The sequence below is a fragment of the Lactuca saligna genome, chromosome 8 (assembly GCF_052625555.1).
Source record: "Lactuca saligna cultivar CGN05327 chromosome 8, ASM5262555v1, whole genome shotgun sequence".
Taxonomy (NCBI): Eukaryota; Viridiplantae; Streptophyta; class Magnoliopsida; order Asterales; family Asteraceae; genus Lactuca; species Lactuca saligna.
The window spans coordinates 205,760,021-205,832,109 of record NC_136424.1 but is presented as its reverse complement, the minus strand read 5'-3'; the positions used below and the strand labels follow the sequence as shown (position 1 = coordinate 205,832,109).

Genomic DNA, 72,089 nt, shown 5'->3' with positions numbered 1-72,089 from the left:
TCGAGTACGGATCCTCTACTTTCAGTAGTACCGGCCTATACCATCTTCCACATCTATCCATACTTCTCTCAAGAATTTCCTTGACTCCACCTAGTCTCTTTCACTACTATTACTTTCCACGCTAATCTCATCCTAGGCTTTCCCTAGGTTAATCTCCGACCCACTCTCTGTCATCAATTGCATAAGAAGTCCCTGTTATCTCTCCCTAACTAGCTTGCGAATACCATTACATATTACTAAGACCAGATAATTCTTCGAATGATAGGTCTCTACCTACAACGGTTGGACTCAAACAAGAGCTGTGAAATAAGGCTTAACCTAACCATCTGAAATTATTTAGTCCTCGTAATATGTAATTGATATGTGTATTTTTAAATATATTTCAATACATTATATCTTAATATTTTAGCCTTTATTATTCTCTTTTAGAACTAAAAAGTACTTATAATGCTTTGAATTATGATTTGCAACTATTAGTTGTCGATACAGCACAAAAGAAAAGATTGGATTGGAATTAGGGCTTAGAAGCTAAAAGAAAGAAAAAATGCTGGAAGAGCCAATTACGCCCAACGTAATTGACTAGTACACTTAGCGTAATGGCCAAACAAGGAGTACGCCCAGCGTAATTTATGATTACGCCCAGCGTAACGGCTGCATCCAGATTTCCTCATCGCGACATAATTTCCAGTACGCCCAGCCTAATACGACTTTCACCCAGCGTACGTAAGTCGGTTCCAAGGGTTATAAAAAGCGATTATCAGCTAACCAGAGAGGGGAATTCGACTTCTAACCTAATTTAGTCGATAATTAACTTCTGTTAAGTCGTTTTGAGGGTCTAGAAGGCGGCCGGAAGGTCGTTAAGCTAACGGGAGCGGAGATCGGAAGGATTGGAGAGCGGATACATGTCGGTAATCATACGGGTTGTTAACGTGACCATGTTTAGCAATCCATTGTGATACTATTATGTGTTTAGTTTCTGATTTAGGTGTAAAAACCTTTTACTTTGTGTTTATGATTGAATGAAACCTTGATTATTTGATTAATTGTTATATTGAATTGTTTGTTTATGTTTAATATATCTTGCCAAGCTTGTTAAAAGATCCTCATGTGTTAATGATAATTATTTGCTGTTAATTGTCAAGTAAATTAAGTTGTATGAACATCTGCTTGATTGCTTGTATCTTATGACTTTGATGACCATCAAGATTATAAGTCTAGGAATAGCGAATCTGAAACTAGGATTAACTTGGAAATAAGTAAGTTAATGTGTGAGCCTTGTGTGATGACCATCAACAAGAGGTTAATTGAACGACCAAATTTGACTAACTATTATTACAAGTCTTGCTTGATACGAACTGAACACTAGGAAGCATGTTAGTTTAATCAACTGATCACTGTTTGAATTAACTTGTTTGCTAAAGGATGTAATAGTGAACGCGAATCTAATCATTTTAGGAATCGGTGAACATGAATAAATGAATTTGTGTATGCAATTGTCTATGCTTTTAAGGTGTAATTTATCTAAACCAAAGTAACTGAAGAGATTTGTTTCCCTGTTAGTTTATCGAGATTTGTTAATTAATTGTTCGTTTGAGATTTAATAAACCATTTCTTTATTGCTTTCGTGTGTTTTGTAACCTATAATCAAATATTTTAAATTAATTCACTACCGTTCCCCTTGTGTTCGACACCCTTTCTTATCAAAGCTATACTATACTCGATCGGGTTCACTGCTTGTAAGGTGTGGTTTAGATGCGATAACTTAGGAATTATAAATAAAAAAAACTAGTGCATTAAAAATTCACATCAGTAACTTAGCGGATTCATTTACTAGTTAGTTAAAGATAGCTAGAACTCCTAAAAGCACAAAGCAAGTAGCATTCGGGCATCGAGTAAACATAACCAAGCATATCCTAATCAGGCAATCATATCATTGACTAATCAGTACTAGCATGCAGTTCAATAAGCTCATACAGTAGGAATACAAGGCATCCTTCCTAGATCCTTAGCCTTAATCTAGCATGCAGTTCACATATTCACAATTCATATCATAATATAAACATGTATGGGTAATTTGGGAGAACTTGCTTGAGCTCGACTGATTGCACGCACCACACCCTTTTCTCTTTTAAAATTACTTTTTATAAAAATGATTTTGTTTTGAAAACTTTCATACCAAGTCCTCAGTTTGAGTTCAGACACACCCAAAAGTGTGCCTGAATCCCTCAAACCAAGGCTCTGATATCAACTTGAAACATCCCAAAATTCATGACCAAAAATTTCATTTTAAATCATAAAAAACCTTAGCTATTAAAATCATTTCATCAAAGCATAAGTCATAATATCTCAAAACATCATAAACGGTATATCCATATCAAAACATATGTCAAATATATCAGAGTAAACATCCCAGGCTAAAACATCATGGTGTGTGCAATGCAGTCATCTTGAGCTCTTCCCTTTGCTACCAGAAGTACCTAAAACCAAAATTGAAAACTATAAGCACGAAGCTTAGTGAGTCTCCCTAAACTACCATATACCATACACATAACCACATAAAACATATCGTAGGCCCCGCCTGACATCGGACAGTGACCGACATCGGGTCCCGCCCGACATCAAGGAAAGCTTGGTATACATATAAACATATCAAAAAATACACATAGAATAATCACATACCATAAACAAAAAAACATTCCTCAGGCCCCACTCGACATCGGACCGAAATCCGGAAAGCATACAAACTTTCCTCGAGCATCGCCCAGCATCATAACGTAATCCGGAAAGCACACAAATATAGACACATGCAAGAATCACGAAGACATCAAGCATACAAACATTCATCGGGCATCGCCCGACATCATATCGTAATCCAGAAAACATATAAACATACATCGGGCACCGCCCAACATCAGACCTTAGTCCGGAATATATACACTCATAAATATGGGGGGCATTTGTGCCTTCAACCCGTTCAAACAGGAGGAAAACTCACCTCCAATGTCGGATGCTAGCTGAAACGTCTCTTCCTCGGAATCAGATCTAGTTACTCCCTAAACCAAAACAACTCCTTAGGTACCATCTCATACTCATAAACCTTTTGGGTGAACTATGGTCAAGGTCAAAGTCAACGCTCCGAGTTGACTCAACTCATCAAGCTATCCTTTAACTCGCTGAGTTCCCATAAATCTCAAAATCGTGCCTTTTTGAATCAACTCGTCGAGTCCTCCCTCAACTTGTCGAGTTCTTCCTTTTAATAGAATTGGGACACTTCAGCCCAACTCATCGAGTTCCTTTATGAACTCATCGATTTCTTCAGTCTATTAACCCTTCTTAATGCATTAATCCCTTAATCTTCAAATCCAAGTCCCATATTCCAGACCTGGGTCGAAAATACATCTAGGAGGGTAAAGTTGGCATTAAAACCCATTCTAGAAGAAATAAGCTCTAACCCCAACCCAAAAAGACCAAGGTCTTGATCCAAAAACAACCAAAACTACAAGATAGACCATGAAGTCATAGATATGGACTCTAGGGACTAAATAATCATGTACAGTTCCAGCTTTCTCTACATGCATGGCCATTAGAATCTTTAAAAGGCCAAAAGGATGGTCTAAAGGTTTCATGGGACTTCCATGGCCATTTGGCACCTTTATGCCATGAAAACCCCTCAGAACCTTAGACCTGAAGTGTTAACCCATTTTGGGCGTCCCACTCCTAAGGAACATGATATTGAACCAAAACAAAGCAAAATAACCCTAAAAGAAGATCTAAACAATTACAAGGTAAGGTTCAATCTTTATACCAGCAAAATATCATGGATGATGCAAGGGTTCTGGATTTATAAACTCCTTCTTGTTCCCTCAAGCTTTTCCTTCTTCCAATGGCTTCAATACACACACTAAAACAGTTGAAATGGCTCACAAACACTCATAATATCATTAGGGTTTTGGACAGTGGAGGCTGGAAATGAGGCCAACACCTTGGGGTTAAGGTGTTTAAATAGGGTACAAACCCCGTAAATTAGGGTTTCATATCTGCCAGCTTACTCGTCAAGTTGAGGCCTCCCAACTCGTCGAGTAGGTTACTCAAAATACACGACCGTTATGATCTTTACTCGACGAGTTTGGATCTCCCAACTCGTCGAGTTGTCTATAAAATAGAATAAGTTATAAGCTAAATACATACTAGGAACCGGGCGTTACACATATGCGAACAATTCCTTTCTTCCCCAAATTTGTTACCAGATGCGAACCAGTCCAAACATCACAAAATGCGAACGACGATTTCCTGTTTTACTTCCAAATTGGTACTAGATGCGAATGATAACCCTCGCAATCCAGATGTATTCCATGATGAATTCATACAACGCAATTGCAAGCCATAGATGCGAACGAACCATTTTCACATCATATGCGAAATTGATTTTAACCTCCAAACGCAATCGCCGATCATATATTTGAAGCCTTGTTTGACCGTCAACCCAAATCAATTTACAAAGTGTATGTAGTTCGATCTCTCAATCCAAAATACAACCTCATATTCGAAACTTAATTTTAACATTCTCATGTCAAATTTATCAGGCGCACAATGTAACGCCTGTGTTTCTAGGCTTGTCATTAATGTTGATATAATAGTCTAGGTTAACCTTTGTAACCCATTTTGAAATAATAAAAGTGCATTATTTGAGTATTATGTGTTTTGGGCCATAAGTTTTGTACCCGGATTGGGCCTGTCCATCCGTGGTTATCTAGATTAGTTTGATAGTTATCTATATTAGCTAATAGGGTTTTGATATAAATATGCATGCATGTATGCGTAATATAAAAGGGTCATTCATTACGATTATCTTTGTAACCCTAAAATCCTCTACAGTTGAAGTTCTTCGTCGAGCTCATCTGAGGTGTTGAAGTTATAATCATTCGACATATTCAGTACAATTATTGTGTTCTTTATTATGTTATTATTTATTAACTTGTTTAGAATCATTCGATCCTGAAAGAACTTAGTTCTAACAATTGGTATCAGAGTAGGAGATTGTGTTATCAATACACATTCCTTATGTATTCAGATTACTTTAGGGTTTCCGCTTTTATCGTATAAAAAGAAGTCGTCTTCTTAATATCGACGGTAACTTAGTTTCTGATAAAACCCTAATCTCAAGATTACAGTTTTGATTCTAACAGCTCACCATGTCTCACGATGATTCGCATACAAACCCCATCAACATCTTAAACATCATTGGATCTACAACAAGGGTACCCATACTCTATACTCAAGATTACGAAGTATGGGCTCGTCACTTTGAAGACTATGTGGTTGGATCTAAAGATAATGGCTATCTCATCTAGGAAGATATCACTCTTGGACCATTTGTACATTCAGGAATGAACACGACTGTTAAGTCACAAAAGGATTACAACAAGTTGGTGACAGATGTAGAGAAGATGCCACAGGATGAGAAAGATAAGCTCTTGTGTAACGTGAAGGCCATGCGAATGATAAGATTCGCCCTTCAATTTGACACCTTTCGGTTAGTTGGTTCATGTACAACGGCTAAAGAAACTTGGGATAGGCTGAAGGAACTCTACTCAACTGATGAAGATCTGGAACACTCCATTCAAACCCTACTACTGTCAGAATTTGGAGTGTTCGAACAGAAACCTGAAGAGAAGCTTATACAGACTTTTGATCGGTTCAATCATCTCCTAAGTAAGATGATCAAGCATGGAATAGAGAGAAAGTTGATCGAACAGAAAGTGACGTTCATGAACGGACTGAGACCGGAATAGATGGTCATAGTTTCCACTGTGAAGGCACATGAACAGTTTAAGTCTTATTCTCTGGCTAAAATTGTAGGGATACTTAAGTCCCATGAAAGTGTAGTCACCAAGGAAGCGAAAGTGGTTTCTGGTGTGTGATCGTTGGCTCTTGTCTCTAAAGGAAAATGTATTGCAGAAGAAGAAGAGTCAGATATGTCTGAATGTGACCTTACAAGTGAGGAGTATGCGATGATGGTCACAAATCCAAAGAAATTTGCAAGGAGAAAATTTCTTGTCAGCAAGAACTGAAACTGGCAGGGAAGTTATAGTTCGGAGAAGGTAAAGGATGAACAGAAAGTCCCCTCTCAAAAGGATGAAGAGAAAAAAGGAGAGCAAGCTTGTAGGAGATTCTGGATACGACTGTAACTACTGTCATGGCAAGAACCATTTTGCCAAAGATTGCATGTTGAGAAAATGGCTGAGAAGAGAGAGGGTGAAGATGATGAGGCGTATTATCTGCGCAAGTTGGAGGAAATCAAGAAGAAAAAGGCCACTAACAGCTCTATGAATGCCCTGATTGTATAGGAGAATGCTGGGGAAGATGAGTTCGGTGGCGTAGAAGTTTGGTCAACCGACTCTGAAGATGAAGAGGTTAAAAGGCCCACTGATGGAAAGGCTTTTGTGGTAAAAGAAGAAGGTTCGGCTGGAAAGTGTTTTATTGTCACTGCTGATCCATCAACCGAAAGTGCATATAAGGAACCGAACCTGACCGAAAATAAGTGTTTTGTGGCCAAGCCAGTGAGTGAGAAGATCAACAACTGCGATCGGCTGATCAAAAAGGTACAATCTCTTCTTGAAACTCTTAAAATTCCAAAAACAGATTATCAAGAAGAATTAAATGAATTAAACTTTAAATTTTCTAACCTAAGTAGTAGCCTCATACAAACTCGCTTAGCGAATTCTAACCTAACTGACCAACTCAGCAGGGTGTCTTCAAAGAGTGAGGAAAGAAGAATGTGGATTGAGCTGAAGGAAGCAGAGTTAGTTAGAGCTAGGGACGAAAGTATTAATTTGCAAAGAGACAATTTAAAGCTTTTAAAACAAAGAAATGTTTTCTATTTAATTGCTAGGCGTCTTTATACTAATATTGCTCAATTACATTTAAGTTGTGAAATTGGAAAGAAAAATCATAAAATCATATTGCCCTTTCTTGAATTTTAGGAAGATGAGATCATAACAGAATGTGAATCAGTAGTGTCCTCCGAAGAAACATCTATGTCTTGTAGGCTAGGTCTGGAAAAGATAGAAACCTTCATCGACTCTAAGGAACAAAAAAGCATGCTAAAAGATATCCTAGATGAAAATAATAGGCTAAAAATTAAATCTGAAACTATTCAATCATTCGATCTCTCAACTGCCAAACTTGACAATGAACATAGAATAAACTTAGAAAATACATCTGAATTATGAAAAATGAAACCGAGAATGAAAAACCACTAATATCAAAAAACTCGGTTGAATTTGCTCGACTGTCAAAAGAACAAAAACCGAAACTCAAGGAAAAGGCCTAGTCTATCAAAAGGTTCAGACTGTGCCAAATCAGGTTTATGTTGTTACTGGGGTCACTCAAAGGCAGATGGCAGAATTAAGAATCTTGGTCGACAAAGATAATGCTGAAGGATGCGATGACTACTTATGGTCTGCTCCAATTAACAACGTAGATGAAACCGCTAGCCTATCTGAGCAGACTATGTGGAGGCTTAAAGGAAGATACATTGCAGAACCCATCAACTCACCCTCCAGTTTCGACAAACTGAGCACAAGTGGAACCAAAGAAATTCCTGAGGAACCAATTGAAGAACCGAAAGTTCTAACCAAGAATAGTGCAGAAACAAAAATGTCCAACAAGACAACCGAAACTCAAAAGGAGAAACCAAAGGCCAGCTTCAATATCCACAAATCTCAAAAGGAGCTAGCCGAACAGAAACGCTTGAGAAATCAGAGACATGCCATGAATCTCAATGAACGAAAAATGCACTAGAATTCTCTAAACTCCAACTATGAGCCTCCTAAGAAAGGATAAATGGACAATGGAAGGGAAAAGTTGAAGGAAAATTACATTCCTAATTCCTACTATTCCAAGTCCCAGAACCAAAAGTCAAGTTTTGGGTCCCAATCTAGTTTCAGTCCTAAATCCAGTTTCGGTCCTAAACGCAGTTTCGATCCTAAATCCAGTTTCGGTCCTAAACGCAGTTTCGGTCCTAAATCCAGTTTCGGTCCTAAACACAGTTTCAGTCCTAAATCCAGTATCGGCCCTAAACGTAGTTTGGGTCCTAAACCTAGTTTCGGTTCCTCAAAGTCCCAAGGTGAAACAAATTCTATGAAGGACATTAAAGGAAAAGGAAAGCTAATACCAAATTCTGAGATGCAAAATAAGAAATCACCAGTTAACCCTAGAAATCAAAAGAAAAATCTTAAACCATCTAACACCACACCAAAAAATGCACCAAAATTTAAAGAAGATAAGACTAAAATCAAGGTGTATACCATTAAAAGAAAAGATCAGACCACTTTAGTAAAAAGAATATATTTGGTTGATGTTTCTTCTGTTATTCCTTTCTCTGTGAAAAACTCACCAGGACCCAAGAAACTTTGGGTTCCTAAATCTGCTTAAATTTGCAGGTAATCAGTGACGAGCAGTTTGACGACGAATGGTATATAGACAGTGGCTGCTCGCGTCACATGACAGGGAGGAAGGAAGAACTAAGAGAGTTTCGGTCCCGGAAAGATGGTGGGAGTGTGAAGTATGGAAACAATTCTTATGGAGCAAACAAATGATATGGCATGATAACTAACGGTGACTTCTCTATCAAAAAGGTGGCGTATGTAGAGCGATTGCAACACAACCTCATTAGTGTGTCCCAATTAGTTGTGGGCACAGGTTTGAAGGTATCATTTGATGATGAGGGGTCTGAAATAATTGAAAAACAATCCAAGAAAGTTCTGCTGAAATCTGCACGAAAAGGAGAGATGTACCCTCTAAATCTCAACCCAATTCGAGGGAAACCAACGATCTGTCTACTGTCAAAGGCAAACACTGATGAAAGTTGGTTATGGCATCGACGTCTATCACATCTAAACTTCAAAGACATCAACAAATTGATGCTTGGTGATCACGTTCGAGGCCTTCCTCTTCTCAAGTTTGATAAAGAACGTCTATGTGCTGCATGTGAGATGGGGAAATAGAGCAGAAAAAAGCCACCCCACACGCATAAATACGAAGATAGTTGAAGCACTTGAACTATTGCACATTGACTTGTGTGGACCTTCGGCTATAGAGAGTATCGGTGGAAGAAGGTGATGGGTTTTGAGCATTCTAACACTTCCTAAGTGTACATGCAACCCTAATAACCTTTGATCTATGTTTGTCTAATTATCATGCAAAGTTGAATTCCAAGGTTATATTCCTATCTAGCATACATGGGGAACAATTTTAACATAAAGTATAGATAGAATAACTTACCTTGTTGTTGTTTGTGTTCCTTGAAACCTTGTGAGCCTAGCACCCCAAGTGTGATGCCTCAAATGCTTCACACAACACCAAATGCTCTTGGAAGAACTTATGAGAGTATACACACTTCTCAAAATCAGCCAAGCCCTCTAGTTTCTTAGTGTATCCGATTTTAGGTGGAGAACATGTTACTTATATAGTGTTGACACATCTAGGGTTAAACCCTAATGTGTCATGACTCTTCATTTCCATGACCCATGGGTTTGTAACTCCCATGGAGCATCCATGGAGCATCCTATGGGTGGAACCCAACTTGATAGTCCATGGAGCCTTTTAGCCCACTATACAAGATATGGATGATTTACATAATCAACCCATATATTTAATTAGTTATCTTTTGATCACTTAATTAATTCTAAATTAATTCTTGATCAAACTAATCAAATAATATTATTAATATATTAGAACTTATAATATATTAATAATCTCCAAGTGTTATATCTCTCATTTAGTCTATCCAATTGCATGGTGCCATGCAACCCAAATGGACCATGCCGGGTCGGGTCAAGTACATACCAGAAATAGTTATGGACTTAGACACCTTATCCAACAGTCTCCCACTTAGATAAGTCTAATAACTATTACTGCAAGTATGACTTCAGGAACCGATCGGCAATCGTAGCTCTTTACAAGGTTTCTCGAAACTGAGAAGATAATGGTACGCCATTTAAGATAAGTGATCATATAATCCTCTGTTCTAGATATCAGTCGGACAAATACATGGAACAATATCTTACTTATTGTCCAACAGTTTGTTTCCCGATTTCCGATTTGTTTGACAAAGAACTTCATTGAACACATCAATTTTAGTTCTGACCAGGCCCGGTACATAGGTCAAAACAAAATCATCGAGGGGCCCAGATATCAGCTTCTAATCCAAGAAGGAATAGATAAACTTCGACTCATATGTTTGTTCTACTACTCGTTGAATTACACACAAGAGCGCAATTTATAACATCGAGTTACCAATGCATTTTTCGTACAATCAATGCATAACCAACTTGTAAGTAACAAATCATATCTCTAGGTTTAAAGACTTATATGATATTACCGTCTCACGATCACTCGAGATAGAATTCCATGAAGTGATTCCAGTGAGCGTGGGTTGAGTCCAATGCTCAGAACTTATGAGCACTCATGATTGTTGTAGCCTTGTCCAAGACCTCTACAACCAAACATGACAGTCTTGATTCATACCTACTTCCGACATATGACCGACTGTGGAGGTTTAAATAATATGTTATACCAAACAAAATTATTCTGGAAGTCAAAACATGCAAAAGAAATATAGTAAACGATCGACAAGAGATAGCAACACTTTACTCATAAATAAAACACTTTTATTCATCATCAAATGTCAATTACACTTTACAAATTTCGAGGTTATCTAACTACTAAATCTAATATCATCCTTCAGCCTATGCTCCGAGCATGCTGGAGATGCTTAACCCGAGTCAGTCCCTTCGTGAGGGGATCTGCCGGATTCTCATCTGATGATACCCTCTTTGCCACGAGGAGTCCTTCTTCGATCCGATGTCTGATGAAATGGTATTTTCTGTCGATGTGTCTGGATCTCCCGTGATCCCTTGGTTCCTTGGCTAAGGCAACAGCACTTTCACTATCACAGAAAATTTCCATTGGCTCTTTAATAGCTGGTACAACTCCAAGGTCTCCAATGAAGTTCCTCAGCCATAACGCCTCCTTTGCCGCCTCGCTAGCTGCAATATACTCTGATTCACAAGTAGAATCTGCCACTGTCTCTTGCTTGGAACTCTTCCAAGAAATTGCTCCTCCATTTAGGGTAAAGACCCAGCCCGACTGAGAGCGGAAGTTATCCCTATCAGTCTGGAAGCTAGCATCACTATACCCTACAACTCTCAAGTCATCACTCCCACCGAGGGTAAGGACCCAATCCTTAGTCCTTCGTAGGTACTTGAGAATATTCTTTACCGCAGTCCAGTGTGCCTTGCCAGGGTTCCCCTGAAACCTGCTAACCATGCTCAGGGCAAAAGCTACATCAGGTCGAGTACACGTCATAGCATACATGATCGATCCTACAGCCGAAGCATAAGGTACTCGACTCATTTGTGCTATCTCAGCCTCAGTGCTAGGGCTTTGTGTCTTACTCAGTTTGGCGTTACTCTGGATGGGAAACTCTCCTTTCTTGGAGTCTTGCATTCTGAATCTCTTCAGAACCTTCTCCAAGTAGGTAATTTGACTAAGTCCAATTAGTCTTTTACTCCGATCTCTCAAGATCCTTATCCCCAAAATATAGGCAGCTTCACCAAGGTCCTTCATAGCGAAACACTTTCCAAGCCAGGACTTTACCTCCTGCAGGGTTGGAATGTCGTTTCCTATGAGTAGTATGTCATCCACATACAATACCAAAAAGCTAACTATACTCCCACTAGCCTTGACCTATACACAAGATTCATCTTCACTCCTAGAAAAGCCAAATTCCTTGACCTTTTCATCAAAGCAAAGATTCCATCTGCGAGGTGCTTGCTTTAATCCATAAATGGACTTCTCAAGCTTACACACTCTATTAGGGTACTCGTTGCTGACAAAACCCTCTGGCTGACTCATGTAAACATCTTTAGCCAACTTCCCATTAAGGAAAGCGGTTTTGACATCCATTTGCCAAATTTCATAGTCATGAAATGCGGCTATGGCTAACAGAACCCAAATAGACTTAATCTTGGCTACCGGAGAAAAGGTCTCATCATAATCCACTCCAGGAATTTGAGAGAAGCCCTTTGCAACCAGTCTAGCCTTATAAGTGTGTACTTTACCATCCATGTCGGTCTTCTTCTTGAAGACCCATTTGCACCCTACAGTCTCTCGACCTGGTACATTCTCAACCAAGTTCCAAACTTGATTGTCATACATGGATTGTATCTCGCTATCCATAGCCTCTTTCCATTTAGCAGACTCGGGGCCTGCCATGGCTTCCTCATAGCTGTTAGGGTCATCTTGACTTACTAGTGTCCCATCACTAATAAGTGTCTCACCTTCTGCAGTAATATGGAAACCATAGTAATGCTCAGGTGCATTCCTAACTCTCGTGGAACGCCTCAGAGGTACAGATTCGTCAATTGGCTCAACAGGAGTTTCCTCCTCAAGTTGAGGGCTAGAGTTTGAAGTTCCTTCACCACTTGACTCTTGAATTTCTTCAAGATCAACTTGCCTCCCACTGTCTCCTTGGCTTATAAACTCTCTTTCTCGAAAGACTCCTCTTCTTGCTACAAAGACCACATTGTCACTAGGTCTGTAGAAGAGGTAACCAAAGGATTGTTGTGGGTAGCCGATGAAAATACACCTCTCGCTTCGGGGTTCGAGCTTATCATGAGTCTCGCGTCTCACGAAAGCCTCGCAACCCCAAATCTTGATGTGGTCTAGTTTAGGTACTTTACCAGTCCACATCTCGTGAGGAGTTTTGGCAACTTTCTTTGTAGGGACTAGATTAAGGATATGGGCGGCAGTCTCTAAGGCATACCCCCAGAACGAGATTGGTAGCGAAGCTCGACTCATCATGGAACGAACCATGTCCAACAAGGTTCGATTACGCCTCTCAGCCACACCATTCAACTGCGGTGTCCTGGGAGGTGTCAATTGTGAGACAATCCCACATTCCCTTAGATAGTCGAGGAACTCTGAACTAAGATACTCACCACCCCGATCGGATCGAAGTATCTTAATGTTCCTGCCCAATTGATTCTCGTCTTCCTGTTTAAATTCCTTAAACTTCTCGAAAGTCTCTGACTTATGCTTGATTAAGTAGACATATCCATATCTACTGTAATCATCAGTAAGAGTTAAATAATAACGATTAGCATCACTTGTGGCATGTTTGAATGGCCCACACACATCCGTGTGTATAAGGTCCAACAAACCTTCACCCCTTTCACACGAGCCTGTGAAGGGTGACTTTTTCATTTTTCCAAGTAAGCATGATTCGCAACTATCATTTGACTTTAGGTCAAACGACTCCAAGACTCCATCCTTTTGGAGTTGGCCTATGCGTTTCTTGCTTATATGTCCAAGACGACAATGCCATAATGATGCTTTATCCAAGTTATTATTATTAGTAGAATCAATACATAAAACATTATTTCCTAAGTTATCTACAACAGATACAGCTTCATACACACCATCACAAGGTAATGCTTTAAAATAAAGTACATTATTAAAGAAAGCATTAATCGAACCAACTTCATTATCAAACGAAAAGGTGAAACCTTGTTTGTACAATGCATGAAAGGAAATAATATTTCTTGCCATTTCTGGCGAATAACAACATTTATTCAAATCTAAATTTAACCCACTACTTAGCGATAAAGTATAAACTCCAATCTTGGTGACAGGTGTAACTTTCCTATTTCCCATGATTAAGTTTATTCTTCCTTGCTCCACATTCTCACTTCTTCCTAGTCCCTGCAAGTCACAACAAATATGAATACCACAACCGGTATCAAGGACCCAAGATTTCGAATGGGGTGAGTTATTAGAAATGATAGTGTAAATACCTGCATGGTTGGGTTTGACTTTCCCATCCTTCACATCCTGCTGGTACTTTGGGCAGTTCCGCTTCCAATGAGCTTTTTCATGGCAATAGAAGCATTCAGCCTCTTTTGGGTCAGAAGAAGGAGTAATGAAACCTTTCTTGGTTCCACTTGAAGAAGAGCCATCAAGGGTCCGAGCCTTGGTACCCTTCGAAGATCTCTTTCTCTTCCTCCCTCGACTTTGCCCGATTGCCAAGACCGGAGTTGAGTCTGGAGTAGGAGTGATAGCAACCGACTTCCCCTTAAGACCTGTTTCTGCGGTCTTGAGAAGTCCCTGAAGTTTGCTGAGGGTGACCTCTTCCTTGTTCATGTGATATGTCATGCGGAATTGATCATAGCACGATGGTAAGGAGTGCAAAATGATATCTATTGCATGCTCCTCAGGGAAGTTCACATTGATCTTCAGCAAACGATCCACATACCTTTGCATTTTCTGCATGTGGCTCGTGACGGACTCTCCGTCCTTCATCATGGTTGTTATCATGGAGCAGATGACTTCGTACCTCTCTTGTCGTGCACTTTGATGGTATCTTTCCATCAAATCTTGGTGCATTTCATAAGGGTAGAAATCTTCATAAGACTTTTGGAGTTCAGCTGTCATTGTGGCCAACATGATGCAAGCCACCTTGGTTGCATCTCTTTCATGAGTATGAAAGTCAGCGATCTCCTGTGGAATTGCAGTGGACTCATCAATTTCCTTAAGCTCCTTGTCAAGGACATATTCTTTGTCCTCGTAGCGGGTAATCATCCTGATGTTTCTGATCCATTTATTGAAGTTGGATCCATCAAAGGTGACTTTCCCACACAAACTCATAAGAGTAAAGGAGCCATTAGGATTCGAGCCAAAAGCATTATTTGAAGACATCTGAAAAGGAAGAACAAGTTTAGTATAGATTTAAGAGAGTCCTTAATGAAACCCCCAAATGTAATATTAAGGCTAGGATCCAATCACAATATAATATAACTTAGAAGAGGTATGCCGTAATCTAAGCTATACCATATTTGAAAGGTAGGTGAATGACGATTCACCAATTTCCACCATGAAAACCAAAATATTAGATATTTAGTTTTTATTGGTTTTAGAAATTCCTAGATTCTTTGAGATCCAATGAACTTTTCAAAGGCATGTTTCAATCTTGAGAGTGCCCTCCAAGTTTTGTGACTGGGATACCGAGGATCACAAAACGAGGTGTGAAGTAACCATGCAAATCACTTGGTACCCTTAAAGTTTATCACTCAATCGATGTGCGGGTAAACCACACACGCTCCACCGATACTATAATAAACCTTAAGTCACCCTTTACCTACCTTGTTAAGTCCAAGTTAGTGTGCCGGTTAACCACACACGCTCCACCAACGACTTAGACAAAGTGTAAAGTGTAATTTCATGGATTAGCACCTTATTCACATTTTCCTAAAGTAACTAAGATTGGGAATTTAATAGAACATTTAGTTACTTTATTATATTCATCATACTTTGAATGAGAATTTATAAGTCCTTGTCTTACCCGTTCGGCTAACGACCCTCCACCAGTCAAGCAAGCGGTGGGTGAGAATAAACACCCATTAAGTCACCATTTTATAGGCAACAACCTTATACCCACCTTATAGACCGGCTTCGTGAATGAGGCGTACTAGCGGTAAGACGACTTTATTCTTATACATATATATATATATATATATATATATATATATATATATATATATATATATATATATATATATATATAATTATTAAATCATCATAATATAAGTATAAGGGTTGAATTTTAACTTTTAAAATTCTAGGGGTTGGAACTTAAAGTTTTAACTTAACTTTACTTGTTCCAAAACTTGAGGGCAAGTTTTGTAACTTTCAAAACTTTTCATTTCTTGTAACTTATGAGTTTAATAGAGTAATAAAATGAAGACTCTTCATTTTTCTAACTCTTGTATTTGTTTTAATGGTTTTAACTCAAGTGTGACTCTTGGTTTTCCATAACTTAAGGATAAGTTATGGAGTCCATTAAAACACATTATGATCAAGAATCAATCTACCAAATAGGTTACAAATAATTCCTATGATCATCTAAAACATCATAAGAACAAGAACATGAATATGAACACAATCAAAAATTACATTTAAAACTTTGTAATTTTGATAACTAGTTGTTGTAAATGAATTAGCAAAGACATTACACCACCAAAAACAAGTTTTCAATTACTAAAACAGTTTAGGGTAATGTTTCTAATTCATTTCCAGCAACTAAATCGAAATTCTGCACTCAGTCGACCCTACTCACTGAGTGCATGAACTCACTCGCCGAGTTGGTTGAAGATACTCATGAACTCGACGAGTCCCCCCTATAGACTCGACGAGTCCATTCGCAGACAGCAAGATTTCCGATTCTGTTTTCAACTTTTAAGCACAAATAAGAGCAAACAAGCCTAGGCTCTGATACCACTGATGGGTTTTGAGCATTCTAACACTTCCTAAGTGTACATGCAACCCTAATAACCTTGGATCTATGTTTGTCTAATTATTATGCAAAGTTGAATTCCAAGGTTATATTCCTATCTAGCATACATGGGGAACAATTTTAACATAAAGTATAGATAGAATAACTTACCTTGTTGTTGTTTGTGTTCCTTGAAACCTTGTGAGCCTAGCACCCCAAGTGTGATGCCTCAAATGCTTCACACAACACCAAATGCTCTTGGAAGAACTTATGAGAGTATACACACTTCTCAAAATCGGCCAAGCCCTCTAGTTTCTTAGTGTAGCCAATTTTAGGTGGAGAACATGTTACTTATATAGTGTTGACACATCTAGGGTTAAACCCTAATGTGTCATGACTCTTCACTTCCATGACCCATGGGTTTGTAACTCCCATGGAGCATCCATGGAGCATCCTATGGGTGGAACCCAACTTGATAGTCCATGGAGCCTTTTATCCCACTATACAAGATATGGATGATTTACATAATCAACCCATATATTTACTTACTTATCTTTTGATCACTTAATTAATTCTAAATTAATTCTTGATCAAACTAATCAAATAATATTATTAATATATTAGAACTTATAATATATTAATAATCTCCAAGTGTTATATCTCTTATTTAGTCTATCCAATTGCATGGTGCCATGCAACCCAAATGGACCATGCCGGGTCGAGTCAAGTACATACCAGAAATAGTTATGGACTTAGACACCTTATCCAACAGAAGGTACATACTTGTCATTGTAGATGATTTTTCATGCTTTACTTGGGTTTTCTTTCTTAAGCAGAAATCAGATGCAACTCCCAAGTTGAAGGTATTCATCAAGCAAGTGGAAGTACAGCTAAGGAAGACCATGAGAAACATCAGAAGTGACAATGGTCTAGAATTCAAGAACAAAGATTTTGAGGACTTTATGGCTGATAAGGGGATAACTCACAACTTTTCGGCCCCTTATACAGCACAACAGAATGGGGTTGTTGAAAGACGAAACTGTTCGTTATGCGAAGCAGCTAGAACCATGCTCAGTTTCGCTTCCCTTCCATTATACTTCTGGCCAGATGCAATAGCCACGACTTGCTATACTCAAAATCGGTCCTTTCTCAACAAGAGATTCTCTATTACTCAATATGAGATCTTAAACAATAGGAAACCGAATGTCAAATTCTTCCATATCTTTGGTTCAAGGTGCTTTATTTTCACCTCTAAAGAGAACCGAAATAAATTTGACGTCAAAGCTGATGAGTGAATATTTCTGGGTTATTCTCTGTCATCAAAAGCATACAGAGTGTTGAATAAACACTCCAAAAAGATTGAAGAGACTTATAATGTCACCTTTGATGACAATTATATGAAGAAAGTTCAGAGGACCGAAGGTAACCTAGGTGACATATTCCCAGAATTTGGACAAGTCTCGGTTCCAATATCCAACTTGTTCAAGGAATACATTCGGCTGTTTGATGAACCAGAAAAGGCGATTCATTCAGTAGCGAAAGCAGCAGACAACAAAATTGATCATCTCAAAAAGGTAATAGACGAAGCTGCTAAAGAGATGGAAAGTGAACCTACAGGTACTACGTCATCAACTGGCTCTCCAAACAAGGATTCAACGTTCAAGGGGGAGAGCTCGACAGCACCAAAGACAACTGAAGTCTCTGTCAAGGGGGAGAAGTCAACTACCTCCTCAACAGAAAAAGGTCCAGCCGAAAAGGAACATACGAATTCAAAACCATCGGGTAGTCGTACAATCGAGGGGGAGAATCCAACTCCCACAGCGGATGCAGACTCTGATGCGGCCTCAGGACACACTTCGCCAGTCGAGGGGGAGAAAGAGAGTGAGAGTTCTACTGACGAAGGCGAGGGTGATTTATCAGAAGTTGAAATAGAAGTAGAAGCTGAATTGAATCCAGAATATGATCCAAACTATCCTCCATTGGTGAAATGGATGAAGGACCATCCCAAAGAACAAATTATTGGTGAATCTTTAGAAAGTGTTCTTACTTGATCTCAACTAAAGGCGAACACAAACTGCATTATTCTCTAAAGTTGAATTTTGTATGTTTAATTCATTTATTTCCAAAATTGAGCCGAAAACTGTAAATGTTGCACTTGATCATTCTGATTGGGTTCAAGCAATGCAGGATGAGCTCCATGAGTTCGAATGCAACCAAGTTTGGAGATTGATTCCTAAACCGAAAGATGCTTATGTTGTCAGCCTGAAATGGGTGTTTAGGAATAAGCTAGATAAATAGGGGAATGTCATTCGTAACAAGGCTCGGTTGGTGGTAAAAGGATATTGTCAAAAGGAAGGCATAGATTATGAGGAAACCTTCGCTCCAGTAGCAAGGTTAGAATCTGTCAGAATCTTTCTGGCATATGTTGCTCATAAAAACTTCGAAGTTTTCCAAATGGATGTCAAATGTGCTTTCTTGAATGGAGAATTAGAAGAAACAGTCTACGTTGAGCAACCGTCTGGTTTTGTGAATGAAAAATACCCTGATCACTGTTATGTACTAGATAAAGTTGTCTATGGTCTAAAACAAGCACCAAGGGCCTAGTATGAAACACTAACTCACTTCTTGAAAATGTCAAATTTTAAACAAGGTTCGGTTGACCCAACCTTCTTTCGTAAGAAGGAAGGAGAACATTTGATGATAGTTCAGATTTATGATGATGATATCATCTTCGGCTCCACGAATCCTAGCTTAACAGTTGAATTCAAGAAGTTGATGGAGACTAAATTTGAAATGAGCGCAATGGGTCCAATTAATTTTTTCCTTGGTTTGAATATTAGACAGGGACCAGAAGGTATATTTATCAACCATGAGGCCTATACAAAGAACTTGCTAACGAAATTCGGTATGAAGGGTGATTCAAAAGTGAAGGTTCCTATGGCATTTGGCACTAAGCTAACCTCATCTCTGGATAAACCTACTATGGACATAACAATATATCGTCAAATGATAGGGTCCCTTATATATTTAACAGCTAGTAGACCAGATATTATGTTTTCTATCTGTTATTGTGCCAGGTTTCAAGCCAATCCAAGAGAACCTCACATGGTTGCTGTAAAGAACATTTTTCGTTATCTGAGGAGAACCTCATCTCTCGGTTTCTGGTATCCTGCAAGATCTGGATTCTTCATTCAAGCCTTTTCTGATGCTGATCTAAAGGATGTGGATTGGATAGAAAAGTACTACAGGTGGATGCCAATTTCTTGATGGGAAGCTTGTTAGCTGGCAGTCCAAGAAACAAACATGTGTTTCGTTATCCACAGCCGAAGCTGAATATATTGCTGCAGCATCTTGCACTTCTCAAGTGGTATGGATTCAAAGTCAACTGAGAGACTATGGGTTAAGCATGAAGAAGACTCCTCTCTATTACGACTCTGAAAGTGAAATTAGGATCTGTCACAATCCAGTGCAACACTCAAAAACCAAGCATATTGCACTTCGATATCATTTTATCAAGAATCACGTAGAAGGTGGGAACGTGGAAGTACACTTTGTTCGATATGCTGATCAACTGGCTGACATCTTTACTAAAGCCTTACCTGAAGCTACATTTAACAAAATTTTACAAGGCTTGGGCATGATGGAAGGAGTGTCAGTATCGTATGCTCAAATCTCTCACTAAAAACTAGACAAGCGAAATGGAGTGAACGCTTGGTCTATTTCGGCTCCATAATTTTCGGGAACCGAAATGAACCGAACGCTCGGTCTATTTCACTTCACTCATTTAAGATAAGGTTTCGGTTGTATATCTTGAACATTCCTTTCTAATGTCTTTTATTTAAACTTAATTATTTTATCTTTCTGTTTTTATTCTTTTTCAGAAAATTTCAAAAATCCAAAAATTGTTTTATCTTTCTGTTTTTATTATTTTTCAGAAAATTTCAAAAATCCAAAAATATTTTATCTTTCAATTTTTATTCTTTTTCAGAAAATTTCAAAAATCCAAAAATATTTTCACTTTTTGTTTTTTATTCTTTTTCAGAAAAATTCAAAAATTCAAAAATATTTTGTCTCGTTACTTGTCTGTTTGGTATGTAGGGTGTGTTTCTTGTTCTTTTTAGGTGATTTGAGTTCCAGTACAATAGAATATGGATCCAAGGTAGGTATATCTAGTTTTCATAAGAACTAGTTAAGGGTCCCTAGAAGCATGCTGCTGCATGTTGACCTAAGCCTCTACGACCTTGAGCAAGCCTTAATGATTCGATCTATACCTATCGTTTCTTCCCAATCACGCTGATTATAACTACTCCGTCTAGGGATACCTTACTCTTCTCATATGAGTTAAGAGTTTTTCCGCTTTGTCATATCTATCTAGCAGAAGATACTTTCTGTTCTTTACCCACCTCCCTTATATTCTCCATTTACTCTCAGTTCATCAATGTAACCCTTGAGACTCTCGGTTCTTACCACTGAGGTTTATGGTTACACAACGTATGTGTTTATGATCTTAGATACGTATACCACGTGTTGAGTGAAACCCAAAATCCAACACCAATAATGAATTGACAGTGAACTAATTATTCAAGCACTTACTGAGTACCTAATGAAATCTCTTTTTATTTTTGAGTGGTCTTTAATGAAATTGTCTACTACCAAGGCACTTCTTCCCAAAGAGATCTAGTTTTTTTTTTTTTGAGATTTATGAGTTCTCATTTGTCACTAAATAATATATCCAACCTACCTGTTCAACATATCACATCGGTCTCACAGGTACTTCTTCCAACGTTCGGTTTTATGTTAAGACTCGAAGTTCGGTTGAAGATAAGCTACCCTAAGCCTATAATTAAGAAGACTTTCAATGTTTATTAACAAACAGTTGATCGTATTTTTCGGGAAAACACACAAGCACTTCAAGTCTCTCTTGACTTTGAAGGAAGTGATTCTTGCCCGGAATCCTCTGCTTTCTATCTATAATGAGACATCACTCACATCCCATACAAATTTGCTTTATTTCTTTATCTTTGTCACACTAATGCACGAAAATTTCTATTTTCCCACATTCTGGTTACTGATTGGTTTGAATTTTTGTTTATCTTGTGGAGCCAAACAAGGGGTTATTATGGAATTTCAAACGACTATTGATGATAAGATTAAGGCGCATGAATTTGAACGGTCTGTAAACCCACGCGTGGTGACGTATTCCTGGGAGTAACCACACTATCACATCGCGCTTTTTCAGGCGACGTTTTAGTGATCACGTCTTTATCATCATGGTTTTCTCTCTCCTAGCAACGGTATATAAAGGGTTTCTCGTTTTATTTGTCTTTTACCAACACCAAATTCTCTCAAACTTTTGCGACAAGTTTACACTGTTCATCTTCCATCTTCATTCATCAATGGTGACTTCTTCTTCAGCACATGATCAAACGGCATCATCATCCTTGCTCACCGTTAAACCTAACCAAAATATGATCATCGAACTTAATTCGTTCTTGTATGATTCATATATGTTGCAAGTAGTGGAATGTTTGAAGTATTCCCACTTGGTTTTAACCCTAACACAGGTTGAAGCCATACCAAAGTTGCTATTACAACAAGTTTATTCTACGGAGACTTATGACAAAAACAAAGAATGCATCTACTTTGTCATCCACGATAAGAAGGCATCGGTTTCGAAGGTGAAGTTTTGTTCGATTTTGAATCTTGCCATCAATTCCTCTGTAATCTCACTGGACTTTATCACAATGAATCAGCTATTCTTGATGATGTATGCGATGGGATATACTTATGTGCTCACTACAATTACCAAAGTAAAGAAATCTTGTTTACCGTCTGTCACACCCACAAACCGGAACGGCGGAAACGTTCGGGGGCGGATGACTTCATTTGGTAACGTAACAAATGAATACATAGTAAAGAAAGCAATACAACCATCATATATATAATTGAAAGTTTACATTTGTTTAAAAGTATACATGTTCAAAATTAATTACATACTGATGTCAAAATCTGAAATTAAACTGGCGCCGCAGCGTCCCTTCTTCAAAATCCATTTGTTACCTGTAATTACTGAATCCCTGGGACATACAAGTAGTTTTGAAAGAGTAGATCAGCATTTAAGCTGGTGAGTTTCATAAGTATTTAATGACAATGTTTGTATGAAATGAAATGTTTTTGTTCTTTGTTTGCATGTTCCTAGAAAATCCTATATTTTCTACTAGTATAATTGTAACCTTCTTTCATGACAAATGCTTGTTTCTAGTAAATGTATGTAAGTATAAAGATTTCAATTTGTCTGAAAAACTCCGTAAATCATTGTGTTTTTAATACCCCATGTGAGTTTTATAACCATGCTATTGACAACGAATGCCTATACACAATGTTCTTCAGGCGTTTGAATGTTTTGACGTTTGTCACCCCAAAAGGTGGACTGTAGCTAATAGTCAGGGCGCGGGTTGTCAAGCCCATATAGATCTATGCACAAACACCATGCTCCCCCTCCAAGGGATTCTGGTATATAATACAAGACTTGAAATGTGTACTCGAACGTACGTGAAGTTAATGTCTCACAAAACTTAGTATAAAACAGATTTACGTATGAAAATGTTCGTTAGTCATTGTATATGAAAGTAGCTTATCGTAATAGTATTTCCATGTATGTAAAGTTCGTAGTATCCTCGTGAAACTATACCTATTATAGTTTCCTAAAAGTGTGTTTTATTTGTTGAATAAACCCTTAGTGAAAATGTTCACTTGTTATGAAAAGTGTAGTTTTTGTAGTGCCAAAACCGACACACAGAATGTAATATAAGCAAAGTATCTGATTTATATAAATACCTAAATCGTTTCTCATTTCAAAAGATAAAATGTTGTTGTGTTATACTTTGCATATTAAAGATTTCCTTTGATAGTTTCAAATCACATATGATTCCTTTGATAAAACACATAAAGTGAAAGTTTATATAACACCCAATAATAACCGAGTGTTTTACTTGTATTCCCCCCCCCCCCCTTAAAAGCATGTAAAAGTACTCATAAAACATTTAAAAATGTGAATTATAGGGGTATGAACTCACTTGTAAGATCGGAGGTTGCGAGATGAAAAACCGGACAGAGTTTCGGCTTGCGAAAGTGGATTTCCTCGGGATTCTCTAGAACCTCGGGGGCACGAACGACCTTCAGGACTCGAGCAAAGTGATCGGGGCTTCGGGGTAGTGCGGGAGCGGAAATCGAGGCAATATCGTGAGAGAAATGAGAGAGATGGGGTGTTTTTCCCAGAACCCTCGCACCTTTATTTATAGGGGTCTGAGAAGCCTCGGTACGCGGGGCGTACTCGTGCGTCACGCGTGACCGAGTCCTCGACTGCCTCGCGTCGGATGGGACGGGTCGGATAGCTCGCATAGGGGTGACGTGGATGAACTGAGACCAAGGCCCTCGCGTACGCAAGGCGTACGGGGTTACGCGGCGCGTAACTCGGATGAGTACGGTGACTCCCCCTTCGTATAATACTGGATTTTTTATTTAAATTTATATATATTATTTAATAAACTTCAAAAATTCATATCTTCTTCATACGAACTCCGTTTTCGACGTTCTTTATATCCCCGCGAAGCTGAGACCATACTCTATAACTTTCGTTTAGATTCCGTCAGCAAATTCCGAAATTATTTTTATTATTTATTTTTAAAAGGTCGCGGTAAGAAAATTTCTTTAGAAATTCATAATTCCTTTATCTGACGTCGGATTTTGCCAGACTTTTTACCGCTAAATTCCATTGATGAGACCTTCGATTCTCGTTTAGGTCATTCCGGCCAAAGTCGCTCAACTCTAATTCGAGTTTTTAGTCGTCTGTCGTTAATCCGAACTTGAAAAATTCCTAACTTTCTTATACGAAGTCGGATTCGAGCGTTCTTTTTACGTACGATCATGGTTTAATGACATCTATCATAAAAGGTAATTTAATTAGTGATTTTTGGATATTTTATTTTCGAAGTAAATTTTATTACAACTAACGTGGTTATAATACTTGACTTTTTAGGTCGTTTACATATAGTTGAAATATCGGGTTGTCATATCATCCCCCCGTTAGGGGGAATTTCGTCCCGAAATTTAAAGCAAGAAAGATACAAGTGAATCAGAGAAAAAGATGCGGGTACTTTTGTTTCATCTGATCCTCGCGTTCCCATGTGAATTCAGGTCCTCGCTTGGCGTTCTAGCGGACTTTCACGATGGGTATGCGACTTTGTTTTGTTTGTTTGACCTCTCGGTCCATGATTTCTACCGGTTCTTCCACGAAGTTGAGGCTCTCGTTGATCTCGATCTCGTCAAGTGGGATAACAAGAGTCTCATCGGACAAACACTTTTTCAAATTCAATACGTGGAAGGTTGGGTGTATGTTACTAAGTTCACGTGGTAGATTAAGTTTGTAAGCTACAGGGCCGATTCTGGTGAGAATATCGAAAGGCCCTATGTACCTTAGGTTTAGCTTTCCACGCTTTCCAAAGCGTATCAAGCCTTTCCATGGCGAGACTTTCAATAGAACATGGTCTCCTACTTGGAATTCCAAAGGTTTTCTCCGTTGATCAGCGTAGCTTTTCTGTCGGTCTCTAGATGCTTTCAGCCGTTCACGAATCTGAACGATCTTCTCTGTTGTTTCTCGTATGATTTCCGGACCGGTGAGAGTGCTTTCAGTATCTCATCCTTTAGCTAATTGTGTGTCGCCAACTTCGGTCCAGCACAGAGGGGATCTTCACTTGCGGCCATAGAGGGCTTCGAATGGAGTAGCCTTTATGCTCGTATGATAACTATTGTTGTATGAGAATTCGACAAGAGGTAAGTGGATATCCCATACCTTTCCAAAGTCAATCACACAAGCTCTCAGCATATCCTCCAAAGTTTGTATCGTTCTCTCACTTTGCCCATCTGTTTGTGGATGGTAGGTTGTACTCATGTCTAATCTAGTCCCTAGGGAACTTTGTAGTGACTGCCAGAACCTTGATGTAAATCTACTATCTCTATCGGAGATAATGGACATCAGAACCCCATGCAATTGTACTATTTCCCTTATGTAAGTTCTTGTAAGCCTTTCCATCTTGTTAGTCTCCTTGATCGGCAGAAAATGCACGGATTTGGTTAATCTTTCGACGATGACCCATATGGTATCAAGTCCACCCGTTGTCTTGGGTAACTTGGTTATGAAATCCATAGTGATCCGTTCCCATTTCCATTCCGGTATCTCTGGTTGTTGTAGTAATCCTGAAGGTTTCTAGTATTCGACCTTAACCTTAGCGCAAGTAAGACATTTACTTACAAAGGTAGCAATCTCTGCTTTCATGTTAGGCCACCAGTACAGTTTCTTAAGATCCAAATACATTTTATCTGAACCCGGGTGAACGGAATACCTCGTGTTGTGCGCTTCAGTCATGACCACATCCCTGAAACCACCATGTCTTGGGGTCTAGATGCGGTCCATGAGATAATAGGCTCCGCCACCCTTGACTTCTAGATTCTTTTCCATTCCTCTCAAGGATTCACCCGTCACATGCTCGGGTTGTAAAGCTTCCAGTTGAGCCTCTTTAATTTGTGTGGATAAGTGGGAATGGATGGTCATATTCAGAGATTTGACTCTCCGACCAGTGTATTCTTTTCGACTGAGGGCGTCAGTTACTACATTGGCCTTGCCAGGGTGATAACGAATCTCGCATTCGTAATCATTGAGCAACTCGACCCAGTCGTTGTCGCATGTTAAGCTCCTTCTGATCGAAAATGTGTTGAAGGCTCTTGTGGTCGGTGTAAATAGTACTCTTTGTTCCGTACAGGTAGTGTCTCCAGATCTTCAAAGCAAAATACCACTGCTCCCAACTCTAGATCGTGTGTCGTATAGTTTACTTCGTGGGTTTTAAGTTGACGAGAGGCATAAGCAATAACCTTCCCTCGTTGCATAAGAACACAACCAAGCCCTTGATTTGATGCATCGCAATACACCACAAAATCCTCTATCCCTTCGGGGAGGGATAGTACTAGTGCGGTGCATAAGGCTTGCTTCAGAGTTTGGAACGCCTTTTCTTGTTTTGTTTCCCAGTTAAAGACCATGCCTTTCTGGGTTAACGTAGTAAGAGGTTTCGCGATGCTAGAGAAGTTCTTTATGAATCGGCGATAGTAACCAGCTAGACCTAGAAATTGACGAATCTTAGTGGGTGTCTTTGGTGCTGACCAGTTCTCAATGGCCTTAATTTTGGAGGGGTCCACGTGTATCCCTTTTTTGCTAACAACGTGGCCCAAGAATTCGACTCTTCGAATCCAAAATTCACATTTAGAGAACTTCGCATAGAGCTTCTCTAATTGTAGTGTTTCTAAGACCATCCGTAGGTGTTGACTATGTTCTTCCTTACTTCGGGAGTAGATAAGTATATCATCGATGAATACAATGAAAATTTGATCCAAGTAAGGACGACACACTCTATTCATTAGATCCATGAATATTGCCGGTGCGTTGGTTAATCCGAACGGCATTACTACAAATTCGTATTGTCCATAACGGGTTCGGAAGGCTGTCTTGGGAACGTCTTCTTCTAGCACTCGTAATTGGTGATATCCGGATCGTAGATCTATCTTTGAGAAGTAGCTCGCTCCTTGAAGTTGATCAAATAGGTCGTCAATGCGGGGTAGAGGGTAACGATTCTTGACAGTGAGTTTGTTCAGCTCTCGGTAGTCGAAGCACATCCGGAACGATCCGTCTTTCTTCTTTACAAACAAGACCGGTGCTCCCCAAGGTGAGAAACTTGGTCTGATGAATCCTTTTTGGTGTAGTTCGTTAAGCTGACTGGAAAGTTCTTGCATCTCTGCTGGTGCCAGACGATAAGGCGATTTTGCTACAAGGGTAGCCCCTGAATTAAGTTGATTCTGAACTCGACTTGGCGTTGTGGTGGTAATCCCGGTAGTTCTTCTGGGAAGATATCGGGGAAATCCCGTACCTCCGGGATGCTGTTTATATCTTTTACCTCTTGACTCGTATCAACGATGTGTGCGATAAATGCCTGATAATCCTTCCGCAAACACTTTCGAGCCTGGATGCACAAAATGATGCGAAGGTTTGTACTTGATTTGTCGTCGTAGATCACTATTGTTTCATGGTTAGGAAGATTTAGCCGAACAACTTTTTCAAAGCACATGATGTCGGCGCGAAGAGGGCTTAACCAATCCATGCCAACTATAACGTCGAAACCTTTTATGTGGACTAGTATAAGGTTAATTGGGAAAGAGTGACCATCTAAAGTTAATGTACAACCCATGTATATGCAATTAGTGTTTTCCATTTTCCCATTTTCCATTTCTACAGTGAATGATTCTTCTAACATGCTAGGTTTACGTGTAAGTAAGTGAATAAAGTTTTGGCTTACAAAGCTTCTCTCCGCTCCGCTATCGAATAGGATGCATGCATATGAATTATCGAGAAGAAACGTACCAGCAACTATTGTAGGATCAGCTACGGCTTCCTCGTGACCAATAGCTAATACCCATCCCACTCCGCCGGTATTTGCTGCCTTTGGGCAGTTTCTCTTGTAGTGGCCCACCTCGCCACAACCGTAGTAGGCTTGGCCTACACCAGCACCGGGAACTTGAGTGATCGATTTTACGGGGGCCTTGCAGAAACGGGTAGTGTGCCCCTTTCTGTTGCAGTTGGAGCACTGCATTTCCCGACATGGTCCGTGGTGGTGGTAGTTGCACTTGGTGCACTTTGGTAGGTTGCCTACATAAGGCTTTGTTGGGTAGAGGCTTGTAGGAACGGTAGTAGGTACCGTCACAGCGTTCACGGTAACCAGTTGTTGTTTCTTCGAGGATTCTTGGAAAGATCCACCCTTCCCCTTATTCCACCCTCTCTTCCTATTGTTATTGTTATTATCGTTTCCCTTGTGTGGTTCTGGTGCAGAAGTTGCTGAGTGTTGATGATTTCCGTAATCAATGAGCGATTGCGCCAGCTCTTTGGCACTTTCAAAGGTGTCAGGTTTGGAAGCTAACATGCTTGACTGAATTTGGGGCGACAGTCCCCAAATGTATCGCTCTATCTTCTTGCTCTCAGGAGCAATCATATCCGGGAAAAGGATTTTCAGCTCGCAGAATCTATTGGTATAAGTTGCTATGTCGGTACCAATCATTCCTAGAGTCCAGAGTTCGTGCTCGAGTTTTTGAATCTCTCCTCGTGGACGGTACTCCTTCATCAACATGATTTTCAAGCTCTCCCAGCTTATCGAGTTTGCCACTATCAGGGTAAGTACCTTAATGTGGCCATTCCACCAAGTTAAAGCCCTATCAGTAAATGTGTATGTTGCAAACTTGACCTTGCTGTGCTCGGGGCAGGAGCAGATTTCAAACACTGATTCTGTTCTTTCAATCCACTGCCTTAAAACCATCACACCACCCGTTCCATTAAACATCCGGGGATTAGCATTCGTGAAGTCTTTGTAGGTGCACTCCCGGGGTTGTCCATGACTATCGCCATGGTTGGAATGCTGCATGCCAATTCATGAACCCCTAGTAACAGGAGTATTGATCTGTGACATGGCAGCTGTCACAGCTGTAGTGACTGCTGCCTGGAACATGACAGCATCAAATTGAGGGGGTGGAGGTGGTGGTGGTATCGGTGTTTCGTTGTTAGGGTTACGTCTGGTATTCCTGTGTGGCGGCATCTTTAACTATACGTTTAAAAGATGATGATATGGATAAGAATAAGTGAATAATGAATGTGTCTCATGAAATAAATTGCTATAGTTCAACAACAGATGATAGTATGAGTTTTACAAAATAGAAGAGCGAAGGTTATTCGTAAATCTGAATATGTGAACAAGCGTATTGTTTTTCCATAGTATTTTAAAGATTGAATGCGATACTCAACGTATTAGTAATAGCGTGCGAATTATATTAATATAATAGATGATATAACGATCACGAAAATTTGACCCTTAAACGGGTCTCCGATTACATGAATTTAAAGGAAGTAAAAACTTTTAGCCGAAGTCCTATTGAGGTTTTCACAAGTACTACATGCGACATGTGTTGCGCTTGGAGCTCGATTCTGCATCTGATTGCTTCGACTCCATAAGACGCCTATCGAACGCGGCTTGTTGTTCCCTCAATTCTGCGAAGGCTGCATTCGCTTGTGCTTGGAATGCTTCGGCGCGGAGGTGGATGTCGTTCTGCAACATATCCAGGCGGCGGATATCGGCTGCGTGGACTTGTACTTCCATGTTGACCTCTCGGATTCGGTTTGCTTGAACCCCCGATTGGTAGGACTGGTTGGCCAGTTTACCTACCATTGCTGGAAGTGCTCGGTCGGCTGAACCTCCATCCCTGATGTCGTAGAAGTCTCGACACATTCCGTAGGGAGAGCATATCCCTTGTTGTTGGCTCCAGTGGGTTTGGTCCTAGAAAGTTCCTCCTAATGGGTGGAGGGTTGATTATTTTTGGTTCCGAGTCTGTCCCGGAGTCGTCCCCTCCATCTAACTCAATGGGATCTTCATCCTCTTCCGGATCCTCTTCAATCCATCCTCCGTTGCCTTGTTGTGGGTAGTAGGGGTCTCCATTCGGGTGAAATCTAGCCATTTGACTATACGAGAATAGGGTTATAAGATTTGAACAAAACTTGAGACATGTAATAATAATTACTCTAGTGTATGCACCAAATACTCCTATAGTATTTAAATTGTACGTTAGTTACTAGTGTCTATTTTGTTAAGTTTTGACTTGTTGCTCACTACAATCATTCCTTGACATACGTTAGTCAAATTTTGGATAAACATAGTTGATCAGGCTATATTCGTCCCAAATTTGATTACATATCTCGAGAACTAATCGTAGTGTCCAACTTGTCATAATACTTTTTGTATAGTTCTTATCATAAAAATGTGTCGTTTGTATGCATGTATTTCGGATTTTTATAACCTAAAATAATCTATTTATGTGAAATAAAATTTTACGTACAAAAACTTTTGTCAGAGACTTTGAGTCCCTAAGTATTTATAGTTTGTATATCTTATGAGGTTCGATATACTTAGTTCACTATAAACATTGCTCTGATACCAATCTGTCACACCCCTAAACCGGAACGGTGGAAACGTTCGGGGGCAGATGACTTCATGTGGTAACGTAACAAATGAATACATAGTAAAGAAAGCAATACAACCATCATATATATAATTGAAAGTTTACATTTGTTTAAAAGTATACATGTTCAAAATCAATTACATAATGATGTCAAAATATGAAATTAAACTGGCGCCGCAGCGTCCCTTCTTCAAAATCCGTTTGTTACCTGTAATTACTGAATCCATGGGACATACAAGTAGTTTTGAAAGAGTAGATCAGCATTTAAGCTGGTGAGTTTCATAAGTATTTAATGACAATGTTTGTATGAAATGAAATGTTTTTGTTCTTTGTTTGCAAGTTCCTAGAAAATCCTATATTTTCTACTAGTATAATTGTAACCTTCTTTCACGACAAATCCTATATTTTTAATACCCCATGTGAGTTTTATAACCATGCTATTGACAACGAATGCCTATACACAATGTTCTTCAGGCGTTTGAATGTTTTGACGTTTGTCACCCCAAAAGGTGGACTGTAGCTAATAGTCAGGGCGCGGGTTGTCAAGCCCGTATAGATCTATACACAAACACCATGCTCCCCCTCCAAGGGATTCTGGTATATAATACAGGACTTGAAATGTGTACTCGAACGTACGTGAAGTTAATGTCTCACAAAACTTAGTATAAAACAGATTTACGTATGAAAATGTTCGTTAGTCATTGTATATGAAAGTAGCTTATCGTAATAGTATTTCCATGTATGTAAAGTTCGTAGTATCCTCGTGAAACTATACCTATTATAGTTTCCTAAAAGTGTGTTTTATTTGTTGAATAAACCCTTAGTGAAAATGTTCACTTGTTATGAAAAGTGTAGTTTTTGTAGTGCCAAAACCGACACACAGAATGTAATATAAGCAAAGTATCTGATTTATATAAATACCTAAATCGTTTATCATTTCAAAAGATAAAATGTTGTTGTGTTATACTTTGCATATAAAAGATTTCCTTTGATAGTTTCAAATCACATATGATTCCTTTGATAAAACACGTAAAGTGAAAGTTTATATAACACCCAATAATAACCGAGTGTTTTACTTGTATTCCCCCCCCCCCCCCCCTTAAAAGCATGTAAAAGTACTCATAAAACATTTAAAAACGTGAATTATAGGGGTATGAACTCACTTGTAAGATCGGAGGTTGCGAGATGAAAAACCGGACAGAGTTTCGGCTTGCAAAAGTGGATTTCCTCGGGATTCTCGGGAACCTCGGGGGCACGAACGACCTTTGGGACTCGAGCAAAGTGATCGGGGCTTCGGGGTAGTGCGGGAGCGGAAATCGAGGCAATATCGTGAGAGAAATGAGAGAGATGGGGTGTTTTTCCCGGAACCCTCGCACCTCTATTTATAGGGGTCTGAGAAGCCTCGGTACGCGGGGCGTACTCGTGCGTCATGCGTGACCGAGTCCTCGACTGCCTCGCGTCGGATGGGACGAGTCGGATAGCTCGCATAGGGGCGACGTGGATGAACCGAGACCAAGGCCCTCGCGTACGCAGGGCGTACGGGGTTACGCGGCGCGTAACTCGGATGAGTACGGTGACTCCCCCTTCGGATAATACCGGATTTTTGATTTAAATTTATATATAATTTATTTAATAAGCTTCAAAAATTCATATCTTCTTCATACGAACTCCGTTTTCGACGTTCTTTATAATCCCCGCGAAGGTGAGACCATACTCTACAATTTTCGTTTAGATTCCGTCGGCAAATTCCAAAATTATTTTTATTATTTATTTTTAAAAGGTCGCGGTAAGAAAATTTCTTTAAAAATTCATAATTCCTTTATCTGACGTCGGCTTTCGCCAGACTTTTTACCACTGAAATACCATTGATGAGACCTTCGATTCTCGTTTAGGTCATTCCGGCCAAAAGTCGCTCGATCTCTGATTCGAGTTTTTAGTCGTGTGCCATTAATCCGAACTTGAAAAATTCCTAACTTTCTTATACGAAGTCGGATTCGAGCGTTCTTTTTACGTACGATCATGGTTTAATGACATCTATCATAAAAGGTAATTTAATTAGTGATTTTTGAATATTTTATTTTCGAAGTAAATTTTATTACAACTAACGTGGTTACAATACTTGACTTTTTAGGTCGTTTACATGTAGTTGAAATATCGGGTTGTCACACCGTCTCAGTGGAATGGCCAGCTCACTCTACTGATTAAGAGTTTAGCAGAACGAAGTGGTGGTTCGGACGGTACCAGCAAGGGTTTTCTCACCATTCTTTATGGACTTTACAACGGAATCAATCTTGATTATGGTTCGATAATCTGGTCTCAGGTGGTGCAGAGCCTCAATACGTCAACGAGGCATTTTGAAGTCTCTTGTGGAAGATTTTGGACTCTGATTACACGAAAAGCTATCGATTCTTTAGAGATTCCAATTATGAAGGATGCTTTACTTTCTTTTATCGCCACTTTCCATTCAAAGAAGATTATTCTTTCGGATCCACTAAAGTTTTCTCACAATGGATCCATTCCTGAAACTATGTATCGATGTGTTGCAGAACAGAGCAATGTTATGGCTGAGTAGAGGACACTTCCTCCTAAAGGACCGAGAGTGCTTTCTCCAGAGCAGAAGGTTGCACTGGATGCGTTGGATAAACCCAACAACAGAGGGAAGCAGATTTCCAAGAAAGAACCAAAAGAGGAGTAAAAACCTAAATCCTCCAAGTCAAATAAATGCAAATCTGACAAAGGGGATTCTTCTCAACCAAAGAAAAAGAAGATAAAGAAGATGGCTCGCAGGACTAAGAGTCCCACTCCTCCAAGATCAAAACATGACGATGAGGAAAATAAGGAAGAAGAGGTTCATCATGACTCACCTAGAGAGCATACTCCTCCTCGTTTTCCTACTCCAACAGAATCTCCCAATCACAACCGAATTCCAACTCCACCCCCATCACCGAAACAAACCATTCCTCTTTCTGTTCCTATTGTTACTCCACCAGTCACAACTTAAGAAACAACATTACCACCTCCACCTCCCATTACTTTTGTTCTTGTTTCCACAATCCCTTTATCATCTCCAATCATTACAGAATCCACAACCACTGCCATTCTTGAACCCACAATGGAAGTCAACGTATCTGATACGGGGGCTACTACTGCAACGGAAACACCTGTCATCACCAAACCTCAATCACCAACCCTTTCAACTGATTCTGGTGCTACTCTTAGGGGACAAGATCAGGAATCTGACTCCATCTACTTCAATCCTTACAGGCTTCCAACTGATGATGATGATGATGCTGATGCTCATGTTACAAGTCAACATTTACAAGGCATTCATGACAAGTTAGATCAATTGCTCAAAGATAGCAAAGCTTATGGTGGTGTGGTTCTTAAAGCCTTTGTAGAGACTGCCATAGAGCAATATACCAAGGCCATTGACGAGTCTACTAAGGCAGTTGATGCATCTACATCTACATGAAAAAAGGCCACAACAGAGGTTACTGAGGTTGTTCATACAACTCAGATTTTCCTTGATTCGTTGAAAGATCATGTTGAAACCAATGTAGCTAAGGTACAATCCTCTGTGGACTCCTTTTCTAAGTCCCTTCACGATGGGAGCTCTAAGTTCGAAGCTGCATGCTCATCCCTTCAAAAAGAGACCACTTATTTCTTACAATCATTGGATTCTCATTTTGATGCTCTTCATGCTAATCTGGCAACCGAAAGTGCCTTGAAGGAGGATCTGACCAAGCACAAAGCCACCATTGATGTTCAACAGGTGCAGCTAGCCCAAGCTGAAAAAGAAATCTCTTAGTTGAAAACTCAACGGGCCATGTATAAAAGCTATGCAGGTGAAGTGAGGGATCTATTGACAAATTTACTTGAAGCTCATGATCCTATTTTGACTCTTACTATTCGCAATCATCTCAAATCCAAACTCCTTCCTACCCTTGCAATACTGAGCGAAATGAAGGGTGTTTCGGAGGGGTTTGTACCTCCAAAACAAGGGGGAGAGTAGTGCTCGTGTTGTTCAACCGAGAATGAATGTGAAAGTAGAAGGTGCTCAACCGAAAGTCACAACGGAATTGAAGGCTAATGTGGCTTCAGGTTCTGGTTCTAGAGTGAAGCTAATGGAGACCATTAATGAAAGTGACAGTGATACAGAAGAAACCATAGCTGAAGCTCTCAAACGAAAGAAAAGAGATAGAGAGTTAGATGAGACCATGAAAATTGCTAAGGAAGCTGATGAGAGGGAAAGGAGAAACAAAGAAGAAGAAGATGCCTTGAAATGCAAGAAGGCTTTGTTTCCCGAGTGGACAAGAGAGACACTTATCAATCAGGCGATTGAGTTTTCTTCTGTCTATTGGTTGGAACCAGTTACTTCGTTTGACTGTGATAACTCCAAGGACTCGCAGTTCAATATATCTATTAGCAAAAAAGATTTTACGTTTCATTGCTTTGAGGCAACTGCTGAGGTTCCTTTTCCTCATCCAAAGGTTGACAAAGAATTTATAGACTTCTAATTGAAGTATGGTCAACCGCAGTATCTAACTTGGAGTGCACAAAAGATTGTTTCAGTCAAGCTTCTTAAACCTTTGCCTGCTGGGAAGTTTGTGAACATAGAATTCAAGATCACTTGTGGTTCAGCAAACACGATGTCAATCATCTCTCTAGTAGATCTTCCCAATCTCAATCCACATGATTGGATTCTGATGTTCAACATTCTGCTTTATGGTCCTAAAGAATATGAGCCTATATTAGAACATTTGAAAAGAATGTTGGCCTCCTACATCCATGAAATTGCTACTATGGATCAGGAGGTAGCCAAGGTGATGAATAAGAAGCCGACTGTGAAGACTACACCGAAACTTGGTGATGTGAACAAGATGAAAATGGGACAGATAGATTCAACACATCTTACTGTCATGTTCACGAAGGGTGAGGCTCACAGGTTTCTACTTGTTCTAGTTGATAAACATCTCTTTTCAACAGACTTCTTGGAGCATATCATTAACATCATACATCGATGCAAGTAGAATTCAGAGGCTGATAAGAAAAATTTCACTCACATGCTTCGGTGGTACCTTACATTTCGCCATCATCTGTTAGCTATTATACCGAAGTTGTTCAAGACTGTGAAGAAGACTACTATTAAAAGATAATGAATTTTCGGCTCCAAAGACGCGAAGGGGGAGATTGTTGAATCCATTTGTGTTGCCTCTTGGGCCATAAGTTTGGTACCCGGATTGGGCCTGTCCATCCGTGGTTATCTAGATTAGCTAATAGGGTTTTGATATAAATATGCATGCATGTATGCATAATATAAAAGGGTCATTCATTACAATTATCTTTGTAACCCTAAACTCCTTTACAGTTGAAGTTCTTCGTCGAGCTCATCTCAGGTGTTGAAGTTATAATCATTCGACATATTCAGTACAATTCTCGTGTTCTTTATTACGTTCTTATTTATTAACTTGTTTAGAATCATTCAATCCTAAAAGAACTTAGTTCTAACACGTATATATGAAGAATGCCGAAATCCGAGTTATAACGAAGAAGTTATGACCCGTCGAAGTTTTGCGACAGAACCGACAATGCTAAATGACGTAAAAAGTGAAATTTACTTTAGAGCAATATCTAGCCTTAGTGATCTAAACGAAAGTCGTAGGGTTCTTTAAACCAAAATCGTGCATAAAAAGAATGCCCAAATCTGACTTCATATGAGGAAATAATGATTTTCCGAAGTTTCAGCTTAGCAGTATGCAACCCGAATACTTGATTCGAGATCGAATGATTGTTGGTTGAAACAATCTAAATGAGAATCGAAGATCTCTTCGATAGTAGTGAAAAAAAAAGACAGATGAAAACGGAGTTCAGATGAAGGAGCTATGAATTTCGAACGGAGTTTACCCATCCCGGCCTACTAAAAATAATATATTAAAATTAAAGTCAAAATTAGCCAATGAAGTCTAAATGAGAGTTGTAGAGCATAATCTCACCTACGCATGGATATAAAGAACGTCAAAAACAGAGCTCGTATGCGAAAGATATAAATTTTTGAAGTTCGGGGCACGAAAACCGAGCCAGTGTCAGGACTCACGACGTGAGACGGTGCTCACGACATGAGCAGGCCGATTTGACCTTTCAAAGCTGCAGAAACAAGTGGACGAATGACGAACGCGGTGACCTATCGGGCTCACGGCGTGAGCTTTAGAAACTCACAACGTGAGGAATGAAAATCAGCCCTATAAATAGAATTCAAGGGGCAGCCGATTTTGGTTGCTCCATCTCTTTTCTCCCACTCCCAATACTCTCTCTAAGCCCTATTTTAACCCCCAAAGCCCCGGTGATCATCCCGATACCCGAAGTGAGTCTTGAAGCCCGAAGATCTCGAGAATAAAAGAGTTTCCGAGCCAAAGCTCTGCCCGCGAGAAGCCCGGTGTGCGAAGTGATCCCAGTTTCACCGAAGAATACTACTGTTAGAACCGTAGTGTTGTCCGATCATCTTCTGATCAAGTGGGTGTGTAGTTGTTTTCTTCTAACGCATAATTATGAAGTATTTTATATAAAATACGTGTTATGTGTATATTTTGTTGTTATATGTGTGAATGTATATTCCCTTTCTTCTATCTCATAGATCTGATTTATTCTCTATGAATTACGTATTATGTGTGTGTGCCTCATCTGTTATGTGGAAAATGTATTGATTGAACATGCTATACTAGGTTTTAAACCATGTATAAAAATATATATTTTTATCTACTAATATGTTGGGTAGAACATAGGTAGATAGTTGATGTGTGATAAACATATGAGAGTCCTCGATGTTATTGATCTAGACCTAGTCATCTAGTGGAGTATGGATGATGACCACGGACTCTTTCTAGACAGTCCAGTGGAACGCTAGCAGGTTCATAACCTATAGCTGTTGTGAAGGATGTGTTCACCGGTGTACTCTATCCCCCTCATGGTTGCCTTTAGGATATCTATTGTTGAGGAAACCCCTTAGTAGTAATGTCTGTCCCGATGAAAATCCTATATTAGGTCCCTTGAGATAGATGTTGTTTTAGGGACATAAAGTGAGGATAATGGGAATGGGTAATCGGGTTATTGTTGGTTGGTGAAATTAAATATAATTATTTATTGTGGGTTGAAAACCATATCTGCTCACCAGGCTCCCAAGCCTGACCCACTCAATTTATTTGTATTACAGGTAGTGGTGCGAGGGCATAAGATGGATGAATCACGAAGTTGTTTTTTTTACAAGTCTGTGTATGTATATTTGTTGAATGACTTGTAATGTTATCGTTTATGCTTTATGGTCTGTATCGGAACATGACATCCCGAGTTTTGATTATATAATGAAAATGCATCTCTTGATGAAATGCTTTGATAAATGTTATTTTATCATATTTTGTTTTTGGGAACAAATTCCGCAACTCTTTTAAATCAAAAGGATTTACTCTGAAATTATTTTAAAAAGTATAAATGAAATCGGTCTTTTCTGGCCGTGATTTTGGGGATGTCACAGTTGGTATCAGAGCATTAGTTTAAGCAAGCTAGGAATTTGTAGGATTTCTAGACTTAGACTTAGAATGCTAAGTGAAGGTTGTTAGATGTGTGCCTGTTATATTTCAGACACGAGCACTATTTTATTTTAGGAAAGTTGCCTAAAATGTTTTTATGTGCTAAATATTATATGTTACCATATATGATATTGTTTGTTCGGATCTATGGTCTGTTGCCGACCGGATCTGGAAACCTTATACGTGTAGGATTCTAAGCGTACGTCTACGGTATTAGAATTAACATGTAAACGTTTTGGAGTAATAAGGATGATTTAATTATCTATCATGGATGAGGATCTAATTTCACCTTATTCGGTGTTCAGATAAAAAATGGTGAGAACAAGGAGTGGCGTTAGAAACGCGGATGAAAACAGGAATCAACCGCCACTGATTGAGCAAATACATGTTGTAGCAGTAGCACGAGAACCAATAACAATGGTTGGGGTGCAAGCCATGATTCGGGCTATGTTAGCTGACCAAAGGGAAGAAATGCGACAGATGTTGCATAATAATAGGGATGAACCTATCATACCTATTGAGGAACCCGAATTGATTCCCAAGCAATCGGAGGAAGGAAACAATAGTCGCATTATGAGTCAAGTTGGGACTCAAGGAGAACGAAGGAACGACCCAGAAAGGAGAAACAACAAGGATGGGAGAATGTACAAAAATTTCTTGGGCCCCAGGCCGCCAAGTGTTTCTGGAAGCCCAAAGCCTGTTGAGATTATGGATTGGATCTCTGAAATGGAGATGGTATTTGAAAGTTGCAACTGTAGCAACAAACAGAAAACTGTCTTTGTAGTTAGACAACTGAAGACTGGAGTCTTGATTTGGTGGAAGTTGTTGGCAGATACTATGCCACGAGGAGAAGCCCTAAAAATGTCATGGGAGGAGTTCTTGGAATAGTTAAGGGTGCAGTATTGTTTAGAGATATATCTGATTGATCTGAACAATGAGTTCCAAACCTTGAAGAAGGGGAGGATGAGCATAGATGACTATGCTACGTCATTCACTGAGAAGATGAAGTTATTTTCGTACCTAGTGCCAACGGAACTCTCCAATATTGAGAGGTTCGCTAATGGACTGCCTGTCGACTTTGGCGCGACAGTTAAGATGGAAACCACTCTGAAAACAGTTGTTCGAGCAACTAAGAATGTGGAGGCCCAACAGAAGGAAAAGGGTCTGGAAAGGATAGAGGTTGGTGAAAAGAGGAAGTTCGATGGACCTTCAGGGTCCAACAAGAAAAACAAGTTCTCGAAGCCTGGTTCGAGGGGAGGTGGAGGCGAAGCCAAGTGCTGCGACAAATGTAAAAAGAAGCATCATGGGAAATGTGAAGTGGTGGCCACATGTTTTAAATGTGGAAAGCCAAGGCACTATGCCAATGAATGCACCCTCACTAGGAAAGTTTGTTATGGTTTTGGTGAGGAGGGATACATGTCGAGGGACTTCCTGAAAAAGAAGGTGGCAGCAAGACCCAACTTTCCGCCAAAGCCGAAGGCGAGAGCATTCCAGATGACACTGGAAGCTGCTAAAGATGAAGCTGATGTTGCTTCAGGTACCTTTCTCGTAAACAAATTGCCTGCCCAAATTTTATTTGATTCGGGAGCCAACTACTCCTTTATTTCGCATGAATTTGGTAGAAAACTAGCTTTGCATGTTGATAGACTAGATAATGCCTTATTAGTCGAAGTTGCTAGTGGCAAGTTTGTACCTGTTAGCCATCGTATGAAAAACATCTTAATTGACTTAAATAGGAATAAATTTCACAAGGAATTATTGCCTATCGAACTAAACGGTTTTGACATCGTGCTTGGAATGGATTGGCTTAGCGCCAATGACGCCGAGATATTGTGCAAGAAGAAGATAGTCAAAGTAAACCCACCTGGGAAAGAGTCGTTTACGGTGTATGGAGATAAATGCAGAGTAAATTCTGGAATCATTTCATTAATGAAAGCTAGAAAGTGTTTGGCCAAAGGATGTACATCGTATCTAGCATTCGTGATCAATGCTAAGAAGGAGAAAATGGCAATGCAGAGCATTCCTGTCGTATGTGATTATCCGGAAGTATTTCCTGAAGATCTTCCCGGATTACCGCCTGATAGACAAGTGGAGTTTAGAATAGACTTGTTACCAGGGACGACGCCAATAGCAAAAGCACCTTATCGATTAGCACCGACGGAGATGAAGGAGCCGATGATGCAACTTCAGAAGTTATTGGACAAAGGTTTCATTATACCTAGTTCATCACCTTAGGGAGCTCCGGTGTTATTCGTGAAGAAGAAAGATGGAAGTATGAGAATGTGCATTGATTATACAGAGTTGAATAAGGCAACAATAAAGAATAGATATCCATTGCCAAGGATTAATGACATGTTTGATCAATTGCAAGGTTCGAGCTATTTCTCGAAGATCGATCTAAGGTCAGGATATCATCAGCTAAAAGTAAGAGAGCAAGATATCGAGAAGACTACATTCAGAACTAGATATAGACACTACGAGTTCTTGGTTATGTTGTTTGGACTAACCAATGCTCCAACAACATTCATGGATTTAATGAATCGGGTTTGTAATCCATTCCTTGATAAATTTGTGATAGTGTTCATAGATGACATTCTGATTTACTCGAAAAGCCAAGAGGAGCATGGCAGACACTTGCGAGAAGTGTTGGAAGTGTTGAAGAAGGAGAAGATATATGCAAAGTTCTCCAAATGTGATTTTTGGATTCGAGAAGTCCAATTCTTGGGTCACGTGGTCAACCAAGAAGGGATAATGGTTGATCCAACGAAGATCGAAGCTGTGATGAAGTGGGAACCACCGAAAAATCCCACAGAGATCCGAAGCTTTTTGGGATTATCCAGATATTACCAAAGGTTTATCCAAGGATTTTCTACGATCGTTACTCCATTAACAGCTTTGACCCAAAAAGGAGCTACTTATGCTTGGAATGATAAGCATAAAGAACCATTCGAGAAGCTAAAGAAGAAGCTATGCGAGGCACTAATACTTTCTCTACCCGATAGAGTTGAAGACTTCACTCTTTATAGCGATGCATCTGGGGTTGGATTGGGTTGTGCTTTGACATAAAGAGATAAGGTGATCGCATATGCATCTCGACAATTGAAAGAGCATGAAAAGAACTACCTGACTCATGATTTGGAGTTGGTAGCGGTAGTTTTCGCTCTGAAAATATGGAAGCATTACCTCTATGGCATGAAGTGCAAACTTTTCACTGATCATAAGAGTCTCCAATATCTCTTTGGTAAGAAGGAATTGAATATGAGGCAACGACGCTGGCTAGAGTTACTTAAGGACTACGACTGCAAAATACTTTACCACCCCGGTAAAGAAGATGTTGTTGTTGATGTTCTCAGTCGGAAAGTCAATCTTGAGAGAAAAAGGCCAAGAGCGTTGAGAATAGAAGTTGTCTCGACAATTGTAAGGAGTATAAAGAAATCTCAAGAAGAAGCTTTTGAGAAGAATGACCGAAAGGAGGAACGCTTGGGCAAAATGTTGGTGTTTGGTTTAAACAGTCATGGACTGAAGGTGTTCCAAGATCGGATTTGGATACCTAAGATAGAAGGAGTCAGATATCTTCTGATGGAAGAAGCTCACAAGGCCATGTACTCGATTCATCCCGGTAGCACTAAAATGTATAGGGACTTGAAACCCTACTACTGGTGGCCGACGATGAAGCTTGATGTTGCAAAGTATGTGGCTGAGTGTGTGACTTGTGCGAGAGTCAAGACATAACATCAGAAAACGTACAGGAATTTAGAACCTTTTCTTGTGCCTATGGGTAAGTGGGAAGACATTGCTATGGATTTTGTCACTAAACTGCCCAGAACAAAAAGTGGTCACGACATGATTTGGGTGGTCGTTGATCGATTCACTAAGAGTGCACATTTCATAGCAGCCAAGGAGAAATGGTTTATGGAAAAGCTTGCAAATTCTTACGTGAAGGAAATTTTGAGGCTTCACGGTGTTCCGTTAACGATTGTATCAGATCGTGACAGCCGTTTCACCTCGAGGTTTTGGAAGAGTCTACAAGAGGAAATGGGTACTAAGTTGTGTTTAAGTACAACTTACCATCCACAAACTGATGGTCAGAGCGAAAGAACGATACAAACACTTGAAAATATGCTGAGAGCATGTACCCTGGAATTCCTAGGTAACTGGGATGAATATTTACCTTTGGTATAATTTTCCTACAATAATAGTTTCCACTCGAGCATAAAGATGGCACCTTATCAAGCTTTGTACGGACATAAGTGTCGTACACCGTCTTGTTGGCTTGAGGCTGGGGAGAAGCAGTTTATGGGACCTGAGATGGTTCATCAAACTGCTGAAAAGTTGAAAATAATTAGGGAAAGAATGTTAGCAGCTTAGGATCGTCAAAAGAGTTATGCTGATAATAAGCGAAGACCGGTGACTTTTAAAGTTGGAGATTCGGTTTTGCTTAAAGTCTCGCCGTGGAAGGGACTTATAAGATTTGGTAAAAGGGGAAAATTAAGTCCAAGGTTTATTGGACCATTTAAAGTTCTTCAGAGGATTAGGAACCAAGGTTACAAGCTCGAATTACCCGAAGAACCGAATGAAATTCATAACACTTTTCATGTGTGTTATTTGAGGAAGTTCACGGGAGAAGTTCCCGACATGATTCCACTTTTGGAATTGAGAATCGATGAGAACAAAAGGTTGATTGAAGAACCAGAGGCAATCGCTGACCGAAAGACTAAGAATTTGCGATGCAAGATGGTCGAATTAGTGCTTGTCCGATGGAAACACATGAATGGGCCGAATCTCACCTGGGAAACGGAGAGTGACATGATAAGTTGCTACCCGCATTTGTTTTTTGATGTGTGATTCTGGGGACGGAATCATTCTAAGGTGGAGAGAATTGTAACACCTGTGTTTCTGGGCTTATCATTAATGTTGATATAATAGTCTAGGTTAACCTTTGTAACCCGTTTTGAAATAATAGAAGTGTATTATTTGAGTATTATGTGTTTCGTGCTTAACTGTGTGACTTAATTGAATTAAGAATAAAAATAAGCATCAAAATGAAATTTTAGATAAGCTCGATATCTACGGATAATGTTGTAGTAGTTGAAATGAGGTTTTCGAATATATAAAGAATGCCGAAATCCGAGTTATAACGAAGAAGTTATGACCCGTCGAAGTTTCGCGACAGAACCGGCAACGCTGAATGACGTAAAAAGTGAAATTTACGTTAGAGCGATATCTAGCTTTATTTATCTAAATGAAAGTCTTAGGGTTCGTTAAACCGAGATCGTGCATAAAAAGAATGCCCAAATCTGACTTCGTATGAGGAAATTATGATTTTCCGAAGTTTCAGCTTAGCAGTATGCAGCCCGAATACTCGATTCGAGATCGAGTGATTGTTGGTTGAAAAAATCTAAATGAGAATCTAAGATCTCATCGATAGTAGTGAAACGAAAAAAAGACAGACGAAAACGGAGTTCATATGAAGGAGTTATGAATTTCGAACGGAGTTTACCTGTCCCGGCCTACTAAAAATAATATATTAAAATTAAAGTCAAAATTAGCCAATAGAGTCTAAAAGAGAGTTGCAGAGCATAATCTCACCTACGTGTGGATATAAAGAATGTCAAAAATGGAGCTCGTATGCGAAAGATATAAATTTCTGAAGTTCGGGGCACGAAAACCGAGCCTGTGTCAGGACTCACGACGTGAGCAGACCGATTTGACCTTTCAAAGCTGCAGACACAAGTGGACGAATGACGAACGCGGTGACCTATCGGGCTCACGACGTGAGCTTTAGAAAATCACGATGTGAGGAATGAAAATCAGCCTTATAAATAGAATTCAAGGGGCAGCCGATTTTGGTTGCTCCATCTCTTCTCTCCCACTCCCGATACTCTCTCTAAGCCCTATTTTAACCCCCGAAGCCCCGGTGATCATCCCGAGACCTGAAGCGAGTCCCGAAGCCTGAAGATCTCGAGAATAAAAGAGTTTCCAAGCCGAAGCTCTGCCCGCGAGAAGCCCGGTGTGCGAAGTGATCCCAATTTCACCGAAGAATACTACTCTTAGAGCCGTAGTGCTGTCCGATCATCTTCTGATTAAATGAGTGTGTAGTTATTTTATCTAATGCATAATTATGAAGTGTTTTATATAAAATACGTGTTATGTGTATATTTTGTTGTTATATGTGTGAATGTATATTCCCTTCCTTCTATCTCATAGATCTGATTTATTCTCTATGAAATACGTATTATGTGTGTGTGCCTCATCTGTTATGTGGAATATGTATTGATTGACCATGTTATACTAGGTTTTAAACCATGTATAAAAATATATATTTTTATCTACTAATATGTTGGGTAGAACATGGGTAGATAGTTGATGTGTGATAAACATATGAGAGTCCTCGATGTTATTGATGTAGACCTAGTCATCTAGTGGAGTATGGATGACGACCACAGACTCTTTCTAGACAGTCCAGTGGAACGCTAGCAAGTTCATAACCTGTAGCTGTTGTGAAGGATGTGTTCACCGGTGTACTCTATCCCCCTCATGGTTGCCTTTAGGATATCTATTGTTGAGGAAACCCCTTAGCAGTAATGTTTGTCCCGATGAAAATCCTAGATTAGGTCCCTTGAGATAGATGTTGTTTTGGGGACATAAAGTGAGGATAACGGGAATGGGTAATCGGGTTATTATTGGTTGGTGAAATTAAATATAATTATTTATTGTGGGTTGGAAACCCTATATGCTCACCAGGCTCCCAAGCCTGACCCACTCAATTTATTTGTATTACAGGTAGTGGAGCGGGGACATAAGATGGATGAATCATGAAGTTGTTTTTTTTACAAGTCTGTATATGTATATATTTGTTGAATGACTTGTAATGTTATCGTTTATGCTTTATGGTCTGTATCGGAACATGACATCCCGAGTTTTGATTATATAATGAAAATGCATCTCTTGATGAAATGCTTTGATAAATATTATTTTATCATATTTTGATTTTGGGAACAAATTCCGCAACTTTTTTAAATCGAAAGGATTTACTCTGAAATTATTTTAAAAAAGCATAAATGAAATCGGTCTTTTCTAGCCTAGATTTTGAGGATGTCACACACAATGAACAACATTAACCAAGTAACTTTGATGTCAAGCTAATCTACCCATTACAAAACTGATTTCGGTTTTAATTATGCCAAACAACAAATAACGACTCCGAAACTTCCCGTTGACCATGAATCCAGACCTTCATTCTCAAGCCAACATTAGTCCAAATATGTTCGACACCATGATCCAATTTCAAACCAAAATTGATACTACATGTCGAAATCAACTTTTCTCAACACCATGTCTCCTTATTTCACAAGAGGTTCGATTTCCAAATCACATTCAACAATGCGAACATGAACCCATTCATAGTGTTCGACCCTAAGAACCCAAACTCATTCAATTTCGAAATTAAACTCCAATTAAACACTATTTCGATATCATACAACCCAAGTTCGACTTGTATCAACCAATTTCAACCTTCAATAATTCATAGAATCAATACTTGAGACTCTGATTTTGACTTTTTTTGAGTTTGGCTTTTCGAATTCAATGTTCAAAAAACACAAAATTGATGATTCTAACATTAGACTTCATATCAAAAAGTGATTATTCAACTGTTATTCATCATATTCAAATATTCTTAACGATATTCATCAAAACCAAAAAACCGATTGACAATTTCTCAACTTCAACTTGATCATAATCGATTTGTAATAGAACAAATCAAAGCTAATCGATTCACAAGTTTAGATTCATGAATAACTCTAATTAATTAACAAGAACGTTGAATCGAAAACGAAACTCAAGAACACGTTGATCAAAATGCAAGACAAGAACATCAGAAAAGTATTCGTATAGCGATGACGAACCAGAGTAGATACCGAGTCAAAATTGATTTAATGATTTTTGGGCTCAACCTTATAGATATCGGATCGAACGAAAGACTTATGGGCTCACATCATGTTGATATCAGATCATTTGATTTAAGGTGCTAACATATCTCTCTCTCTCTCACTCACTCACTCTCTCTCTTTATATATATATATATATATATATATATATATATATCATGTCACAAGGTATCAATCACATATGCAAGTGGGTCTTCTCAAGCCATGCCTTCACTAGTCATCTAATGGAGAACTTTGTAACCAACAAATACATAGCAAACTAACATAATCCCTACATGTAAAAACACATCCGAACTTAACATTACAGCTTGTAAATAATTACACACAATAACAAAACCCAACTACTAACTAAGCATATCTTCATGTTCCTATTTTGCCTTTCAAGATCTTTCATCGACCTAACCAATCGATAACTGTTATAACCCTTTTCATCATCAAACCAAAAAACAAACCCACAATATGGTCCATGTGAAATTAAGAAACAATTGTTTAAGGTTAACGAGAAGAAGGAAAAATAATAAAATAACATACCATTTTTGGACACATAAAGTTTTCTTTCCGGATTATTGTTGGTCCTCGAGGTCCTTATAATTTCTAAACTTACACAATCACATATTGACATGTGTTGGATTTAATTGAAGAGCTTCCACAACATACAATATTAGAATGTTATTTGCTTGATTTTATGTAGTTTATATAGAGAATTGGACATAGTGTTAGGTTCACAGTACATATGTCAAATTCACAATATGTACGTAAGGTTTGCAATACGTATGTCAGGTTCCATTTTAATTTTTTTTAACCATAGACAATATTAAATTTTCAAAATAAAAATCAGATTTATTGAAATTTATACTGTTAAGTCTAATCCGGCCTGGGAACCGAAGTCGGCCGAAATTAAGAACCCAATCGGACCACCTGTTCTGCCAGTTCCGGTTCTACCGGTTCCCAGCTCCTACTGGTTCTTGCCGTGTCTTTAATGTTGGAATTGATCATCGAGAAGTAATAACATACGGTTTCAGTTTTTGCTGGTTCTACCGTTTTCCAGTTCCAAAAATCCACAAAAATATCGTCCCGGTCTAGGTTTTAAATAGCGTAAAGCGCCTCAAAGCGCTTTGGGCTTTGGGAGTAAAAGCGCTAAGCGCTAAGCGAAAGCGCCCGCTTAGAGCACACGAAGCGCCCGTTATTAAAAAAAATTAAAATATAGAAATTATATATAAATACTTAAAAAAACATATCTTATATATTGCATAAGGCATCAATTTCAAAAGTTAAAAGTAGCATAGGCATGATGATAAAAAAAAGCAGAACTTAAGTCCTAAATTCCTAATCCTTAATCATAAAAACAAAAAATACGCGAAATGGTCATCATCATTGTCAATTTGAACACTATCATCTCCTCCACAATCACTTCCGATATCCTCTTCCACCTCTTCATCCACCAAACAAAATCCAGATCGTTGACTAGATTCTGGAGCTTTTCCCTTATCACTACCCGATGGCTCCGCTCCATCATTTTGCACTCTCGATCTAGTTAGATAACTAGGCTCATAAGCACCTGATGCGTTAGCCACATCTCTCCAAGTAAGATCTTTACCAACAAATACTATATCATCATCATTCTCCTCTTTAAGTCTTCCCATCAACCACTCATTACTTTCATCAATCTCTTGTAAAAGAATAGGATCCTTCTCCTTATCTTTAACTCGACGATCTAAGGCACGATTGAATTTGACAAACACCATGTCATTTAATCTTGATTGTGCCAATCTATTTCGTTTCTTCGTATGAAGCTACAAGAATGAAAGTAATTAAAGTAAGAAAAATCATGAAATAACTAAAATAAGAAAAAAAAACATATTCTCATTTAGGAAAACAATTTTTTTTAAATGGATACAATAAAACTTACGTGTTGAAAAACAATCCAGTTTCTCTCACAACTTGTAGCACTACAAGTTAGACTAAGGACCCGTATGGCAAACTTTTTAAGATTAGGCGCCGAAGATCCATATGATGCCCACCAGTCAGCTAATAATCAAAAGTTAAAAACAAAGTAAGAAAATAAGAATAGAAATTACCAAAAAAAAGTTGGTTAAGAACTTATAATATCATTTTGTTACCTGGTGCTTTTGTTTTCCTATGCGTAATAGCCATAGGATGACCGAATAGTCCTTCTGCATTCCGGTATTTATCTAACTCTGCAGAAATCTTGTCTTGAACTTGCTGGTCTGGAACAAGTCTCATAATGCAACCATATAACCCTTGTTCCACTTATTCACAAGCCACCCCAATAGTATCCTTATAAAATATCCCCGAGTTCAAAAAATGTCCTGCTGCATGTAGAGGTTTATGCAGTTGACATTCCCACCTTTGATAAATGATTTGAAAAGCTGTCTTGTAGTCATCCGCATTGGAAAAACTATCACGAATAGCTTCTTTAGCCCTATCCATAGCCTCATAAATATAGCCCATTGTTGGATACTTTTCTCCATCAACTAACCTAAGAACTTTGACTAAAGGGTTGGTTAACTTGAGAGCTTACAAAACATTCCTCCAAAATGAATCTTGCATAAAGTAGGTTTTTACTTTTTTTGCAATTTGATCTTTGTTGGACCACTTTGCCTTTTCCCACTCTGCAGAAATCACCATATTCTTCAGGTTGTGTCTTTGTTTGTGGACTTGGGCAAGTGTGATAAAAGATGTGGCGAATCTAGTTACAACTGGCCTATGCAAGTTTCTTTCTTTTGTGAACTTTCTCATCAAGTTCACAACAGGAACATGACTATATATATATATATATATATATATATATATATATATATATATATATATATATATATATATATATAGCCAATTGCTAACATAGCCTTCTTTATTGCAATTTTCACCTTAGGAACCTTTTTTCCAATGTCCTCCAACATCAAATCCAAGCAATGAGCAGCACATGGTGTCCAATAAAGATGCTCTCTTTTGGCTTCCAACAACTTCCCTACAAAGTTTATAGACAGAAAATTAGAATTTAGAAATTATAAGACATTAACAAAAACAACTTAATATTAACATGCATATACAAGTTACAACTCTTACCTGCCTTTACATATACTAAAGTGTTATCAGTTACAACTTGTACTACGTTTTTTTCTCCAACTTCCTCCACCATCTTATCCAGAACATGAAATAACAAATTTGCATCCTTTGATACATCCGAAACTGTTTCGATTGATTTCACAAACACCGAACCCTTTGGAGAGTTTACCATGAAGTTTGTGATATCCTTTTGCACCACTGAATCACGCCATCCATCAGATAATATTGAACAACCTTTTTCTGCCCATTCTTGTTCATGCTCAAGAATCTGGATTTTCACATCCTGTACTTCATTCCTAAGCAGAGGGACTCGTAACTCATACATGCTCGGTGGTTTCATCCCAAGGCTAAACTGTCCAATAACTTCAACCATGAGTTTGAAGCTATTATATGTCGTGGCATTGTAAGGAATGGCTGAAGCAATAAAGTATATACCAATTAATGAATATAAATTGTTATTAAATAAAGTCAACAAGGCATCAAAAATAAATTATACCTGCATCGTAAAACCATCTCGCAATCTCACGGCAAACTTTATCCCTAAGATCCTTTTGACATACTTCATTGATTGTTTGTTGTCTCCCTCCTTTCCTACTTTTGACGACTTCATGCGGATTAGGGGTGTAGTATGTGTCCATAGGGCCTTTTTGCTTTGGTTTTTTTGGAGGGGGCATTTTCCTACTACTGCCTATTTCAACATCTTCCTCACCAACATCATCATATTCATCAGGTTCATACATCTGGAATCGTGCTTGTTCCATTTGTTGTTGAGCTTTTAAATTCTGTTTCTTTTCCAAATATGCTTTTATTTCTTCTTGTACATGTCCCGGACAATTCGGACACTTCTTTACGTCCTTATAACCACCAACCATATGATGTTTGAAGCGAAATACACCTCCCTTCACCACTTGTCCACAGAAATTGCATGTAAAGTTGTTTTTATTAGTTGGATCTTGTACCCCGTATTTCTTAACCGGGTCATCTGATCCACTATTTGTAGAACCCATCCTGTAAAATAACATTATATATCATTATGTATTAGTGTTATTTGTTTCTACTTTATATAGTCTACACTCTACACATGCTAACATGCAAGCAAGTAAGTAACAATGTAACATAACAGTTAAGTTCAAAGGAACAATTAATGATTTAACTGTTCAGATCAAGACATCATGTGATAACATTTAATGATTTAACAACTATGAACTAACTACGTGACTAACTAGTAAAAATAAGATCATCCAATAAGTAATATTAACAACAGAATAACAGATGTGATAACATAACAGAATAACAGATGTCAGTTATGACTTATGAGTAACTGATTAATAAGTAATAACAGAAGAAGAAAGAAGAAGTAAGTAGATGAAACTTGAAAGATCATTAAAATCATTGTATTCACAAATCACTATTCAGAATTAGAGTAGAAAAATTATTAGCAACATAAAAAATCGAATATGTACCTTGTTTTGATCTTGAATGTTGCTTCACTTGATTCCAAGTTCCAACCGTTGTGTTCAGAATTCAGAGGAGAGAGGAGGACAGGAGGCTGAAGATGAATATGGAGAAGAAGAAACGTTTTCCCGCCTACTGATGTTGTCTTTGTGTTGTGACGGATGAATTCTTATTTTAATAACCCTACTTCCTACGTATCTAATTAAAAATACACTAAACCTGGCCCAGCTAATTAAATAAGCCCGTATACCAAAAGTGCTAATAAGCGCCGCTTTACCAAATCGAACAAAGCACCAAAAGCGCCGACTAAAGCGGTGAGTAAAGCAATCTGAAAGCACCAAAAGTGCTAATAAGCGCATTACTAATTCAAAAGCGTTTTTGATTTTCATATGAGCGCCTAACGCTTTAAGCGGTCCAAAGCGCCGCTTTTTTAAAACCAAGGTCCCGGTTCCGGCTCGACCTGAACGTTTTCATCGGGTTCCGGTTCTGATACAGTTTCGTCCGGTTTCCCGGATCCAAATAAGAAATCATAAGCTCATACAAGTAAGTTCGGTTATATGGGTTCAACCCACGTACTTATTTGGATATATCCAGAGTATCCCCGGGTCTACCCTTCCATAACCCCTAAAACCCCATCGCCCTGAAAACAGATTCGGACACAGAGCATCGCCACCGCGAAACCAAAATGGTCGGACCTCTGGTTCGTGCTCTCTGGTCCACCACCAGAAAATCCATCTCCTCCTCCGCGTACCACTCCCCGTCTTCATATCTCAAACCATTCATACATGTACGCGCCGCAGGCATCTCACGCTCCTTCTCCGTCGCCACAGCAGCAGCTGCTGCCACCGCGACTGCTCCTGGCGGCGCGCTGGATCCTAATCGGCTCCGCAACGTAGCGGTGATTGCTCATGTCGATCATGGCAAGACCACTCTTATGGATCGTCTACTTCGCCAGTGCGGCTCCGACATCCCACATGAACGCGCACTTGACTCCAATCAGCTTGAGAAGGAGCGTGGAATCACCATCGCTTCCAAGGTACATACACTTTTCATTAACTGATATTCTAAAGGTAGCTAAACTTATGCTTTTCAGAATTCTTTAATTTACAAGAATAATAAGCGAACTTTGTATATTGTTATGACTGAGCAAGATAGATAGAATACCTTTTAGAAATGATTAATTTCCTTTTAGAAATGATGATTCTCTTTATCCAAATTCCATCTCTTCATTTGCTCAATTATGAATCAACTAATCCATAAGCTGAATCTTGTTAGTTTAGATCCAAGAAGCAATCCAATAGTATGGCTCAGTGAACATAAGAACATGAAATATAAATAGAAGCTTCTGCTTCATATTGCTACCAGTTACACTCTGTTAACAATATGTAATAACCTGTCTCACACGGAGATAGAGAATGACAACTGTGAGCCACTTACAAGCCTTAAGGTGTCGCCTATGACTACCAATAACTTCAACCATGGTTTTAAGTTGATCATGAGGTTGTTGTGACTTGGGTCTCCATAACTCCAGGATAGGGGTGTTACATAGTATAGTGAGTTTGTACCTTTTCTTTATACTCGATACATCTTACATTTCTAAGATGATTTTGTTGTTAAGTATACTAATACATTTCTAGATATATGAGTTTCAACTTGTTGTTATCTTTTATATTCTTTTAATCTTTTATAGATTACATGCATTCCATGGAAGGAAAATGAGCTAAACATGGTTGATACACCTGGACATGCAGATTTTGGTGGTGAGGTATGTATTAGCCAAGAAAAATAAGATGCTGCTCCTTTTTCACTTAATGGACTAAATAGGGACACATGACTTAATCCCTTAAGCCACTTTTTCTTTTTCTTTTTTTCTTTTTCTTTTTTTCTTTTCTATCTTTCTGAAAGGTGGAGCGAGTTGTTGGCATGGTTGAAGGAGCCATATTAGTTGTGGATGCTGGTGAAGGGCCACTTGCACAAACAAAATTTGTTCTAGCTAAAGCATTAAGATATGGTTTAAGACCAATTCTACTTTTAAACAAAGTAGATAGACCTTCAGGTATAACCTTTCTACATATTCATATATATAAAAGATTCACTTTTTACTAATTTTTTTTATCAATCTTCCATGCAGTTAGTGAGGAGAGGTGTGATGAAGTTGAGAGCTTGGTATTCGATCTCTTTGCAAACCTTGGTGCAACAGGTGATTATCAATCTATCATGCTCATTGCTCATCATGTTCTTGATTTCCCTTTTCTTTTTTTCTGAAAAGAATGTATGAAATTTATGTTTCAGAGGAGCAACTTGACTTCCCAGTTTTATATGCTTCTGCTAAAGAAGGTTGGGCTTCATTAACATACACCAAGAATCCTCCAGATGATGCCAAGAATATGTCTTCATTGCTTGATGCAATTGTCAAATATGTCCCTCCACCAACTGCAAGTCTTGATGAACCTTTCCAGATGCTGGTTTGTTAACTCTCATTGCATTATATATATTCATTTTTTTCTGTATTATTCATATTATTGATATAACTCTTTTCTACATTTGAAAAATATAAACAACATCACAGTATTGTAATAGGATGAAATGAAAGTAGGATGTTGTAATAAACAAATGAATGAGCAGATTTTAGATAGGAGGGTAAATTGGTCTTTTTTCAGGTTTCTATGATGGAAAAAGATGATTATGTGGGACGTATCTTGACTGGGCGTATTACATCTGGTGTTATCCGTATCAATGACAGAGTTCATGGGCTACGTGACACAGACTCTGGTGTCATAAAAATTGAAGAAGGAAAAGTATGTGATCATATGTAATATACTAATTGTATTTATTATAAGAAAAAAGATTATTATTATTTTTTAATCGTTAAATACATGTACACATTTATTAGGTTGTGAAGCTAAGAAAAAACAAAGGAATGATTTCATTTGATGTTGAATCTGCTGGAGCTGGTGATATTATATCAATGGCAGGATTAAAGAGTCCATCAATTGGACATACAATAGCAAATGTTGAGGTATTACTAATTTACTATTAATTAATTATGTTAAAAAAATCTTGTATTATTGATTTTTATAACGAAATTTATTGTTTAAAATTAGGTAATGACTGCATTGCCCACTGTTGAATTGGATCCTCCCACCATTTCCATGACTTTTGGTGTCAATGATTCTCCTTTAGCTGGACTTGATGGCTCTCAAGTATGACAAAAATAACCCTTCTTCTTCTTCTTCTTCTTCTTCTTCTTCTTCTTGTAGTTTGTGTACACGTCATCATGTTTAATGTGTGTAGTTAACTGGAGGAAAGATTGGTGATAGATTATTGGCTGAAGCAGAAACAAACTTAGCAATAAATGTAATCCCTGGTTTAGCAGAATCATATGAAGTTCAAGGAAGAGGAGAACTTCAATTAGGTCATATCATATTATCATATACTCTTTAATTCATCATCATATTCTTTAAAAAATCAACAAAGAATTATTATGTATGCTTAACTTCATTCACTTTGTGTATATAACAGGCATCTTGCTTGAGAATATGAGGCGTGAAAATTTTGAGCTTTCTGTATCTCCTCCAAGAGTTATGTAAGCTTTCTCTATCTTCTACTTGTAATATGAACTTTTAGGGTTCATAATGATTGTTATTTGTGTAATATGTTAGGTACAAGATTGAGAAAGGTGTGAAGCTAGAGCCAATTGAGGAAGTAACTATTGAGGTAAAAAATAAAATAAAATAAAAAATTGATTTACTATTTGTATTTGTATTTCTTTTACTTAATGATATGGATTTTTTTAAGGTGAATGAAGAGCATGTGGGAATGGTGATGGAAGCGCTTTCTCACAGGCGAGCTGAGGTTACTGACATGGGCCCTGTGGCTGGAAACTTTGGCAGGACTAGAATGACATTAACTTGTCCTTCAAGGTCAGTTTCGTCATTTTATTAACTTTTTTTTTTTTCTTTCAAAAAGTGATAAAAAGAAGCTGCTTACGTTTTTTTTGTAAGACTTCAGGGGACTGGTTGGTTACAGAAGCGTGTTCAGCAGTGACACACGTGGCACAGGATTTATGCATCGTGCATTCATGGGTATGTATATAATGTTTGCTCATTTTTATTTTTTCGAATATAAAAAAAATACGAAAGCATATTTTTGGAATAAGAAGAAATGTGAATTTCCATTTGACATTTTTATAGCTTATGAAAAATATCGGGGCCCACTTGGAAACGTCAGGAAAGGAGTGTTGGTAAACATCACTTGTTACTCTTATAATTTTTTTTTTTTTTTTTTTTTTTTTTTTTAATTTATTAAAACTCGACATTATATCAGGTATCATGTGCACGTGGAACAGTGACATCTTATGCCTTGATGAGTTTGGAACCACGTGGAACGCTTTTTGTGAGTCCTGGAGTTGAGGTAATAAATAAACATATTCTTAAATTAATAATCTATATATGTATATATTAAAATAAATGATGATATTGTTTTTGTGTTGTGATAAATGATAATCAATAAGTAACGAATGAATATTGAATATGATGCAGGCATATGATGGGATGATTGTTGGTGAACATTCACGAGATACAGATCTTGATGTAATGTTTTTATGACATTTTTCAAATTACTTTTGAGTAATTTAATTAATTAATTATTATCTTTTTCACAGGTTAATCCTGTAAGAAACAAGGAACTTACAAATATAAGATCAGCCGGAAAAGACGAGAATGTTAAATTGTCACCTCCTCGTAGAGTACGTCTTTTAATCACTTTTAAAAAAAAAAAAAAAAAATCAGTTTAGGATTTGTGGATATAAAAAATGTATGTGGTTTTAATTTAATTAATTTATATGCAGATGACACTTGAAGAGGCTATAGGCTATGTGGCATCTGATGAGCTAATTGAGGTGAGTATACTGTATACATGATACGTGTATGAAATCTCAATTTATATTTTCTGAATTTTGAATTTGATGAATTGAAATGATACGTGTACCCTTTGAGCAGGTAACACCACATCATATCCGGTTAAGAAAGAGATACTTGGATTCTAACAAGCGTAAAACAATGAGTAAAAGGCCCAAGGAGTGAAAACAACTCATGCGATGCATTTTAATGGATAATTTTGTTATTTCAAATTTAATTATAGATCACGAGGAGGATTACTGTATAATCATTTTTGAAAAATAATTATAAGACAGCAGAGATAAAAGGTGGTTTTTCATGCGCACCTAAAAAGAAATGTTCTAGCTCAGATATCATATTTTTATAATTTGTACTTCATTTGTTATTTGTACTATAATGTATAATGTATGATTATAGTTTTGATCAATAATAAATAAATTATCTTATAATATATAGATATAGTTTTAAAATAATATATAAATATAAAAACGTGATTTAATAGTTAAGTATAGTTAATATAATAACGTACTAAACTAATATAATAATACAATAAGGTAATGTAAACAAAGGCTTCTTACTTCTTGTTCAATGGTTCATATTACAACACTTTCATATATAATAATTAAAGATACTTTCACACATATGTATGTATAGAAACATGTATACATATTTCCTACAATCAACTCCAACTTTTACCTTCTTATTTTATTGTATTTTACACTGAAAAATTGATATTAAAACCTTGAAACCATTGTTGAAAGTCAAGTAGATATCAGTGTCAAAGTTTTCATTTTTTTTTCATGTTAAAATGTTTGACATGGAGATTTTTGTTAATGACGTATAATTTACTAGTTCTTAGTGAATTGTAGAATATATTTTCATGTATATCAATCAAATTTCACTTTATGATTTATGGTCTATGGACCATTTGAGGAGATATGCATCCAAATGATTATGCTAATCATAAACAAATCGTTTTGTTATACTTGGATTTTGGCCGACGGCTAAATCTATCACTTAACATCATATGGATATACTTGGAACTATTTTCATGTAAGCAATTTAAAATGACATTTTTTTTATAACATCGTCTTCAACTACATATTACTTTTTTTTTTTTTTTTTTTTTTTTTTTTTTTTTTTTTGTTTGCATTATTATAAGTCCAAAATACCAAAATATTTCATTTTTGTTTTTATTATTTGTTGAGTAGGAAAAGTCACATTTGAAGTCCTCACTATTACATATGCATAAATATCGTCGGTTTTGATGGTTATTTAGGACTCCATCTTCAGTACTAGAGTTTTATTCCTACATTGTAAATTACCCATTTTTCTTTGGATTAATATTATGCGTTTGAAATGATCCGTAGGTTGTGTTTGTAACGGGGATAAAATGGGATCACACAAGACTAGACAGCTTTTATCACATGTTGTATCATAAAAATGAAGAGGGCATTCATGACTTTTTGCATAGACAATAGATTGAGAGTGAGTCGACATCCCACTTTTTGGGTAACCCCAAAATAGTTCTTCGAGTTCTGGACACATACATTTACCAGTTAGTTTAGATTTCTAATATCAATTTAATTTGAAAACATGCCTAAATATATAAGATAACTACACATATGCATATTGTCACCCTAAATTTATCACATGTCGACAAGTTGTACATTGTTAGGACTCGATCTTCGTATTCCAGACATATTTTGATCTTTCTATCTTGCGATTTGATGCTATCTAAATTGGTCATATGTAAACAAAACGTTATTGAAAAAAAAAACTTACCCTCAACACTGCAATCTCTCCATTATTAAGTCGTTATCTTGAAAATATGGAGAGTCCAAAATGTCACTCCGAGATCTGTTGGGCACCACGTTCCAAAGTGTATATATTAGGGATCCACTTGAATCATGTTGACTCCAAAATGCCCATTCAGAAAAAATTGGTTATTGTTTAAAAAAAATAAAAGAATTGGGTTATTTTCTTAATATTAAATTCAAAAGTGGTTACTTTTATAAATATATTTTTTAATTTTTTTTATATTTTATGTTTACAATTTATAATAAATGTGTTTTCGATTCATAGTCCAGTGTAGAACAAAACTTATAAATCAGCAAACTTAGATAACTATCACAAAGACAACATCTATCAAGCAACTCCTGATGATGGGCCGGCGTTGTAGCCTTAGACCCATTTCTACTGGAAGGTAACGCACCTTGATGTAGTGTAGTATCTGCATCGTCATTGGCACGGAAATCAACTCGTCTCTAATCCTCAATCCTTACACAACAACCTTTCTCGATTACTAATACATACTCATAACCCCCTTACAAGGGTCAACCCAATCCCAGTTAAAGTCAAGGTCAAACCCTGGTCAAGGTCAACTTTGGTCAAATTCAACATCTGATTGACCTGACCTGCCGAGTTGATCCACCAACTCGTCGAGTCCACATGTCTACCTACTGCTATAATCTCATCCTTACTCGTCGAGTCTAGCAAGAGCTCGACCAGTTCATCTTCAACAACACCTTTTGACTACCTTCAACCGACTCGCTGAGTTCGTTCTTGAACTCGCCGAGTTCATCTTCATTCGAATGAATGAGTCTAGCCTTTGACTTGCCGAGTTCTCCATGAACTCGTCAATTCCGCCTTCATGAGGTTGGGAAATTGCCTTGGACTCACCGAGTCTGTTTATACACTCGTCGAGTCCTATGATTTCCAGGTGCAAAACAAACCCCTAGCAGGCTGAGTGTTCCTACCACTCAACCAAAACCATTTCCAGAAGGCTTTTTGGGGGAAAAAGCGACCCGACTCGCCGAGTCCTTCTTTGTCCAAAATTATTCAGTTGATTATAATGGGTCTTAACGCATCAAAACCATAGATCTGGCCTCCTAGGGTCCATTTCATACGTAAAGCTACAAACTTGATGTACACGCATGGGCTCTTTGGCTCAAAAATCCATAAAAGGAGGTCTACAAGATGCATGGTGTGTTTATGGAAACAAAGTTGGCACCTTTATGCCATAAAGACCCCCAATAGCCTCAGATCCGAAGTACAACTCTAAGCACACCCACAAAATCTGATTTTTGCTTCTCTAAAATCACAAAAAGGGTAGAAATAGCCCCAAATCAAAAACTAAGAGATAGATGGTTAAGGTTCTAGCTTTTTACCTTGAATGAGCTGCAAATGAAGTAAAACTTCTAAATCTCCTTGCTTTACTTGAACCTCCAAGGCTTCTTCTTCTTCTCTAACTTCAAACACACACCAAAAGCACCAAAAATGCTTAAGAACACTCAATAAGGGTTTAGGGTTTCAGTCTAGGGTTTCTCTAAGTTGGAAGGGTAATGGAGGCTGGTTTGGGATGAGATAAAGTGTTTAAATAGGGCGCAAACCCTAAACATTAGGGTTTTGTCCAAACAGCTCCTACTCATCGAGTCGGTCTCCCGACACATTGAGTAGGTCACTTAAAATCCCCGCATAATGTCGAGTCTACTCAACGAGTTGGGACTCCAACTCACTGAGTCCTAGAGTACAATACAACAATACTTGAATTTACATACGTACCAGGAACCGGGTCTTACATAAGGCCCACTAAGCATATGATGGATGTTCTAGGCCTAATAGACATGTAAAAGGACAACTACGTGCCACTAAACTTGTGTATTATATTTCCGGTCCAATACAAAAGTAAATACCTTGTTTAACCCATTTCTTATTGTTTTGTTCGTTTTATACCAAGTATTTGCCAAATTGTGTTAGAAGGACCACTTTTTGTAATCACCCCCCCCCCCCCCCCACACACACACACACACACATATATATATATATATATATATATACACACACACACACGCACACACACACACATAAGTTAACATGTCTAGATGTTATAAGTCATATAAACTTCCATCTAACAAAAGTATAAATAATTTTAGTATGTTAAAACAATTTTCTGATTTTTGGCCTTTCTGTCCCTATTTTTAGAAAAATTATACAAAACTCATCATAAGTCGAAATTTGGATCCGTAAACTATGAGAGTTCTGAAAATGAGTCTACTTTCTTCCTAATTTTTATTATAATTTTTAGTGATCTCAAAACAGTGTGAAAATGTTCATTTTCACAGACTGGTCCGGAATCCATCCTGAAATGATAGATAGTTTTGTAAAAATTGCCAAAAATTGTAGAACAATCGTATGAACACGCGAAAGTGGTCATTTGAATGGTGTAAAAATTGCCAAAAATTCTAGAAAAATGTACAAATGACATGTAATGTAAATTCCAGGCCCAATAGACATGTAAAAGGATAACTAAGACCCACTAAACATGTGTATTATATTTCAGGCACAATAATCATGTAAAAGGACCACTAAGACCCACTAAGCATATGATGGATGTTATAGGCCCAATAGACATGTAAAAGAACAACTAAGACCCACTAAACCTGTGTATTATATTTCAGGTCCAATACAAAAGTAAATACCGTGTTTAACCCATTTCTTATTGTTCTGTTCGTTTTACTTATTGTAATTATATATATATATATATATATATATATATATATAAATACACATAAGTTAACAAGTCTAGAAGTTTTTAAGAGTATGTATAAGTCATATAAACTTGCATCTAACACAAGTATAAACACTCTTAGTAAGTTAAAATAATTTTCTGATTTTTGGCCTTTCTGTTCCTATTTTTAGAATAATTACAGAAAAATTATCGTAAGTCGAAATTTGGATCCGTAAACTCTGAGAGTTTGGAAAATGAGTCTAATTTCTTCCTAATTTTTAGTAATCTCAAACCAGTGTGAAAATGTTCATTTTCACAGAATGATCCGGAATCCTTCCTGAAATGATAGACAGTTTTGTAAAAATTTCCAAAAATTGTAGAACAATCGTATGAACACGTGAGAGTAGTCATTTTAATGGTATAAACCTGAACATTTTGCATGTAAAACAGGTTTGAAAAATATTACCATCAAGGTGGTGAAAACAGTCCATAACTAGACCAAAACGTTTATGTTAAAAGCTGATTTTTTTAGTTTAGGTTATAGATTTTTTTAACACAACACTTGTTTTTGCTATTTTGAGTGTATAAATCTCTGATCTGCAAGTTTATATGACAACATATACTTTTCTCATAGTTTTTATTAATATCTAAGTGATAAACTTTATATTTTTAACATATTTTTAGATTTATGAAGTAAACAACACATAATCACCAAGTAAATCATGAAAACACACAAAATCATGCATACACACATAGATCTACACAAATCAACTTGTAGTCTCCCCCATGTAACATCCCAAAAATTATGGACCAAATATTTCATTTTAATTAATTGATTTGCAAAACGTTAGTAAAAAAATTATCATTCGACCATATCATTTAATAAAACATGTCTCGCATTTGTAAACCAAAACGTAATCATAATAATACCAGAGTTCAAATCGCATAATGTCTCATAGTGCGGAAAAACAAGAGCGTGTGTGTGATATGTCGCTACCGCACCAACTCCTTCCCCTTGGCTGAAGAGGTACCTGAAACAACAACTAAAAACCGTAAGCAAGAAGCTTAGTGAGTTCCCCCAACGTACCGCATACCAAATAACCATATAACATACAAATATTGTTAGACATATCTGGGTGCCCGACCTACCCCTTCGGTCCTCTCAACCGGATAATGACTAGCATATCTGGGTGCTAGTCTCCCCTTCAGTCCTTTCGACCGGATACTGACTAGCATATATGGGTGCTGGTCTCCCCTTCGGTCCTTTCGACCGGATACTAACTAGCATATCTGGGTGCTGGTCTCCCCTTCGGTCCTTTCGACCGGATACTGGGGACTATTTCACCCCTACCACTACCACACAACACGTATCACATAATCTATTTAGCATGTCTGGGCATGACTGCCCCTTCGGCCCTATTGACTGGTAACCTGGGGACTATCTCCCCTACTATCGCTAGCACATAGCATCATATTGTACAAACACATAAACATAACACAGGTGGTGGCAACCTTAGATGAATATCACAGAGACAATCATCTAATCATACAATTCCTACTAATGGGCTGGCATTGTGGCCTTAGACCCACCGCTACTGGAAGGTAGCTCACCTCGAAGTAGCTGCTGAAAGTCTGCTTGCTGAGCGCCTGACTGCTGAACCGGAACTCCCCGGCTACAATTTCCATAAACACAAAGTCAGATACTGATAACTAATCTTAGGGTAAAATGACTATTTTACTCCCGGTCAAAGTCAACATCCTGGTCAAAGTCAACTTCCCGGTTGACCGGACTCGCCGAGTTGGCTCGCCAACTCGCCGAGTCCCTTCCATCTGTTCTAGTTCTACACACGTTTCTACTCGTCGAGCTTAGCGAAGACTCGACGCGTTCTTCCTCGATGCATACATACTAAGTCCAAGTTCATCTGACTCGCCGAGTTGAAGAACAACTCGTTGAGTCTAAGTCAATCTTCATCAGACTCGCCGAGTCCACGACTATCTTCATAGGACTCGCCGAGTCCATCGTTCTACTCGCCGAGTTCATTCAATCCTTTTTCTATACAGACCTAATTTGAGCCATGCAGCGGCTCCAAACCACAGATCAAGGCTTCTAGGGCATGCTTATCACGTAAAGTTGCAAACTTTACGTGCATGCATAGCTTTAGAGGCTTCAAATGTCCAAACTAAGATCTTAACGGGGGTTCTAATCTCAAGATGGACCTTAATCACAAATATGACCGAAACTTAACACTTCAAGAAGGTAATGAGAGTCCAGATCTGAAGTATAACCCAACCATAAGGTTTCTCTTCAAGGATTTGGGGTTTTAGGGCTTAAAAGCAACAATTTAGGGACAAACAAGATCTAATAGATCAATGACCAAGGTGGAAACTTTATTACCAGAATGGATGACCACAAATGAATGTGTTCTAGATCTAAGTCCCCTTCCTTGACCTCTTCAACTTCTCCCTTCTTCCACTTGCTCCAAAGTGCACCAAAAGTCCCTTCACAAGGCAACAATCACTTAAACTTACCAATGGAGGCTAGGGTTTTCGATAAGGAATGCTATGAGGGTGATGGGGGATGAGATGGGGCTGTAAGGATGTTTAAATAGGGTGCAAACCCTAAGGATTAGGGTCTCCTCCTGATTGGCCTAATCGCCGAGTCTAGGCGTGGACTCGCCGATTAGATTACTTAAAGCCTGCACCCACTCGACATCTACTCGGGGAGTTAGGGCTACAACTCGCCGAGTAGCTCTTCCCAAAAGAACATTTAATCAAAAATAAATACGTACTAGGAACGGGGTGTTATAATTCTCCCCCACTTATCTTAGACTTCGTCCTTGAAGTCTGATGTCTCCAGAAATAACTCGGGTTAGTGCTCCCTCATCTCCTCCTCTGCCTCCCATGTTCACTCCGAACCCTTTCGGTGCTGTCACTGCACCTTCACTAACTGAACCACCTTGTTCCTCAAGGTCTTCGCCTTTCGATCTAAGATTGCAACTGGTCTCTCGATATAATTCAGGTTGCTATCAACCTTAATATCCTCCAATGGTACAACTGCTGACTCATCCACCAAACACTTTCTCAACTGAGAAACATGAAAAGTGTTGTGGATCGGGCTAAGCTCTCCTGGAAGATCCAATCGATAAGCGGCCCGAACCACCAGGGGCCAAAACCCTAAAAGGACCAATGAACCTGGGAACCAACTTGCCCTCTTCCAGAACCTAATGACACCCTTCCAGGGTGATACCTTCAGGAGGACCATGTCACCCACCTGAAACTTCAAGTCTGAACGCCTCCTATCGGCGTAAGTCTTCTGCCGACTATGCGCAGTTTGCAGTCTACTACGAACCTGCTGGATCAACTCTGTCGTCTTGAGCACCACTTCGGTGCTCCCAATGACACGCTGACCGAACTCGCCCCAACAAATCGGGGTCCTAAACTTTCTCCTGTAGAGCATCTCGAAAGCTGGGCTGTCAATACTAGCATGGTAACTGTTGTTATACGAAAATTCTGCTAACGGAAGATACGTATCCCAATTGGCGCCGAAATCTAGCATGCATGCCCGCAACATATCCTCAAGAGTTTGGATGGTCCGCTCATTCTGACCATCCGTCTGCGGGTGGAAGGCAGTGCAAAGATGCAGATGAGTGCCCAACTCATCATGAAACTTCTTCCAAAACCTGGAAGTAAAATGCACATCTCTGTCTGAAATCACTGGCACTGGCACCCCGTGCCGCGCCACTATCTCCCTGATATAGATGTCGGCCAACTTCTCGAAAGAGATGGTATCCTGAATTGGAAAAAAATGGGTGCTCTTGGTCAATCGATCCACGATGACCCATATAGAATCCACTCCTCATGCGGTCCTGGGAAGTTTCGTGATAAAATCCATCGTAATATCCTCCCACTTCCACAATGGGATTTCCAACGACTGCATCTTGTCATGCGGTCTCTGATGTTCGGCCTTGACCTTACTGCAGGTCAAACACCGCTCGACGTACCAAGCCACATCCCGCTTCATGCAGGGCCACCAATAGTCCAAACGAAGATCCCTATACATCTTCGTTGTCCCGGGATGAATGGAGAATCGGGATTTGTACGCCCCTTCCATCAAAATCTAGCGCACGCCTCTGAGGTATGGCACCCATACCCTACGGTGTAATGTTAATAATCCTCTGCTATCATAGTCAAAGGAGGAAACCTAACCCACTATGCGCTCACTCTTCTGATGTTCCTCCTTCAGGGCCTCCTGCCGGGCCTCCCGAATCTGCTCCAAAAGCGGAGTCACCACTGTTATCCGCATGCAAATATCCCTGATCGGCACCGCCTTACGGCTAAGTGCATCAGCCACCACATTGGCCTTCTCCGGGTGGTAAAGGATCTCGCAATCATAATCCTTCACCACATCAAGCCACCGACGCTGCCTCATGTTCAAATTCGGCTGATCCATGAGGTACCTCAAACTCTTGTGGTCCGTGTAAATGGTACACCGAACCCCGTAGAGGTAATGTCTCCAAATCTTGAGGGCAAAGACCACCACCCCCAACTCTAAATCATGCATCAGGTAGTTCGCCTCATGAGGCTTCAGCTGCCTCGAAGCGTAGGCTATGACGTGCCCTCTCTGCATCAGCACCACGCCCAACCCGGAAATGGACGCGTCACAATATACCACAAAATCCTCTACGCCCTATGGCATAGCTACGATTGGCGCCTCGCACAATCTCTATCTCAGAGCCTCGAATGCTGCCTACTGCTCAGGCCCCCATCGAAAGACTACGACTTTCTTAGTCAACCGTGTCAGGGGTATGACTATCATGGAGAAGTCCTGAATGAATCTCCGATAGTATCCCGCTAAACCCAGGAAACTCCAAATCTCGGATGGAGACTTCAGAACCTCCCATCTCATCACGACCTCTATCTTGGCCGGGTCAACCAGTATACCATTTTGGTTGACAAGGTGCCCAAGGAATTACACCTCGCGCAACCAGAACTCGCACTTGGAGAACTTAGCATACAAGCTCTCCCTCCTCAGAGTCTCCAAAACCTCTCTCAGATGCTCCTCGTGCTCCTCCTGCGTCTTGGAATAAACAAAGATATCATTAATGAAAACTATCACAGATCGATCCAGCATCGGTCTGCATACGCGGTTCATGAGGTCCATGAATGCGGCAGGAGCATTGGTGAGCCCGAACGGCATCACCACAAACTCATAATAACCATAACGTATCCGAAACACAGTCTTCTGCACATCCTCCTCTCTGACCCTCATCTGATGATAACCTGAACGCAAATTGATCTTGGAGAACCAAGATGCTCCCTGCAACTGATCAAAGAGGTCGTCAATCCTCGGGAGTGGGTAACGGTTCTTCACTATTGCCTTGTTCAGCTCCCGGTAATCTATACACATCCGATGCGACCCGTCCTTCTTTTTCACAAACAGGATCGGGGCTCCCCAGGGTGAACTGCTCGGTCTAATGAATCCCTTGTCTAACAACTCCTGTAGCTGTGTAGACAACTCCTACATCTCAGGAGGAGCCAACCGATACGGTGCCTTGGCTATCGGAGCCGCACCATGGACTAGGTCGATCCTGAACTCTACCTGTCGCTCCGGAGGTATTCCAGGAAGCTCCTCTGGGAACACATCAGTGTAGTATCACACCACTGGAACCTCGTTCACTGTCGCCTTACCCGCCTCCCGGGTATCCACAACATACACGACTTATCCTGCGCAACCCTGCTGAAGGTAGCGCCTAGCTCTTGCTGCTGAACAGACTGTGGGTCCAAGTTGTGGCCTCTCGCCGTAGATCACCAACTCTCCCCCACTTGGGGTCCTGATTCGCACTAGCTGCTATGCACAATCTGTCACCGCCCTATTAGGTCTCAACCAATCCATGCCTATAATCACCTTGTTCCCATGCAACGGAATGGGAACCAAATCCACCAAGTAGTGATCCTCGAATAACCTCAGAACGCAATCTCTGAACACCATTGATGCCCACACCGATCGATCATCGACGATCTCTACCTCTAAAGGGCAATCCAACATGCCTGCAGACTCAGAAAGCTTCTTGCTAAGCGCAATAGAAACAAACAATCGGGTGGCACCCGAGTCAAACAACACCTGAACAGGGATACCGTTCACATGGAACGATCCTAAGGCATATACACAGAGCACATATCAATAACATAACAGTATGAAAATGAAATAGAGGGAAATAAGCATACCCGTCACCACATCGGGTTCGGTGCGTGCCTCTGCGGTAGTCAACTGAAATGCCCGACTCCTCACCACTGGAGCCTCTGCCTTGCCCTGTCGGCCATCCGTGATCCGCAGGGTCGCTGCAGCTGGCGCCTTTACTGGTGCCGATGCTGCTATCAACTGGGGGCAACTGGCCCTCTTGTGGCCCCTCTGGATGCAATGGAAACATAGCAACTCGGAAATCTGTATCACAGGCGCAGGGGTGATACAATACCTACTAAAGTGCCCTGACTTGCCGCACTTTTAGCGGCCTGATGATCCCGACTTGCACGCTCCCTTGTGCGCCTTGCTGCATTTTCTATAGCGGCCCTGCCCCTGTTGGCCTTTCGGCCCTGCATCTGGTCCCTTGGGCTTCTTCCCCGAAGCCCCCATAACATGACCCTCTTCCGCCTTCCTCTTCCGGATGTGCTCAAGATCTATCTCCCTCTCCCTTGCCCTGACAATCATAGTGTCCAGGGTAGGGCAAGCTGAAAAACGGACATGTTCCCGAATATCAGCTCGTAACATGTCATGATAGCGGGTCCTCATCGTATCCTCATCTCTTGCGAACTGGGGCACCAACAACGCCCTCTTCCGGAACTTGGCAGTGATCTCCGCCACAGTCTCTGTCGTCTGCCTCATATCTAAAAACTCCCTAGCCAGCTGCTGAAGCTCGACAGCTGGTGCAAATTCTGCCCTGAACCTGGTCACAAAGTCCGACCAGGTCATAGCCTCGACAGCTGAGGCTCCCAACGAGTCACCAACGGACTCCCATCAATCCCTAGCTTGATCCCTCAGACATGCTGCTGCAAATCTCACCTTCGACCCCTCAGGGCAGAAGCTATTCAACCGTACAGACTCAATGTCTGCAATCCATCGCCTGGCAGCTATGGGGTCCTTTGCCCCGTGAAAATCCGGCACACCACTGCCCCTGAAGTCCTTGAAGGACAGTGTGCGAGATCCCAACTGGCTAGATGCCATGTCGCTCCTGAATGCCCGAAGGGGATCCTCCATCAGCTCAACTATCCCTTCCTTGATCGACCCGGAGATAATGGGGGTCGACTCAAGGATGCCCCTGGTGATCTCTGACGTGATGAAATCGCGTAGCCTCTCATCCACCGGCTCGGAACCTGATCCCGAACCCGATCCCTCCCCTGAACTGCCAACTGTTGGTCTAGGGCGTAATACCACCATTCTGAAACACAACATAATAAACGTTAGGAACACTGATATATCTCGAGGAATCACTACTACCACAAGTTTCCTGATCTCATCTCAACTTTCCTTGATTCGAGTACGGATCCTCTGCTTCCAGTAGTACGGGCCCATACTACCTTCCACATCTATCCGTACTTTCCTCAAGTACTTCCTTGACTCCACCAAGTCACTATTACTGCTAATAAACTTTGCTACTCCCATCCTAGGCTTGCCCTAGGGAGTTCTCTGACTATACCCGATCCAGTCCTCAGCTGCTGAAAGCCTCCTTATGATGCCAATTAGCCATCACCTGAATACCATCACATGCAGCGAGGCTCAGATAATCCTTCAAGTAAAAGGCTCGTCCCTACAACGGTTAGACTCAGACAAGAGCTGCACAATACGGCCAAGTCTAGCACTCTGAGATTATTCAACCCTGTTCGCATGTGACGTGACACATTCACTTAATGGCTAACTTCCATCACTTGGAGTCCCACAAAGCACAAAGCAAGCATCATTCAGACGTAGGAGACTACTCAAGCAATTCTATCCTCATAATGGGAAACTGTACAAGCATACAATGCTAAGCTCATGATATTAGGTATAACCTAAAGAAGCTATCCTACTGCTGTCTACTCAATCCTAGCATGCAATTTTCATATACTTAAGCACATAAAGCAGGTACATAAGGCATCACTCCAAGATCCTTAGTCCTATTCTAGCATGCTGTTCTACTGAAACAGATAAACATACATAAACTTGTATGGGTACATTGAAGAATACTTACTTGAGCTCGGCCGGTCGCGCACATCACACACTTTGTTCCTTCTTAAGATTCTTTACTTAACCTTTTAGGAAACATTTTTCTTTTTCAAAATCTTGTAATCCCTTGATTTGAGTTCAGCACCCCTGAAGGTGTGTCCGAATCCCTCAAACCAGGGCTATGATACTAACTTGTAACATCCCAAAAGTTATGGACCAAAAATTTCATTTTTAATTAAGTGATTTGCAAAACATTACTAACAAAATATCATTCGACCATATCATTTAATAAAACATGTCTCGAATTTGTAAACCAGAACGTAATCATAATAATATCAGAGTATAAATCCCAGAATGTCTCATAGTGTGGAAAAACAAGAGCGTGTGTGTGATATGCCGCTACCGTGCCAACTCCTTCCCCTTGGCTGAAGAGGTACCTGAAACAACAACTAAAAACCGTAAGCACGAAGCTTAGTAAGTTCCCCCCAACGTACCGCATACCAAATAACCATATAACATACAAATATTGTCAGGCATATCTGGGTGCCCAACCTACCCCTTCGGTCCTCTCGACCAGATAATGACTAGCATATCTGGGTGCTGGTCTCCCCTTCGGTCCTTTCGACTGGATACTGACTAACATATCTGGGTGCTGGTCTCCCCTTTGGTCCTTTCGATCGGATACTAACTAGCATATCTGGGTGCTGGTCTCACCTTCGGTCCTTTCGACCGGATACTAACTAGCATATCTGGGTGCTGGTCTCCCCTTCGATCCTTTCGACCGGATACTGACTAGCATATATGGGTGCTGGTCTCCCCTTCGGTCCTTTCAACCGGATACTGGGGACTATTTCACCCCTATCACTACCACATAACACGTATCACATAATCTATTTAGCATGGCTGGGCATGACTTCCCCTTCGGCCCTATTGACCGGTAACCTGGGGACTATCTCCCATACTATCGCTAGCACATAGCATCATATTGTACAAACACATAAACATAACACAGGTAGTGGCAACCCTAGATGAATATCACAGAGAAAATAATCTAATCATACAATTCCTACTAGTGGGCCGGCATTGTGGCCTTAGACCCATCGCTACTGGAAGGTAACTCACCTCGAAGTAGTTGCTGAAAGTCTGCTTGCTGAGCGCCTGACTGCTGAACCGGAACTCCCCGGCTACAATTTCCATAAACACAAAGTCAGATACTGATAACTAATCTTAGGGTAAAATGAATATTTTACCCCTGGTCAAAGTTAACATCCTGGTCAAAGTCAACTTTTTGGTTGACTGGACTCACCGAGTTGGTTCGCCAACTCGCCGAGTCCCTTCCATCTGTTCTAGTTCTACACCCGTTTCTACTCGTCAAGCTTAGCGAAGACTCGACGTGTTCTTCCTTGATGCATACATACTAAGTCCAAGTTCATCTGACTCGCCGAGTTGAAGAACAACTCGTCGAGTCTAAGTCAATCTTCATCGGACTCGCCGAGTTGCTCATCCAACTCGCCGAGTCCACGGCTATCTTCATAGGACTCGCCGAGTCCATCGTTCTACTCGCCGAGTTCATTCAGTCCTTTTTCTATACAGACCTAATTTGATCCATGCAGCAGCTCCAAACCACAGATATAGGCTTCTAGGGCATGCTTATCACGTAAAGTTGCGAACTTTACGTGCATGCATAGCATTAGAGGCTTCAAATGTCCAAACTAAGCTCTTAATGGGGGTTCTAAGCTCAAGAGGGACCTTAATCACCAATATGACCAAAACTTAACACTTCAAGAAGGCAATGAGAGTCCAGATCTAATGTATAACCCAACCATAAGGTTTCTCTTTAAGGATTTGGGGTTTTAGGGCTTAAAAGCAACAATTTAGGGACAAACAAGATCTAATAGATCAATGACCAAGGTGGAAACTTTATTACCAGAATGGATGACCACAAATGAATGTGTTCTGGATCTAAGTCCCCTTCCTTGACCTCTTCAAATTCTCCCTTCTTCCACTTGCTCCAAAGTGCATCAAAAGTCCCTTCACAAGGCAACAATCACTCAAACTTACCAATGGAGGTTAGGGTTTTCGATAAGGAATGCTCTGAGGGTGATGGGGGATGAGATGGGGTTGTAAGGATGTTTAAATAGGGTGCAAACCCTATGGATTAGGGTCTCCTCCTGATTGGCCTACTCGACGAGTCTAGGCGTGGACTCGCCGATTAGATTACTTAAAGCCTGCACCCAGTTGACATCTACTCGGCGAGTTAGGGCTACAACTCACCGAGTAGCTCTTCCCAAAAGAACATTTAATCAAAAATAAATACGCACTAGGAATGGGGAGTTGCACCCCAAAACTCAGTAAAAACCAAAAATAGGGGTATGAACTCACATTGTGGTTGATGGTTCGGTTTTGGATGAAGAAAGAGAGAGATTTCGGCCTAGCTTGCTTCTTGAGAGGTTCCTCAAAAATATGATGTTTCTTGTAGTATAAACAAGAGATTTGTGATGTTTTTAGGATGATCTAATCATAAGTGGAATTTATCAAACTTGAGAGTGAAGTATCTTACCTAGTGTGTGAATTTGAAGAACTTTCTTGTGCATACACACCCACTCATGGGTTTATGAAGAAAATGGGAGAGTTCTTGAGGTTTATGGATATGAAAGGAAATTTGAATGATTTTGGTGAGGGAGAATGACCTTAGGCCGAGATTAAGAAGAGAGAAGGAGGGAAGAGAGAGATGAGAAATGATGTGCATGGATATATGAAATCTCATAGGTATTTGTTATGTAGTGCATGGAAATCCTTTGGTTAATGTTTAGGTGTCATGTTCTTAATCCTTTCAAAATTATTCATTTTTTATATATAATATGGGCCGAGAATGAGAGGGAATGAGAATAGAAGTGTTTTGGGCTTGATTTAGCTTTGGCCCATTAGGGATTTTTGTTCCATGAGGGCCCATATAGGTATTTTCGGCCCAACATGACAAGAAGAATGGATTTACGGCCCAATATTATTTAAGAAAGTCGTTTATGGCCCAATAAGGCCCAAGATTACAAGATAAGTCATTTTAGGCCCAACATGGCCCAAAATACTTTAGTTTAATGAATGTGGGTCCAGTTAGAGCCCATGTAGGGTTCTTTGGCCCAAAGTAGCCAAATTGAAAGTTTACTGGCCCATTAGGCTCAGTAAGAGGATCATGGCGTATTCTGTGATTGAACCGGAACATTAGGGTTACAACCCAATGTTGAATGTATAAAATATATTGAATGAGGTTTTGTGATTGAACCGGAACACGATGCTTGGAGTCTTGCCTTATATTTGGATAATCTTCTTTGTCGTTTCTCGAATGATTTATGGTTTTCCACTTTAATCTTGGCACAAGTGAGGCACTTTTCCACATAAGTGGCAATTTCCGCCTTCATGTTCAGCCCCCAATAATATCGTTTGTTGTCTAGGTATACTTGATCAGAACCTAGATGGACTGGATATTGCGGTTTATAGGATTCATTCATGACTATGTCTCAGAATCCTCCAAATCTTCCTTCGCGCTATTCTTTGGCTTTGATGCCTCCAAGCCGGTCATAGGTGTTAAATGTGTTTGTTCTTGTTTCTAGAGCAGATGAGTATGTTATTGATTGAAAATAGTTACAAAGTTGACTAGGAATGGGCATAAAACTCGGTTTGTGGGATCCATGAATACCAGAGAAGCATTTGTCAGACCAAAGGGAATAATAAAAAATTCGAAGTGATTGTATCAAGTTCAGGAGGAAATTTTTTAAATGTCCTATTCTCGGATGCAGAGCTGATGATAACCGGATATTTGATCTATTTTGGAGAAGTAACCAACTCCTTGAGGCCAGTCAAATAGATCGTCAATTCGAGGGAGTGGATATTAGTTGGTGATGGTAAGTTTATTCAATTCCCTATAGTCGAGGCACATTCTGAAGGATCCATCTTTCTTCTAGACAGACATGACCAGAGCTCAT

General features: G+C 39.4%; 3 protein-coding genes across 3 annotated transcripts; 1 reads left to right on the top strand and 2 right to left on the bottom strand.

Annotated features, from left to right (window-relative positions):
* Positions 1-47,241: 47,241 nt before the first annotated feature.
* On the bottom strand, positions 47,242-48,728 carry LOC145012567 (uncharacterized). Its single transcript, XM_078971366.1, has 3 exons — positions 48,083-48,728; positions 47,872-47,990; positions 47,242-47,755 (listed from the first exon to the last, which is right to left on the bottom strand). The coding sequence occupies exons 1-3, from the start codon at positions 48,204-48,206 to the stop codon at positions 47,300-47,302; spliced, it is 699 nt and encodes a 232-aa protein (XP_078827492.1). The 5' UTR covers positions 48,207-48,728; the 3' UTR covers positions 47,242-47,299.
* Positions 48,463-51,158, bottom strand: LOC145010452 (uncharacterized). Its single transcript, XM_078968991.1, has 5 exons — positions 50,513-51,158; positions 49,546-50,057; positions 49,050-49,463; positions 48,825-48,951; positions 48,463-48,595 (listed from the first exon to the last, which is right to left on the bottom strand). Exons 2-5 carry the CDS (start codon positions 50,054-50,056, stop codon positions 48,463-48,465), a joined length of 1,185 nt encoding a protein of 394 aa, XP_078825117.1. The 5' UTR covers position 50,057; positions 50,513-51,158.
* Positions 51,159-51,189: 31 nt separating this feature from the next.
* EMB2785 (elongation factor family protein) lies at positions 51,190-55,853 on the top strand. The gene is made up of 19 exons (XM_078969956.1): positions 51,190-51,540; positions 52,195-52,269; positions 52,410-52,560; positions 52,636-52,704; positions 52,797-52,969; positions 53,165-53,302; positions 53,398-53,523; positions 53,609-53,707; positions 53,799-53,919; positions 54,027-54,090; positions 54,167-54,221; positions 54,303-54,427; positions 54,516-54,589; positions 54,698-54,747; positions 54,831-54,917; positions 55,046-55,096; positions 55,168-55,251; positions 55,354-55,404; positions 55,505-55,853. Exons 1-19 carry the CDS (start codon positions 51,190-51,192, stop codon positions 55,586-55,588), a joined length of 2,028 nt encoding a protein of 675 aa, XP_078826082.1. The 3' UTR covers positions 55,589-55,853.
* Positions 55,854-72,089: the final 16,236 nt, after the last annotated feature.

Excerpts from the sequence above, each read along its gene's own strand:
- LOC145010452 (XM_078968991.1), bottom strand. The coding sequence starts at position 50,056 with ATGGGTTCTACAAATAGTGGATCAGATGACCCGGTTAAGAAATACGGG. Across the intron at positions 49,464-49,545 it reads GAGATGGTTTTACGATGCAG|CCATTCCTTACAATGCCACG; the intron begins GTATAATTTATT and ends TTATTGCTTCAG. Across the intron at positions 48,952-49,049 it reads TTTAGTATATGTAAAGGCAG|GGAAGTTGTTGGAAGCCAAA; the intron begins GTAAGAGTTGTA and ends TAAACTTTGTAG.
- LOC145012567 (XM_078971366.1), bottom strand. The coding sequence starts at position 48,206 with ATGAGACTTGTTCCAGACCAGCAAGTTCAAGACAAGATTTCTGCAGAG. Across the intron at positions 47,991-48,082 it reads TAGGAAAACAAAAGCACCAG|CTGACTGGTGGGCATCATAT; the intron begins GTAACAAAATGA and ends TTTGATTATTAG. Across the intron at positions 47,756-47,871 it reads ACTGGATTGTTTTTCAACAC|CTTCATACGAAGAAACGAAA; the intron begins GTAAGTTTTATT and ends TCATTCTTGTAG.
- EMB2785 (XM_078969956.1), top strand. The coding sequence starts at position 51,190 with ATGGTCGGACCTCTGGTTCGTGCTCTCTGGTCCACCACCAGAAAATCC. Across the intron at positions 51,541-52,194 it reads GAATCACCATCGCTTCCAAG|ATTACATGCATTCCATGGAA; the intron begins GTACATACACTT and ends AATCTTTTATAG. Across the intron at positions 52,705-52,796 it reads TGCAAACCTTGGTGCAACAG|AGGAGCAACTTGACTTCCCA; the intron begins GTGATTATCAAT and ends TTTATGTTTCAG.